We start from the raw sequence: 72,089 nt of genomic DNA, 5'->3' as shown, positions 1-72,089 counted from the left end.
ACAATGTAGGGCAATAAGAAATATTGGGTGCTTGCGATAAAAGGATGGCAATAATCATGGGTGATTTTAATCTACGTATGAACTGGAAAAATCAGATTGGCAGTAGTAGCCTGGATAAGGAGTTCATAGAATGTTATTGAGATAGTTTCTTACAGCAGCATGTTCTGGAACCAACCACAGAGAAGGTTGTATTAGACTTGGTATTGTGTAAGGTGACAGGATTAATTAATGACCTCAAAGTAAAGGCACCCCTAGGTAGCAGTGACCACAATATGATTGAATTTTACATTCAGTTTGAAAGGGAGAAGAGTGGGTCTAAGACTAGTATTCTAAGCGTAAATAAGGACAGCTATGTGGACATGAAAGCTGAGCTAGCTGAAGTGAACTGGGTTACTAGGCTAGAGGAAAGGTCACAGAGAAGCAGTGGCTGATATTTAAGGGGCTATTTCAGAATACACAGAATAAGTATATTCCTACTATAAAGTATAATTCTAAGGGGAGGACCCACTATCTGTGGTTAACTAAACAACTTAAGGAAATCATCAAATTTAAGGAAAAAGTATAAAACTGCGCATAGACGAGTGGCAGGTCAGATGATTGTTCAGAATATAAAAAACGGCAGAGAATGACTAAAAGGTTAATCAGGAGAAAGAAATTAAAGTATGAGAGGAAACTAGCTAGAAATGTAAAAACATATAGGGCAGAATTGTCCCTTTGGCGAGCGGGGGGCGGGGCCCACTCGCTGACGCGTCCTGACGTCACCACGCGTCATTTCGACAGGCGCACAGCCGCGTCAGCTGCGCACCTGCCAAACTGTCAAAGGCCTATGAAGGCCATTATTAAACTAATTAAAGTTGTTAAGAATGCTGCCCGTCCAACCTTAAGGTTGGCGGGCAGGCAAAGAGCCCAGGCGGTCATCCACAGGCAGAATGAGGTATCATGAGGGATTTAAAATTTGTGTTACATTTTTAATAAAAGTAATTGACATGTCCCAGCTCATGTGACAGCGTCACATGAGGGGACACGTCAATAAAATTTTTCTCATCGTTTATTATCTTTTTAAAAGTAACGCTGATCTCCCTGGGGCAGCACTTTGCCTCAGGGAGATCTGTGCGTGAAAGAGCGCACTCCCGGCTCAGGGACTAACCCCCCTCCCCCGCCCGCACAGGGAGTGCATAGCGCATATCATGGTGGGCGGGCCTTAACTGGCCCATCCATGTAAAATGGCGGCACACCTCCAACTGGGGGTGCCAATCAGGAACCCACCCACTAGCGCCCGCTCCCATACAACCCCCCCTCCGACAGGGGGAAAATGCTGCCCATAGCAATAATTTCTACAGGTATTTAAAAAGGAAAAGAGTAGGTAAAGTGAGTGTTGGTCATCTACAGAGTGACAATGGGGAGTTAATAGTAGATAGTAAGGAAATGGCGGATGAAGTGAACAAATATTTTGCTTCTGTCTTCACTATAGAAGATTAAAAAAAACATTCCAGTAATAACTGTAAATCGGGAGGTGGAAGGAACAGAGGAATTTGGTGAAATTATGATCACTAGGGAAGAAGCACTGAGCAAAGTGATGGGGCTGTGGGCTGACAAGTTTCTGGGTCCTAATGGATTTCATTCTCGGGTATTAAACGAGCTGCTAATAAAGTAGTAGATGTGTTGGTGCTAATTTTCCAAAATTCGCTAGATACTGGAAAGGTTTCATCAGACTGGAAAGTAGCAAATATAACCTCTCTATTCAAGAAGGGAGGGAGGTAGAAAACAGGAAACTATAGGCCACTTGGTTTGACAGCTGTTGTGGGGAAGATGTTAGAATCGATCATTAAGGAGGTTATAGCTGGACACTTGGAGAAACTCAAGGTAATCAGGAAGAGTCAGCATGGTTTTGTGAAAGGGAAATCATGTTTAACCAATTTATTGGAGTTCTTTGAAGGAGTAACATGCGCTGTTGCAAAATGGGAGCCTGTAGATGTACTGTACTTACTGTACTTGGATTTCCAGAAGGCATTTGATAAGGTCATTGTGGAAAATAAAAGCTCATAGTGTAGGAGGTAACATATTAGCACGGATAGAAGATTGGTTGGCTGGCAGAAAACAGAGAGTACACATAAATGGATCTTTATCTGACTGGCAGGATGTGACAAATGGAGTCCCACAGGGGTCTATTATGGGGCCTCAACTTTTTACAATTTACATCAATGACTTAGATGAGGGGAGTGAAGGCAAGATAGCTGAATTTTCAGATGACACAAAGATAGGTAGGAAAGTAGGTTGGGAAGAGGACATAAGGAGGCTGCAGGTGGATATAGATAGGTTGAGTGAGCAGGCAAAAATCTGGCAGATGGAGGGTAATGTGACAAAATGTGAAGTTGTTCACATTGACAGGAAGAATAAAGAAGCAGAGTATTACTTAAATGCAGAATTCCGAGGTGCAGAGGGATCTAGGTGTTCGAGTGCATGAGTCACAAAAAAGTTAGTATGCAGGTACAACAAGTAATTAAGAAGGCTAATGGAATGCTATCCTTTATTACAAGAGGAATTGAACGTAAAAGTAAGGATGTTACGCTTCAGTTATACAGGGCATTAGTGAGGCCACATCTCGAATATTGTGTGTAGTTTTGGTCTCCTTATTTCAGGAAGGAATTAAATGTGTTGGAGGCAGTTCAGAGGAGGTTTACTAGATTGATACTTGGAATGAGTAGGTTGTCTTATGAAGAAAGGTTGGACAGACTGGGCTTGTTAACACTGGAGTTTAGGAAAGTGAGGGGTGACTTAATTGAAGTATACAAGATCCTGAATGGTATTGACAAGGTGGGTGTGGAAAGGATGTTTCCTCTTGTGGGTGAGTCCAGAACTAGGAGGCACTGTTTTAAAATTAGGGGTTGCCCTTTTAGGACAGAGATGAGGAGAATTTTTTTCTCTCAGAGGGTTGTGTGGTTTTGGAATTCTCTGCCTCAGAAGGCGGTGGAGGCGGGGTCACTGAATATTTTTACAGCAGAGGTAGATAGATTCTTGTTAGGCAAGAGAATCAAAAGTTGTCGGGGGTAGATGGGAATGTGGACTTTGAAACGCAAACAGATCAGCCATGGTTGAATGGCAGAGGAGGGTTGAGAGGCTGAATGGCCTACTTCTGCTCCTATTTTGTATGTTCGTATGTTCATATGACCCTTCCTGACATATTCCCCGGCACTTAGTACCACCCGCTCACCCTGCTTCCATTCCCATCACCCGGGGACAGTAAAATTGTGTGAAATAAGGGTGTGCAAAAGAAATCAAAGGTAGATTATATTGTGTAGCTACATGTGTAAGCAGATGAAGATTAATTTTGCAGGGTGCATTTTTTGCAAAATTTAACAGTAATGTGCTGCTGTAATATTATTGTTTATTTGTTTGTATATTAAGTATTTTGAAACATGAGTTTTATGGTCTGTAAATATACCAATCTCTGTAAAACAAGTGGACCCTAACATATAAGGTACTTTGTAACATTAGATAAATAAACTCCTTAGGCAACTGGTGCTTTATTTTTAGGTAGCTCACTAATCACTGTCGCTTACGCTATATATAAACTAACCCCAGTGACTGCATTCAACAGTTGGTTGAATTAACATTACTTTCCAATTGAACACACAGTAATGTGTCTGTTGCTGGTGTCCAGAATCCAGTTGAGGTTTATGCTGCATGTTATATCCATACCAGTAAAGGTAGATAATCATTTTAGTGTACACTAAAGATGAGAGAATCAGAGACTGATGAAAGCGCAATAGTAAGGGTGCCTCCAAGAGAAAACAAGAGTTTGTTAAGTAAGGGTTCTCACTGTGTTGAGAAGGAGCCATTTTGTTTCATGTGCAATACGATATTGTGATATTTTCAAGATGTGAATGATGGTATTGTGTTGTGTTCCTAAACAAATGGGGGAAAGCTTTCTGAACAGATTGGGGGTGTGACTAAAATTTGAAGTTGCTCGATTTGGAAAAGCTTTGGGAGGCGTATTCTTTCCATTTTGATGAAAATTAAAGCATACGTATTGAGTAATATTTCCCACTTTAGACTCACATCCAGTTTTTTGCTCATAATGAACAAAAATAAATATATATACTTGTCTTCCTTACACTTGCTCTGTGGTTTTTTTTGTATCCTGAGTACTAGTTTGGGTTCAGTTTGGATTCTGGAACCTCTCTAGCCCTCTCTCTTACACACTTTGGGTGGTATGGAGGTGATGGGGGTCTCGCCACTGGCTGGAGAGCCCCACATCACCTGTTTTATGGAAGGCCCGCCAAATTAAGTGCACTCAAGCACTTAACTGGATAGCAGTAGGCCTTCCCAGGGACCAAGGACCCCAAGAGGACCATGGAGAGCTGCCGACCAATCAGAGGCTGGCAACTCTTTTGAACAGCAGTGCCACTGGGGAGGTGGTGGCTGCTGCTGCTAGGTCACCCACCCCAGACCCAGGAAGGCCACAGGTGAGTGACAGCAGCAGGGGGTCGTGAGGAGGGAATGGAGAGATGTTGGCAAACAAGGGCAGGGGGTGGCTCTCTGTGCCCCACACCCCCCCCATCCTGATGCCAGGACCCTCGATCAAGCAGAGTGCCTTAAAATGATTGGCCCCCTCGGGATTTCGCAGGCAACCCTGCATGGGTTTGCTTGTCGTGCTCCCACATGGCGAGTCCCCCACCCACCACTGGGTTAATACCAGTGGCAGCAGGATAAGGCCCTTAAGTGGGCATTAATAGCCCCCATGGGCCTCAATTGACAGTGGGGCAGAAAAGCTGTCCACAGGCCTCCCTGCCTATTTGGGGTGGAGGCAGGAAGATGGTAATGTCCCCACCCGCCATCCTTCTGTCCAATTAAATGGGCCCCCCGCCCTGCCAAACTTGGCACAGGGAAGGGCATTAAATTCCACCCCATCCTTCTCGTGTATATTTCAAAATTACCTTTTAACACACTGAATTAGTTCCATCAACTGGAAAATTCCTCTCAAAGTTAAAAATTAACATTACATTTGATGTCAGTATGGGGCCACCATGACAACAGTTCTGTGTGTACTCATGCCTGTAACTGAGATTGACAACACCTATGTTTCACATCCACAAAGGACTTGGCAAAACATTACCTGAATAAATATCGAAAATCGCTTTTAAATTCTGGATAATTTGGACTTTGGGAACAGTCCAAATCAACCTTTATGTTTGTAATTGTTTACTTCACACTGCCTCTCTGCTTGTCATTGCACCACAACTGGCGAAAGTCAAAGTATATTTATAAGGGGATTTGTATGTGCCTCTTAGGAATATAAGCTGGGTAAGCAGAAAAAAATAGTGGAAATCAGTTGTCACTTTGGGACTGTACACATTACACCAAATACCTGTCTAGAGTAATATCAACAAATACTACATGCTCCAGATGGAGGTAAGGATGGCAGGACCAATCTGCTACAGGAGAAACCACAGCTGGAAAAATGTATTTATTTATTTTGCCAAAGTGAATTTTAAAATTATTTCTCAAAATGTTCCTGCAAAGTTGGTTGCAAATGTTGAAAGCGCAAATGCCTTCAATACCGTTTTAATAAAATATTCAGATATCTGAGAGCTCCAGTTACAGAGCAGTGTTTTTTATTTTATTAGCTGTTGCATGGTTCAGTATAGAAGGATGAACTCCTTTTCTTACACTTGAAATGTTACATTTTTCAAAGCTGCTATCTACTAGATTTGCGAGCCTGAGGGTTTGAATAAATGACTGCTCACAAATCAGGTAAAAAGCTGGTAAAAGGACACATTGGAGGGTCCTGACAGGGAGATGCAATCCCTCTCTCTCGCTGTAAGTGGTTTTCAATGATGTTTGGTCACTTTAGGCCTTTTATTAATGAGCCCTATGGGGATAGTGACAGAACTTCTTTTTTCTCTAACAAGACATCAGATGACTCCCGTTACCATGGAAATGCACCGTGGAATCTATTTTTTGCCTCATCTGGTAGAGGACTGAGCAGGGCACATTCTTTCAAGATGCTGCTCTAGTTAGATCAATTAGCATCAGTCTGTGATTCTGTGTGATGTATAATGATTACAGCACATTTCTAACACCCACAATTACAATAATTCACCGAAAATGAGGGCAACCGATATGATCCGACATTAATAAGGCTTCAGTCTTAAAGGGCAGGCTCGTGAGAAATGTGGGGAGAGGCACAAGGCCACATTCTCCTGGAGCCTTCTGGCGCCCATTGACCTATGAGTAAAAGACACTTACTTTTTATTCTGATACTTTGTGCTGATTTGAATTTGGGCGTCATTAGTAATGTTGAAAAATTATGAAACATTTAAGAGCATGGCCTTTGACTCCTACAAGTAGGATGAAAGAGGAAGACAGAGAGACTAAGCAAGAGAAACTAGTGAAAGATTTCCAGTCACAGGGCTGATAAGAATGGCAGGAGTTCTGTTAAGTGTAGAACTGATTTTCCAAATCTCTGTTGCTGCCTGAGATATCTGCTCAACAGGAGTGCACCTAATTGGCTGCCTCTTACAAAGATTTATTTGAGCACCGTTTGCCTGATAGTTATAGTAGGACAGTCTTGAGAAAACTTGAATAACTCCAAAGAACAGTCCCAGAGCAATTACTGACCGGTTGGAAAAAGAAAGACTTGCAGTTATATAGCACCTCTCACAACCACTAGACCTCTCAAAGCACTTTACAGCCAATAAGATGTAATTACAGTCATAATGCAGTTGATCAGGTTATAAATGAGTGTCCCTGAATACTGACCAGAATCGGGTTTACAAAGGTGAGAATTGGGTCAGTGTATGCTGTTCCTTGAGTATGGATAAGGTTCTTTGATTCCAGTTTTTTGACTGACTTGCAGCAATAAATTCCCAGGTTTTATCAAAAATCATAATTGCAGTTTTTCAACCTGTGAATTAAACAAAAAGCTCCCTAGCCATTGAAATTGCAACAACACATGCTTTTGAAATGAATATTTCCTAAGAAAGTGATTTCATTAGTGGGAACATTAATTAGCAACCAAATATGGTGGTGCTGGTGTGTTACAGTTCACTCAGGGAGTTCGATTTGCTGTGGCAACACGCACTTTTACATGCATGTTGTTGTCTGGAGCATCGGATAGTGATGGTAGAGGCTCCAACGTTCTGTCTGTCGTGTGATTGACCAGGAATCGCTTCCACTCTGACTGCCTGCCATGGGCGTGTGTTGGAAGGATTTGGAGGTTGATGGTCAACCGCCTTGGCCACGTTTTGAATACACCTTCCCTGGCCATGGGATTCAAACCCAGAGCTTCTGGCCCAGAGACAGGGACGCTACAAAATTACACCACAAGTCCTCCCAACATGGTGCACCTTTAATAATCACCCAGCTAACAAGACACTTCACCAGTATAAACGTTTAAAAATTTCATTAGTCCAGCTGTGAAAATTTGTTGATAATGGTACGAGAGAATGTGAGCAAACCTGTTTTCAGGCCAGGACTCTGGCTTCTTCAGTAAGCTGTAGAAGGGTCTGTAAATAAGCAATGGTGGCACCTCTCAGTCACGGCCTCTCTGGCACAGAGTCTCCTTGTACACTGCTCCTTTGCTTTGCTCAAGCAGCTGATTCTATTGTGATGGGTCTACAGTGTCGGATAGCTGCCACTGAGTCCTACACCTGCTCCCAGTTTTTTGCTCCAAACATGCCTTCGCTTGCCTCACTATGTTACGGCCATGTGAGGTGGGGTAAAAATGACTCCCCTGTTAAACCACTCCAAATCTGGTGGCGACAGGGTTTTTCAAGAATCTAGCAAGCAAGAAGGTATTTACTCAATATCTGTGCTCAACCAGTTACATGTTGATTGCAAAGAAACCAGTCCTGCAAGCTTTCTTGAGTTGAAAACATGAGGGGTTTATTTTTATTGAGCTGACAACCCACTCAGATAAAGATATAAAGATATTTAAGAAGGTAAAACCCATGCCCAGCCCTCGCAACAGATACACTCACACAAGCATGCAAAATTAGAAGTTATACAGTGGGAAGTTACTTTTCGGGCAAATTAAAAATTCAATGCTAGAGGTGAAAAAATAGAGTTCTTTGCTATTCTCCGTGTTTGAAGCAGAATTTTCCCACTGTGGTCTTGAACCCCAGGTAATTGCAATTTCTGGAGACAGGCTCTTTTTAAAAATTTAATCCATCTTTTCCAAAAGTTAATGGGCGAAATTTTGCGGCAGCGGGATTTTACGTTCCCGCCCAAGCCAATGAGGTTTAGAATGTCTCGCCGCATTTTACGGCCCCGCCCCCCCCACCCCCATCGAAAAGGGGGCCGGAAGATTCTGCCCGGTGGGCGGAATCATCAGCTCCGGGCCTAAGTTCTGTGGCGGGGGCAGGAAACAAGAGTGCTTTCCACCGAGAAGCCTGGCGGAAAATCACGCCGAGTTGCAGGATGCTGGGCTCATTAATTAGGCAGCCAGGGATTTCCCAATGTTTCTCACCACAGGGTGGGCAGGATGCCATACACCTCGCCGTCATATCCAGGCACCATATTTAAAAGGCTCCCAGGCAGCTACTTCTATCTTGCTCTTTGCAGGACATGGCACGCAGATGCCAAGGAGCACAGGGCCCCCAGATTCAGCAGTGCACATCTGGAAGTACCGTTGAATGCAGCGGAGGACAGGAGGGACACCCTTTACCTGAGGGAAGGAGGAGGAGGTCCACCTGTCTCACCACCACTGCATGGGAGGCAGTTGCCAGGGTGGTGAGTGCCAAATCCGCTCACAGGAGGACCGCCTTGCAGTGCAGGAAAAAGATGAATGACCTCGCCTGTGCTGCCAGGATAAGTGAACCCTCTACTGCCCATACTCACCTCACTGAATGGGAACTGACATGGGCCTCAGGGGCAAGGCCACCATCTGTGCTGCCCATGCATAAAAGCAAGCCTCAGCGTGTTGTGGTGATGCCTCATCGCCCCACTGCAGTCCATGTAGTCTTCAGTAGGGAGGTGACTGCAGGTCTCTGACTGTGTCACACTGAGAGCTCATATTTTTGGAGGGGGGGGTGGTTGGTTTGGCATAGAGGGCAACAGCATTTGCCGCTGATGCCATGCCTCGGTTGGCCTTGTCCTTCTAGCTGCAGGAAGTCGCCACTCTGGAGCGTGCTGCCAGAGAACCCTTGTAGAAACATAGAAACATAGAAACTAGGAGCAGGAGTAGGCCATTCGGCCCTTCAAGCCTGCTCCGCCATTCATTATGATCATGGCTGATCATCCCACTCAATAGCCTGCTCCCGCTTTCTCTCCATATCCTTTGATCCCTTTCGCCCCAAGAGCTATATCTAACTTCTTCTTGAAAACATGCAATGTTTTGGTCTCAGCTACTTTCTGTGGCAATGAATTCCACAGACTCACCACTCTCTGGGTGAAGAAATTGCTTCTCATCTCAGTCCTAAATGGTCTACCCCATATCCTCAGACTGTGACCCCTGGTTCTGGACTCCTCCACCATTGGGAACATCCTTCCTGCATTTACCCTGTCTAGTCCTGTTAGAATTTTATAGATTTCTATGAGATACCCCCTCATTCTTCTGAACTCCAGCGAATATAATCCTAATCGACTCAATCTCTCCTCATATGTCAGTCCCGCCATCCCAGGAATCAGTCGGGTAAACCTTCACTGCACTCCCTCTATAGATCTTGTAGATTAGCTGCAGTGCGCCTTTCACATGGCACAGAGTTGCCAGTGGGTTGGTGCTGAAGATTGGCAGCATGTGATCGCCACCTGCATCCTAATTGCTCTCAAAGCATCCTTTCTCCTTGCGCAGGACAAGTTACCACCCAACAGACATGAGAGAGAAAAGAAAAGAGGGGGCATGCCCAATCTCCACCCCCTCACACCATTTGAAGATCAGGCTTCCAAACGGGCAGGGGAGGATCAAGACTCTGAATGTGGATATGGTGAGGCCGGCCTTCCCTAGCCATCCAGTAAGGAACAATGCTCAATATCTCTGCATAGAAACCTAAGAGTCATGTTCGGTGCTACGTCAGAGGCAGCCCGTGCAGTCAGTCATTTTCTCCTCCTTCCATTACAGGTGCCAGCAAGAAGAAGGTTAGGCCAGACCCAAAAGTAGACAGGGTTCTTTGCAAACAGGAAGAACATGTACACACGTTGTGCCTGTTTCAGCTAAACAAAATAAGTGACACCCAATCGTTGGTTCATTCCCCAGGGCAATGTCTTGACCAATCTGAGTCAAGCTGCCTGGTGTAAATTTCAAATAATTCTTGGCAGTTAACTGTCAGTCACCATCAACTGGTGCATTCTCCATGGCAACACCTCTATCGGGGTCCACTTACCAACCAATCAGCATTCTATTCTCATAAAGTATAAGTATGTTGTTTCCTCTGACATTGGCATTTTCTTGCTAATTGTCCTGTTGAGTGCAAGGCAAAAAGCTTTGACAAAAAAAGTCTCTTCTTTTCAGCAATACTCAGATATAAGAATAACATATGCACACCCATTCACACTTTTAATCTAACTGCATTCGTTCTGATCGGCTATAGTTTTGGTACTCAGCTGAACAAAAACTGTGTTAGGCTCTGGATAGCATGGTCTTACATTGCTTTTCCTGCCAGGGTGGTGTTTACAACCAAAACCTGTCTTCATTTATGAAGGTTAGTCTTGCATCAGTGTTCTGAATTTGCTTTATTCTTTCAGTGGTAAGCATGACAGATAATTTTGCCAGAAATGTCGGTGCCCTGCTGTAACTTCGGCTTAAATATTGTGTAAAGGATTTGATTCTTTCACATGGCTGTTAGCTCCCAGGTTGCTGGTAACAGCCAAGCTGCTCTGGGTTACCTGTGGAGGTAAGGATATTCTGTGCCACCCATTGGCTCCACCTTCATGCTGCTTAGCACAGAGGCTCATAGTATGCAAATTATTGCTAGACTGGCTGCTCTGATCAGTTTTAACCCCTCGCTACCCACCTCAAAAACATATGAATTTAATAGCCCAAACCCAGGCACTTTTACAAATTTGATTTCAAGGAGGTCAGGGGGTTGCAATTTGATTTTTGCCTCCTGAAAGAATTCTGGACTGGCAGCCGTCCGATGCTTCACTTTTGGTGAATTTTTCATCAACACTGCTAGGCTGGTTGGGGTTTAAAACTTGATACGTTTCGTTTTGCTCAGCACTGGGTAGCTCTGCATGGGCTTCACCGCTATTCCTCTTGTAGTCTCCACAAGTGGTGTTTGCCTCAGGGTATATTCCCTCCCTTTCCTGCTTGGTCTTGGGAATGGGCTTTCCCTTAACCTGTTCCATATCCCCTGGAATGCCGTTGCCCCCAAGTGGATGTTCAGCTCCTATTGTACTCACCTGTGGCTCTTCAGCTGAGTGAGGAATCACTTCATTCTTTCTTGGTCTATCTGGGAACTTACTTTGTCTCCATTTAAACCTGCCATGAAGGTATCTGCTAACCAGATCACTGGATCTTTTCCTTCATCCTTTTTAACCATTCCTTCCTTTCTATGGCCTAGTTTTGGCCCTTTTAAATTCCTTGATTTCTATCTTGCCTCTTTTTACTCCTACTGGCCTGGCTTCAGCCTTTTTAAACTCAAGTGGCTTTTCCTTAACCACATCAACCCTCATGGGGTCTACCTCGACTCTTTTTTCTTCCACTGGTCTGGCTTCAGCCCTTTTAAATTCAAGTGGCTCTTCCTTTGCCACCTCAACTCTCACGGATTCTATCCAGACCCATTTTACCCTTGTTTTGGCTCTTCCCTAGCCACAGGTTCTATCGCCCCCGGTAGGGCTTTCAAACCTCTCTCGGTTCCCTGCACCTCGGCAGATCCCTGCTGGCTTTCTCCAGCCTTTCCAGCCTCTCTGGACAGTCCTTGCCTTTTCGGGAGTATTATCCTCCAGCCTGCCTTGGCTGCCTCTACCTCCCTATGAAGTTCACATAATCTTATTTCCCTTTCTTTCTGCCTTCTTTGGAAAGCCTCCTCTCTCTCTCTCTCTCTTTCTTATCTCTCCCTTTCCACTTTTCTTTCTTCCTCTCTCTCCTTTTCCCTTTTTTCTGTTTTTAATGCTTGGAGTTCTAGCTCTAACCATCTCTGTGCTAGCCGTATTTTCAATTAAAGCTATTTTTTATTTTTAACTTTCCTCAGGTACTCAATCCAATTCTCTGGTCACCAGTTTTAACATGTCAAACCTCCTGGCTTTCGGGCGAAACTCGAGCTGCAACTTCTTAGCTATACTTTTTAATCTCCTCAAGGGACAGGATCTTTAAATCATCAGAAGTAATTTCCATCTGGCCTATGAAGGAATTGGCATCAAATATGGACATATTATTAGGACTGTGCACAAGAAAGACTCGGCTGGATTTTTTAAAAAAATTATGTCTAGGAATTAATTTAGTTCCCACTTGCAATTGCTCCCATAGTCTGTGAGATTCAAATCCAGGATGAGCCCCTAAATTTCTGTTATGGTCACGTGAGGAGGGGTAAAAATTACCCCCCTATTATACCTCTCCAAGTCTGACTGCAGCAGAGTTTTTTATAAATTTAGTGAAGGTGAAGGCGATGCTTAACCATTTTCATGTTGATTGCAAAGAAACCAGTCTGGCAGGCTTCCTTGAGTTTAAAACACAAGGGATTAGTTTTTATTGCTCTAAAAACCCATCCAGATAAAGATATGAAGATATTTCAAAAGGTAAAGCCCACCCCCAACCTTCACAACACACACACATACATGCTTGCTAAATTAAAGTTATACAGTGGAAAGTTCATTTTCAGCTAAATACTAAACAATACTAAAAGGTATAAAATAGAGAGTTCACTGTTTATGAGTCCTTCACTGGTTTCTGTGGCTGAAGCAGAATTTTCCTATGGTGGTCTTGAATATTCAGGGGAGTTGAAGCCCATGTAATTGCAATTTCTGGAGACAGTCTCTTTTTAAAAATGTAATCCAGCTTTTCCAAAAGTCAATTATTTTTACACCTGAAGCTCCTTTCAATGGAAATTCTCTATCCCTGTGCTGGATTTCAAACTGGAATAGAGGTAGCGTTTTGAACTTGGGATAGAAGAGAATGCAGCTTGTTACTATTTCATTGGCAGCTTTCTTCCAGGCTACTGCTTAGCTGCTTGCATGTTGTAATGAAAGAAATTTCAAAAGTTGTTATTCTAGTCATATGACCTAGCCTACCATAATGATTTCAGAAGGTAATCGATTAGCTCACATCTGGACACATCATAGCTGTTGTCCCATGGCCTAGGTGATTAGATTCTGTAATGTCCCAACCACCAACTCCTGAATAATCCATTATCTATCCTGATGAGATAGTAAGAATACCCTTCCATGTAGCTATTGTCCTGATAGATTTTCTGTCTCCACTTGAGAGGTGGCTTTATAGAAATGCAAATATGAGGTCCAGTACAGTTTCAGTAAATCTTTTGAAGTAGTTCTTGACATTAGCAGGTGTGAAATTCCATAGGAGGATGTCTGGTCATGTCGTAATCGTACTTCACATTGGAACCTTCAGAAAACGGGTCACTTTGTAATCTCTGATGTCAGGTGGCTTGTGACAGCCATCTTAAGTTAGTGTCTTTGCTTTCTTTTTTGAAGTCTTTTTTTAAAGCAGTTTGATATATGTTTGATCAGCCAAGGAAATTAAAGATTAATATCAATCATGCAGAAGTCACATCATTGTGACGACTGTGATATACCTGTAGAATCATGGAATTATCGAATTGTTACAGCACAGAAGAAGGCCATTCAGCCTGTTGTGTCTCTTTGAAGGAGCCATTCATCTGGCACCACTCCCCCACCTTCTCCCCATAATACTGCACAATCTTCCATTATTTTTATTCATTCATGGGATGTGGGCTTCACTGTCTGGGCCAGCATTTATTGCCCATCCCTAGTTGCCCTTGAGAAGCTGATGGTGAGCTGCCTTCTTGAACCGTTGCAGTCTGTGTGGTGTAGGTACACCCACAGTACTGTTAGGAAGGGAGTTCTAGGATTTTGACCCAGCGATAGTGAGAAACGACGATATATTTCCAGGTCAGGATGGTGAGTGACTAGAGGGAAACTTCCAGGTGATGGTATTCCCATGTATCTGCTGCCCTTGTCCTTCTAGATGGTAGTGGTCATTTGAAAGGTGCTGTCGAAGGAGCCTTCAAATTTCAGATAATAATCAATTTCCTCAATTTAACATGCCTCCACCACACTCTCAGGCAGTGCATTGCAGATCCTAGCCATTCGCTGCATGAAAAAGTTTCTCCTCATGTCACCATTCCTTCTTTTGCCAATTACCATAAATCTGCACCCCCTTGTTCTTGATCTTTCCACCAATGAGAACAGTTTCTCCCCATCTACTCTCTCCAGACCCCTTATGATTTTGAATACTTCTATCAAATCTCCTCTCAACCTTCTCTTCTCCAAGGAGATCAGTCCCAACTTCTCCAATCTATCCATGTAACTGTAGTTCCTCATGCCAAAGTTTCGCAGAAAAGAAAATGTACTGTTTACTCCTGTCACTTTTACGTAGGTTACATAAAATTATGCAGAACATTCAACACAGAAACAGGCCATTCGGTCCAACTAGTCCATGCCAGCATTTATGCTCCACTTGAAGTTCGTCTCATCCTTTCTCGTCTAACTCTATCAGCATAAGCCTCTATTCACTTTTCCCTCATATGTTTATCTAGCCTCACCTTAAATGCATGTATATTATTCACCTCAGTCATTCCTGGTGTGATTCGCCATTTGATGGCTTGATGACTATATTGTACTGATGGCCTCTGCTTTTGCTTTTCACCTTAAGTTATCTTTATATCCAGTATATTAAAACTTTTCATAAATTTAAAGACCTCTATTAGGTCACCCACCAGTCTTCTCTTTTCAAACAAAAAGAAACCAGCCTGGTCACCTTTCCTGATAGGTCTTACCTTGTAATTCTTGTATCATCATTATAAGTCTTTTTTGCACCCTCTCCAGAGCCTCTATATCCTATTTATAGTACGATGACCAAGACTGTACACAGGACTCCAAGTGGGGTTCTGCTGCAGTAGGACAATAGTGATGACAATTGCATTTTGGACAAGCTGTTGGCTCGGGATTTCCTCTCCTTGCATTTTCTGTCTGTCTCGGATATGCCCTTGCTTTCAAAGGAAGCTGCACCCTTTCATATTTGGTGGTGCCAGGTGCAACTATCTTGGACAAGATTCTCCAAGGACGTAGGATCAATATCAAAAACCAGTGAAGCCTTCGGAGTGTCCTTTTAGCATTTTCTTTGACTGCCATGAGAATGCACTCCAGACTCTCCACATAGAAGATTCACTTTGGTAAGCAAATGTCAGACACTCTGGCTACGTGAGCAGGTCAACTCAGTTGTGACTGTCTCAGTATGTGGATGCTTGGCATGCCAGCTCACGTGTCTTGTATTTTGTCCTGCCCTCTGATCATCAGAAGCTTCCGAAGGCAGCTCAAGTGAAAGTGGTTGAGCTGCTTGGCATGAGGCTGGTACACAGCTGTCTAAATCGCTCATGCATAGAGCAGAGTGGGCAGGACTATTGCTCTATAGGCTTTCAGTTTGGTAGGCGGAATTACTCCTCTTTGTTCTCAGGCTGCTGCTTGAAGTCTGCCGAAGGCTACATTTGCTTTGGCAGTTCAGATACTGATGTGCTCACCCAAGCTGGCATTAAGCTCCACTGCACCTGGCACTACATTATTTTCTAACGAATCATTAAGAAAGCCCTGAATTACATTAATATACACCATCCAATTTCCTGGAATTCTCACCGGATTATCACTGATGGATCTATCTGTCCATGTAAAATAAACATCCAGATTGTTTTTGAAGAACCTTATCTGAATCCACAAGGGGAACTGTCTGATTTATGCTTTTTTATTTCTTTGTGGCTGTGACGTGGCTCAGTAGCAATCTTTATTCAGTTGTTGTTCTCTTCCCAAGCCCAAGCGCAGAGGACAAAATAGAATGAAAAGCAGAACTGACTGCACCTGACATGTTCTGCATCACCTGCCTATACCCATATACCTCCACTTACAGAAGAAGGTGCATATCTCAACATGTGAAAGGAATTGTTCTCACACAGGCGGCAGCTCACAAAAGAGGCTGTGACTAGTTTCTGTTCCATACTGCAATGTTTCTTCTAACTAAACTCTTCCACAAGTGCTTGCCAATGATTGCAAACGTTACCATAGTCATTAACTTCTATGCCTCCCATCATTCCAAAATATCACTCGAATTAGCCCGATGTTTACACAGTGACTAAGCTTCAAAAGTGCTTCATTGACTGTAAAGCACTTTTGGGACGTCCTGAGGTCTTGAAAGGTGCAAATTAAATACAGGTATTTTTTTGCCTGAGCCAATTTGCAGTACATGAATATAGAAAGTAAGTGATGGCTGCCTTGTTTGCTCTAGCATTCTGGGGAGTTTAAAAACATGACACTAGGTGAACCACAAGCCCCAAATTAAAATGAACAAACGGAGGTGGCCAAAAAGGGAGAATAAAGTTCTTGCTAGGTTTTGAGCCCATATTTTTTTGGAAACTAAATAGGCATCAATAAAGGGGCAGAAGGTGTTTCCACATCCATTGAGGTTATCCTGAGTGGCCTGCGACAGCTGGTAGAGAATGTGCAACTGTTCACCTCCAACATCACTGAATATTGGAGAACACCATGTTAAGAGTGGCATCTTCACAGCCTTCTGCAGGGGTACTCCAAAGCAGTGAGCTAAGAAACACAAAACAACATTCTCACACATGTATCGTGACTGTTATCATTGAGATCTTGGACCCCCACTTACAGGAGCCTGTCCTTGTTAGATTTAACTGACAGACTGTTCGGAAAGAACAATGATGGCAATCTTTACCCTGCAGACTGTTTTCACGCAGATTCCACCCCACCCCACTCCGCTGGGGGAGGGGGCCCAGCAGTGGTGCCATGACTGATATTAGAGTCCTTCCAAGGTGGCTGTGCATCTTCATAGACCAGCCATTATATTCAAAGAGCTTCTTTTAAAATTCTTTCCTCTGGGCATTGCTAGCTAGGCCAGCATTGTTTGCCCATCCCTAATTGCCCTTGAGAAGGTGTCTTGAGCTGCCTTCTTGAACTGCTGTAGTCCATGTGGGAGGAAGTGCCAGAGGATATGGTAATAACTGAATTTTGCCATTACTCCAATTATGAGGACACCTCATGACTCGCCATCTATAGATACACAGACACAGCCATCTCACAGCAATGTCCAACCTGTCACCACAACTGCTGCCCCCAAACAGGGAGCACTTTAACACAGTTTTATGTTGAAAAGTAAGATAAACATAGCTTACAGGAACATCCAGAAGACAATGAGCTTAGATCAAATCATGCCAATAACACTCAGTAAATAGTGAACTTTTTTTTCCTCCTTTGAGTGAAAAGGGAATCAGTGCTGGAAAGAGGCAGAAAGATGGGAGGGCAGTTTGAATGAAAGGATTGGTACCTAGTGTTCACGCTCTTTATTTCAATTTTCCATTATTTTCTCTCTTTTTCTCAGGGGTAGGTCTATCACTAAATTAGCTATTCACACATTATACTGTTTTTCTGGCAATCTGTCCATGTTGTATCTGAAAAGATTGCTAATATCATCTGTCACTTCATGCAGATTATTCCTTGTTCATACATTAACTATCCCTTCTGTGAATATATTTGTTTTCTATTTCCGCCATTTCCCAATCCCCTTTTGTCTGATTGCATCACTTGTACCTCTTTCATTTTTTAGTCCTGAAGTTGGAGACACCCAAAATGTTGCCCTGGCCGGGATATTTGGGATGGCGGAGTTTCCCTTCCCGCTACCTGAGGAGTCGGCGGCAAACACATCCCCGCCCATACTGGCTGCCCTGCAGCCATTACACACTCCACTGAGCATTAATCAGCTGGAGGCGGGACTCCCGCCACTCAGTCAATCTGATTAGCCGACAGCTAACCTGTCCCTGCAGCGCCAGAAGCTGCAGAGGACAGCACTGGGACTGCAAGCAGTCCCCAGAACCTTACTCCCAGCTAAGTTTTGGGGCTCTCGGGAGGGGGCAGGTGGGTGAGGCCTCGCCCATCCCAGCGTAAAATTGTGGAGAGGTCGGGAGTCCAGTGGCAAGCCCTCTGAGAAATTATACGGTCATCCCCCCACCTGCAAACCTGCTGGCAGGGAATCGTAAAATTCTGTTAATTCTTTTACTTTCTGTAGGTACTAACCTATTATCAGTTTCAGCAGTCTTTATTTCTGTTTCATATATAGAGAGTCTTTTCACATTGAATAGAGAAAGACATGTAAGCATCAAAGCTGAAAGGCTCTTAGTTCAGGTATAGTCAGATTTAGACTTTTGGCTTTGCTACAATGAGGTACCTTATGCCAAATTCCAAAGGACACCTTTCTCTAAGGGGAAGATGGTGAAGTACTGGCAATATCATTGGACTGGTAATCCAGAGGCCCAGGCTAATTCTCTCAGGCACAGGTTCAAATCCCACCACAGCAGTTGGTGGAATTTAAATTTGCTTAATAAAACTTTGAATTGAAAACTAGTCTCAGTAATGGTGACCATGAAACTATGATCCATTGCTGTAAAATCCATCAGGTTCATTAATTTTTTTAGGGAAGGAAATCCACCATCCTTGCCTGGTCTGGCCTTTCATGTGACTCCAGGACCACAGCAATGTGGCTGACTCTTAATTGCCCTCTGAAATGGCCTAGCAAACCACTCAAGGGCAATTAGGAATGGACAATAAATGCTAGCCTTGCCAGCAGCGCCCAAATCCCAAAAAAAGAATAAATAAAATTTGAGTTCCTGTACTTAATTTTCTGCAGAAATCTCTGCCGGCATCTTTGAGACTCAGTGTTGATTTACGGATGGTTTTGCTCTTTTGAGCCACAAGCATTGAGACTACTGACAAGCATTGATCTTATTTTCACTGGGCCGGGGGGGTTTTAGGGGGTGCGATGGTGGAGGGGAGGTAATGAATGGGGATGGGGATCTGATTCACACGCAGGAGAAACCTAGACCCAGCAGGGCCATTCGAACTTAGTGCTGAGTTCAAATAGACCCCATTTTTGCTGGAGCGGGGTCCATTTCCTGCAGTGTGCAACTTAGGATTTTTAACAGTTGGATGTGTATGTGTGTAAAAGGTGGATAAGAGGTGGATAAGACCTATGGAACTGTCAAGCTGTCAAGTTATTTAAATCCGCTGTGTAAATTTTGAAAAAAAAAGCCTGCTGTGTATCTGAGTTGAAAAATATCAGTTGCTTGCAATTTCAATAGCTGTGACATAAGCTTGGGGCTATCGTTATATTATTATCATTACTTTTTTATTACTTTTTACTAGCATTATTACTTTTTTAAATTCTTTCATGGGATGTGGGCATTGGTGGCAAGGCCAGTATTTGTTGCCCATCCCTATTTGCTCTTGAACTGAGTGGTTTGCAATCCATTGCAGAGGGTAGTTAAGGGTCAACCAGATTGCTGTGGGTCTGGAGTCACATGCAGAGTTTTAAAAAACAATTGCTGATAGCTTCATGCCCTCCACTACTGAGATTAGCTTTACATTAAAGATTTCTTGACACAATTCAAATTCCACCAACTACTATGGTGGGGTTTGAACCCATGTCCTGGCAGCATTAGACTGAGCTTCTGGATTACTCGCCCAATAACATCACCACTACACCATCACCTGCTTCCTCAATCTATCAGTATCACAGTGAGGGGCCTGTAAATTCACAGTTTGATTGATAGCTCCAAGAGGTTATTGAGGGATTAGCTGTTTTTGATGTGGGGTTATGAATATGTGTTTGCTTTCATAAGGAATTAAGTACTTGAAGGGATTTAAATGTATTGAATGGGCTTTTATCAATGAAAGTTTTTTATATATAGTGAAGCCTGTAATAGATACATAGAACTTTATTTTATTTCATCTCAGCATGGCTCCTGATGTCTGCCTATGGTGGGTACTGGGCGAGTTGGAATGGAGGGTGTAAGGGCAAAGGGTGGTGGATGGGGGGCATAGGTTGGCATAGATGGGGCATGGGAAGTGGGTCAAAGGTGAGGGGTGAGGGCTAAAGGGCCTAACTACTTTTATTACAACTGGGACAAAGTTCCAGCACACCAATGCGGGCCTTTTAAACAGCCTGCCTCAGCACTTGGCGGCTCCTGTGGCTGCCTCTGCACTGTTTCTGGAGTCAGGGGGCCCAGCTCCAGCACAGACATGCGCCACTACCACCAACACCCACCCCCTCTCCCAGAATGAAAATCCAGTCATCCGAGGCTGTTTCTCTTGAGGCGGGTGGGCCAAGCTGAGAATTTTCCCAACTCTGCGCACCATCCTCAGGAGCGAAAATCTGGGCCTCGGTTGCGACTTCTCAAAATCATTTCAGAAAGGACACTTACAGTTTCTGGAGAAAGGAGGCTTTCATCTCGTCAGTTCAGGGTGAATTTAATCCTGGGACACACTCCAAGTTCCATTTATATGCTGATGACACAGTCTTAATGCATCTTCAAAAAGCTGATTAAAGTTGTTAAAATAGCATAAACTGAACATCCTCAGAGTAGGTCAGTAACAAGCATCTCACTCATAATATAAACTAAACCAAATTAATTTGATTCGGGAATCATTGCACTTTCATTCCAAAGAAAGCCATTCAGCAACTGAAATGAATAAATCACATTTTGAAAATACTATCCCTGTAAAATATCCCAAGCCTTTTTATAACCTATCCTCTTTCAGGATGTGCTACTAAACTAAGCAACAAATCTATCAACATGCCACCTATAAAAAGTAAGAACGGCAGCATAGATGCATTAATTCTTCTTCACAACGAATATGGCGACATCATCTGGAGACTCATCAAATGATCGTCAGCTTCAAATATTGATAAATAAACAAACAAGATTAAGTTAAATTGCACTTTGAATATTCGTCAAAATTCAAGTGACTTTTGGTCCATCAAAGGGAGCATGAACATTACCATACACTGTACAGATTCTCCATAAATCCAGCTTTTACTCATTGTTGGCCATTCGAATCAGTTTCGCTCCAGAGATAGAAAGAAGAAAGAACCTACATTTATATAGCTCAGATTCTCGGGCCATTCCAAAATGTTTCACAGTCGGCTAATTACTTCTGAAGCGTAGCCACTGTTGTTATGTAGGCAAACGCAGCAGGTAATTTTCACACAGCAAGGCCCCACTAACACAATGAGACACATCACCAATACATCTGCTTTGGTGCTGTTGGTTGAAGGATATGTTGTAGTAAACCCTCAACAATGTGTGCATGCCTCTGTATGCATCCCTGGAGAGGAAATGGTGCATGTATTGCGTGTCATAATCTTACTTTCACTTTTACATTAAGCAGCAGGGCAGACAACAGTTTCTAGTGTTTCCAAGTTATACAACAATGTAAGACTGTTCTCATATGCCTAAACTTATTAAATGAATCCACAATGTGTTTACCCAATATCTTATGAGTGATTGGTGCCTTGTTTCTTATACAACAAATAAGCTCAAGGATTTATATCATTATAAGAACATGACAGGATTAATGTTGACCAGGGCACCTTTGAATAGTGCCAGTGGAGCCTTTTTGGCCACCAGAACAGGCAGATGGGGGTCTTGGTTTAATGTCAAATCCAAAAATTAATGACCTGGAATTTTCTGAAAAGTTGCAGTGAAACAATGGGCAGGATCTTTCGGTTGTTGGGCGGGCGCGGTGGGTGGGCGCGGTGGGTGGGCACGGTGGGCGGGCATGTTGGGCAGGCGCAGTGGGTGGGTGCAGTGGGTGGGCACGATGGGCGGGCACGATGGGTGGGCACGAAGGGTGGGCACGATGGGCAGGCATGTTGGGCAGGTGCGGTGGATGGGCACGATGGGTGGGCATGATGGGCGGGTGTGATGGGAGGGTACGGTGGGTGGGCATGGTGGGTGGGCACAGTGGGTGGGCATGGTGGGTGGGCACAGTGGGTGGGCATGGTGGGTGGGCACGATGGGCAGGCATGGTGGGTGGGCACGATGGATGGGCGCGATGGATGGGCACAGTGGGCAGGCACCCTGGGTGGGCGCAGTGGGCGGGCACAGTGGGTGGGCGTGATGGACAGGCACGGTGGGCAGGCACGGTGGGTGGGCACAGTGGGTGGGCGCAGTGGGCGGGCACGGTGGGTGGGCACAGTGGGCGGGCACAGTGGGCAGGCGCAGTGGGCGGGCACAGTGGGCGGGCGCAGTGGGCGGGCCTGGGAGCAGCCAGGAAATGGTCGGCTGCCCATGATCAGCCCCCAGCCACGACTTCATGCTGCCGGGGTGGGGCCGGGAGGAGCGCTGAAGTCTGCATGTGCTGGGAGGGGGGGCGCGCACTGAACACTCCCTGAAGGCAGGGAGCTGCTGCCTCAGGGAGCTGAACAATTTTAAAATCAAAAATAAAGATTTTTTTCAAAATCTGAGAAAAATGTCCCGACATGGGACTCACTCACAATAACATCAACAGAATAAAAATCCTGCCCAATAATTTATATATTTTTTTTATTTCATTGTGGAAACCTCTCATCCTGCCTGTGGATGAGGTTTGCTAAAAATTCAAAAGGCCGCCTGGCCGATTTGCCCGCCCGCCCACCGTAATGTTGTAGGGGCAGCAAAAAATAGGATTAAATTAATTGATTAAAGGCCTTAATAGGCCTCTTAACCGTCGGCAGGCACGCTGCTGACTCTCACACACACCCGCTGCCCGGTTGTGCGATGGCGCCGGGAAGCTCGACCGACATCACCGCGTACTTTTTTATGCCCAACCCGGGCGGGCACGTGCCCGCCCGGGGGATGTAAAATCCTGCCCAATGTTGTAAGTGTGGCAAAATGCCAATTTTTGTTACGCCAAGAAAATCCGGGAGCTGCGTAGAAACAGGTGTTAGCGACTTACCCCTGAATTTTTTCAATATCATGTTGAATCCACAAACGTTCAACAGAAATGTCTACATCCCACTTTTACCCTTGCAAAACTGCCGCTCATGCAAATATGCCAAACGTATGCTGATTTGGAAAAGGCTGTAAATTAATGCCTATACTATTAAGCACGTCAAGAATCAAAGCTATATTTCCGGTGCTCTTTGGAGTTAATGTTAAGCGTTTTTTTTTATTTGTCCTTACTGAGACCTACAATGCATTTTCCGTTGATCGAGATATGTTGGTCAATTCCTCTGATGGCTCAGGGAATTTATGGAAGGAACAGTCGAGCCATACGGACCACGAAAGTGCAGGTTTGATGTGAGGACTAGGCCAAGTTATCTGATTGTATCGAGCTGGCAATTCAGGAACGTTACAATGAGTTGGCAATTCTGAATTGGGAATTAGATAATCAACCAATCATTCCTGTTTTTGAATGATATTTGGCCACCACTGCTCAAAGTGCACATGTGTATAAATTGGATGAGGGCAAGCTAATGCCCATTGAAATAAAACAGTCTGTCAGCGGTCAAGCCTCGGTTTCATATTGGGTGTTAGCATCACACTGTCACTAGTCATTTGAAATGGCCTAGCGCCAGCATTAAGAGAAGCCGAGGCCTCACTGTCGAGGCCTCACCGTCGAGGGCCCCACGTGGATAAAATGAGGTACTGGAGTATGACCCACGCCTATGAGACTGCATTCCAGAAAGGAATCAACATTGTTATTAGAGAAAGGGCTAAAGTTGGCAAGAAAAAGATTTTCTTGCTGACTCCTTGAGCCACAGATATGTTGCTGCTAAACTATCACATTAGGAAACATCCGGTCTGTTAACAAAGTAAATCACCAAGTAAGAAGCCTTCCACGCTTATGAAGATTAGGTCAAAGGTTAATGACGACCTTTAGATCACCAAGCCTAAACTTACTGACGAATGCACAGCATTTAAAAAGAACTGTGATCATAAAGTCTATTATCAATGCGATTCACTGCTATAAAACCTTATAAATATTGTCAAAACAATATTCACAAATATATTTTTGAATTAAAATGATCAACATAATATACAATTTAGTAACTGGGTGGTGTGGGTTATATGCCGCAATTCAAGAATTTAGGTTTACCTCAAAGTGTCATCCTTGGCTCAGTGGTAACATTCTTGCCTCAGAAGCTTGCCTCAAGCCTCACGAGAAAAATGGGCCTATAATCAACGCTGATACTTAAATGTATACTGAGGGAGCACTGAACTGTCAGAGGTACCCGTCTTGAGGCGTTAAATTGAGCCACCGTCCACCCAATTGGATGTTAACGATTCCATGGCACTATTTTGAGGAGGGGCTAGATGGTCTCACTGATGTCCTGGCTAATATTTATCCCTCTACCAACATCACTAAAACACATTATCTTGTTATTATCTTATCATTGTTTCTGGGAGCTGGCTGTGCATAAATGGACTGCCACATTTCCCTACAATATACTACCCCTAAAAAGTACTTAATTGCCTGTAAAGCAGCTTGGAAATTTCTGAGGTTATGAATGGCGCTATATAAATGCAATGCATTCTTCTTTTAACAGTTTACAATGTGATCAGTATCTGCTGAATTTCTGCTTTTTATCCATTTCCTATTCAGCACAGTATTCTCCAACTTACGACAATTAAAAATGGTTTCAGGATTTCACTGGCAGCTGTTCCCTGTGCACAGGTAAAAATATGGCTTCCCATACGAAACAGTCAGTGGATGTTACTATTCCTCGACCCCATAAAAATGAAAGTGCATGGTTTTTTTTTCACGGGGTGGTGAGAGAATTAAATCCTATGCAGTTCTGTAGGGTAGAATTAAGAGCCCGGCAGAAACCTCTCCAAGATCAATGCATGGGCAGCTTTGATCTCAGAATGAGCTCCTTTTGATTGCAGTTCTCAAAGTGTCTGCTTTGTCTCCTGAGAATTCTGGAATCAAGCTTTTACTTTAATCTCTCCATCATTAGTGCTGCTTACACAGGAAGTTGACACTTCCCAAAGACCTCTGGGACTTTTGCTCTCAGGCTGAATTCTAAGGTTTGAACATCCACTGAAATTTCTTAACCATTTTCTTTTGCTGGTATGTAAAAACATTCTGCACCCTGTGTCCTAGAACCACTTCTGTTTTAACCTAAACATCTTTTATATTTAAATAGTATTTGCTAACCCATGCTTCGTTTTGCTCTCTTACACCTAACAATTTGTAATATATTAATGGAATCAAATGTATTGCTTCTGAGGAAAGAAATAGGGATGAAATGAAAGGCATTTAGATTCTGTACATCAGTAGGAATCTCATATGGCTTTTTATTGATGTATTTATTTATTCATATTTTCTTTCTTTGTTTTTCATTCCGCTGCTCTGTGTGGAGGGTAGGAATTGTGTCTAAAGTGAATGACAAATTCTATGGCATTTTTTAAGTACTGGTTGAAATAATTAGGTTTATGACTTCATTTGAAATGGCATGTCTAGGAATTTTACACAAGTGCATTAACCCTTTCATTAAAATTAGTGTCAAGGTATATTAGCCCCCTGGGAGGCTCACGGACTCCCTGATAGTGGAGGGATATGTGCAAGTTACAATTTGATATTGTGAATAGAAATACATTCAGATTCTTTTTTTTAAAGCTATCTTTCAAAATTTTGGCAAAAATTAAAACTGTAACGGTTACAGATACAAAAAAACCAGTCAGGTATAAACAGCTTGCACCCAAACACGAAAATAGTCAAAGTGTTAATAATTGCCAACCCTCGTCAAGGGACAAAGAGTTCTCAATGATCAAGAACTCTCAAGAATCAATCTGGAGTGCTCTGGGGGAATAAAGAACACTACACAGTACAGGAGTTGTAATGAAGGTTATTGAAAACCAAGGAAGAGTCTTGGGGGGAAAAAAGGAGCAGTTTCTGTCAGGAGAACAGAGTGGCCTCATCACATAGGAATGGGAAGAACTGCACCCTGATTGTTCAACAGATCAGGGAGGATAATGCATCCGAGTTCTCTTGAGTCTAACACTGCAGTTACATTACCTGCACTGTCACTCTGAGTCAGGTGTGTGCAGAATGCAATTATAAATCACACAACTGTTACATTGTTTGACTCCATACCTCTCCTCCATCCTTTACTGATGGCACAATCAGATGCCTTGCGCCTGCACTGTGGAACTCTTATGTGAAATTTCTTCACCTCGCTAACCTCTCTCACCACCTTCAAAAGCACCTTTAAAATGGACCTCTTCACCATACTTTCAGTGACTTTCCCCCAACTATTTCCTGCTTGGGTGTCCACCACTTCTCCTGTAAAGCAGCTTGGGATGTTTCAATGCTCGAAAAGTGTAATATAAACGTTAGTTGTTGCATCCAGCATAATAGAATGGTTGCAGAACTTAAAATAATTGAATATTGTCAGTTGCCTTAAGGCAGTTAAGTAGCTATCATCTGATGATGAAGAGAAATAGTCATTTTTGGAGATGGCCCTATGTTTCAGCATCTGGAACTTTTATCTTTCATTGTATATGGATTACATGGTATTATAGTGGGAAATATTAAACTGATTTAAGATTGAAATTTCCCTAAATCGTCAGTCATAATATAAAATTCAAACTGCCAATTTGAATAGGAAAATAATTTTTAAATGAAACAATCATATTTTGGGTATTGCACAAAATGGGGGCGATTTAGAACTCCTGCCAAAGCAAGATGGCCACCAGCAGTGCCTTTGCGCATCCACCCGTGTACTTGTCAGTGCGTGCGCGGAAACCAATGACACCATTTGCAGGAGACACAGATCTACGCTCGTAAATGGTGATAGCTTCTTTTCAGCAGTCTTCAAACTTTTAATAACGAATGTCATTTCATTGCACATGTATCCCCAAAATGATTTATACTATAAAAATCACATAACACAGCCAGGTGGACCATCCCTCTGGATTAATGTAATGGATGGTTTGAAATTTCAAGCAATTCCAATGCTTCCGGAGCCCCGTGACAGGCGGGCGCTTGAGGCACGGACATTTCCTTGTCTCTGTCTTTCCTGCTTTCTCCCTCTCTCCCCAGCCATTTCTTTCGACATTTCATCTTTTAATAAATTTCTAAAAAGATACCAACATTATGTGTCATTTTAATGGGGCTTAGGGGTGAGGATGGGCAGATGGAGTGCAGGTTCCATTTGCCACTTGCTCTTTCCAGCCCTGAGCGTGAGGTTCGGGGTGAATGGAAGGCTTTGTTAAAAGTGTTAACTTGATGTTGCCAACGCTGTGATATTTGCAATTCCAGGGCCTTTGATGATCACACATACGCACTGATGCATATTGCCCCTTATAAAAATGGTGGCCACGCATACAACTGCGCTTGTGCAGCATTGGCAGCAAACGCAGCCATTTAAAACTTGCAATTCAATGGGTCTCAGCTGACTTATGTTCAGGCAGAGTATTGTAGTTTGCTTGACTCTGATTATGTATCACTGTGAGGCGGTAAGAGGTATTAAACACTTTGCATTAATTTGATCAGAAAATTGCAACGATATATTGTGCCATACAGACAGCTATATTCTATTAATTTTAAATTCTCTGTTTTATGGAGTCATTACATTTGTTCACAAGCTATTGTGCATTCTTATTGTGTTAGTGAGCACTCTTAATTTAGAAAGCTTATAGAGTAATGCAGTTTAACCTAGAGCATGTTGCTCTTCAAAAATGCAAATTTCGTTAATAGCAGTGCAGATTAAATAATCCCAGGACGCAAAACAAATGGAAGGTCTTAAATGAATTGTAACACATATAGAGGTTTTTTGGGCATCTTGAATTGCCCAAAAAACCTCTCATCAGATAGGGTTATTTTTGTGCGCAAGTATCAGTGGTTGATGTAAACAAGCACAAGAAGGACATAATGAAATCCAGTGATTTCAATGTGGTTATATGCAAACACATTCCATGAAAGCTGGTACTGATCATCTGAAATTCCAATGGGCTACCAGACAGAGCTGATAATTCATGTGATGTACTATTCTGAATCAAAAAAAAATTATGGTATGCTTGATGTCTTTTGATTTTTAAAAGATAAGACCTTTTCAGACATACACTTAAAAAGGCCCATTGATGTTTGTTGACAAGACAGTTAGCCAGCCAGTTGTTTATTGTTCCATATGCCACATTTTCAGATGATTAGAGTGGCAAGGTGATGTAATCACAGGATTGTAATGGTGAACAGGACTGTTGAATAGCAGATTAAATTAATATTTCAGTTTAATTTTGAGAACTTGCTCTTCACAAAAGAGAAATAAACTGTGAGATAATTCAATTATAATGTCTTATTTTTCAAATGTTCTCAATTCTTCTTCAAAGAATGGTTTTCTCTTCACCTTTACGTTCTTGTTTACTGATTTCCAAAATGACCTAACTGAACCACAAATCTCTCAAATGATATAACTTGTAACAAGTCCCTAGTTGGTAACTGTTATGACCAGATGAGGAAGGTAGGGTGGCTTCCCTCTTTTCCCAATCCTTGTTTGACTGTAACAGGTTTTTTTCTTAAAAAGGGGATGTGCTTGCTAATTCAATGAGTGTTTAACTTCGACTATCGTGCTGTGACTATTAAAGATACAAATAAACAGGGTTCATTGGTTTTTAAAAAGATTAGTCTTTATTATACATAATCCAATCTGCAATGCTCTAACTTTCTCTCTCTCACACACAGACACAAACTCAAAGTTTTCTCACACGCTAATAGATTGCAGAGGATAGATTAAGCAATTTAAAGTCCAGTAACGTAAAAAGTTCATATAGTTGACTTGGTTGGTTTTGGGCTGTACTCAATGGTCCTTCTGAATTTGGTTATGAGCTGGTTTAAAGATGTAGATGGATGATTTATCTGTTGGGCTGAGCTGCTTTTAAAAATGGAGTAGTACTTGTAGAGTCAAAAGCTGCAGACAGGGTTCAAAACTTGCAAGTTGTATGGAGAGAGAGAGAGAGACCCACACAGGGATTTTGCTTCTTCAGCATCTCATTTGCTTGTGCTGGTTTGCAGAGAAAACAGGTTCTTAAACACACAAAGGGTTATCTGGCTTGTCATATGACCATCTCTCGCCAACTGCCCAGTTACTCCAAATATTTTTGTGGCATAGTGGATTCCAGATGCATGGCTCACATGATTAGATTACATCTGGCAGAACACTTTTCATAGCCGGAGTCCCATTGTCCAAGTGATTATGTCTGATGGCTTGACTCCACCCAGTTGACTACCCAGGTGATTGCCTAGATGCTTTGTTACTGAGATAGAAGATTGCTCCCATTTGTACCCCTTCAAGGTAATTGTTCCAGGTGAAGCTTTGCAGACAGGTGGTCTCCATTTCAATGGCTTTGGAAGGTATAGTAATGCAAAGGTGAAGCCACCTTTGACTGTGATTTTGTCATTGAACTGTGGTTTTAGCCTTCTTTAAAAAACAGTTAGTGGGTTGCAAGCCAGTAAATTCATTAAGTCTTTTCTTTATAAAGTATGGCTTCATAACTGTAACTAATAATTAAAACACACTTTAAGAAAATTCCTGGATCATGAAGAGGGTGAAAAGCTCAAGAAATGATGCAATAGTGTCTATCAGAGACCAAGGATTCCAAAACTACTTTTAACCGATGTTCATTAATTATCAATGTGTTTCATGAGCTTTGATCATCCTTCTAAGTGAAGCACATTATGGTAGCGGGCATCCACAACTCAGAGATGATGCATTGGCACGATGATCTTTCCCATGCTGTAAAGCACGACTCAGGTTAATTAATAGGGAGAAATGTTGATGCCAGCTGTAAAAACAAAGCCCTAGAATTTGGATTGTCTTCCCAGCATGAAACTGGCACCTAAGGCAGTTGGTATGTAGTCAACAATTCTGTGTCAGGGGTATGCCACATTGGATAGGTGCTCAGAAGAGCAGGGTGTGCACTGGAAGAACTGATCTGCCTCATTATCATTTTAAAATAAGGGCCCAATGCTGAGTGCTTTAATCGTGTTTCATGTTGCATGATTTTGTAATATAGGAGGATCAATCTTTATATCCACCTGGGCAAAAAGAAGTGGAAGAGTAGCAGGAAGAGGAAGTGTAGGGGCAGGAATGAACACCAGTCCTCCTCCTGCCTGAGCTCTTAGAAAAAAACTCATATGGGAATAATTTACCTGACCCGTTTCTCCCCGCCCCAATATAACAACAACCCTTAGAAAGAGTGGGCTGGATTTTATGGCCCCCTGAGGGTAGGTAGGCATGCAGAGAGGAGCAGAAAACTGGGTGCACCCAACTGCCAGCATCCCCATCGCAATTTTAACAGTGGAGGGGAAGGCATTGGGGCCCCACCACCCGGGCCAACTGAGGCCCCTAAGTGGCCAATTAATGGCTATATAATGGGCCTCCCACCTCCACTGCAACTGACAAGCCCACCAGGTCTCACTGGGTGAGCTGGTGGCCGGTCAAGCAGGGAGGGTGCCACATTTTCAGACTCCCTGTGCCCATTGCACCCATCCCCCTCCCCAAGATCTTCCCACCACGGTGATTCCCCCCGCCCCCCCCCCTAACCCCCTCACCCTGGACACTCCGGCTCCCACTCACCTTGGTTCCCTCATCAGGGCCTGCCAACCTAACCCCAGTGAGACCCCGGGCTTACCTTATAGTCCAGGCTCTATCACAGCACAGGACTGGCTCCAGTCACAGCAGTGACTAACACTACTCAGTGGTGCTGCTAAGATGGCTGGATTGGCCGGCAGCTCTCTGAGGTGGGACTTCCTCAATAAATGGGGGAAAAGTCCCACCTCACACTAAATAATGGCCCGACGGCCACTAAATGGTTGTGGGCAAGCCAGCCAAGTGGAGGCGGGCTTGTCCCTGACTGATAAGCTGGGCCCCCTGCCCTCAGTAAAATTCAGCCCAATTGTCCTCATAATATCTGATTGCTTTCCTGCAGCCCAGGTTCATGGATCATCCCCTCACTTTATTGGAACCATGAAAATCAACAACCTAGAAAAAAAGATTACGACAGGAGCTCACTTCATACTTGGATACCAGTCAACATGCAGAATTAAGTATCACACTTGTACCAACCCCTAGTGCCAGTCTTCTCTGCCCATTTATTTATCCTGGGCTCTTACAAAATGGCAAAATGGAAGATGGAAGGCAACTGAATCTTCACTGAGGACATTACAGGTGGATGTGGTTGGCAACCTTGAGTTTGTTTACACTTTGGGGACTTAGTGTTGTCCAGAGCAATCTGTCCCAAGGGCATTGGCAGTGTGGGTGGTGGAGGAGCACACATGCTGTCACACAATAAGTGCCTCTCCCATGGAGCCAATGCCATTTTTCTGGAACTGTGCCTCAGCGTTCGTACAGCTCTGCTCAAGGACAGGAGAGAAATGATGCAGTGGAAGCCCCTATTGATGCAGGACTCCGCAGCCTTGCACCCCCTCTAACCTAATGTCCATTGTACATGAGGTCCCAGTCTCTGAGTTATAGGTTCATACTGAGTGATGGTGCGTCTTCAGGAAGGCTGTTCTTCCCTTCCACAAGTGCCTCGACACTTTCTACATTTGAAATGAAACAGGGACAAAGGTTAGCTTCAAAGAAAAGTGGCTGGCTGCTAAAATCAGCTGTAGTTTGCCATGAAGAGTGTAGAATGAGATAGAAGTGAGAATGGAAAAAGAGGGTGAGATGTGAAGTAACCTGACCGGTTTATTACATGTTCAGTTTCTGTTCAGTCGAGTAGGAACAGTCTTTGCCATTTTATATCAGATCGGCTTCAAAACAAAATTCATTTGAAATCTACTGTGCCAATCTGCAGCACTTGTAAGTCAATGACTAGTTGAAATTATTGCATTCCCCATGGTGACACCTCTAACAATCAGAGTCCACTTGCCAACCAATCAGCACTTTCTTCTCATACAGCATAAAGTTGTTGCTTCCCCTGACATTGGTATCCTTGTGATTGTCCTGATGAGTACAAGATGAAAACTTTGACGAAATGTATTTTTTCAGCAATGCTCAAGTTCTGTGCTGCCAAACAATTATTTGAAATTATTCATTTTAGTTCATTTCCCAGAATGCTTTTATTTGATAATGATATTTCATTGCATAGGGAATAAAAATTACTCTGTGCTCCATATACTCTTGAAATCCTGTCATATTTTTGCAGAAAAATTGTGACATGGATCACTGGAAATCTATTGATTGGATTGGATAATATTAATTTGATCCAACGAAGATTAACTGTGCCTTTTGAAAATTGATTTCATTGGCCACATTCCAGTCCTTTGGCATACATCTAACCTCTGTAGAACCCTAAGATACACTTTCTAGGACCTTTGTTACTTCCCTCTCTAATTCCCTGAGGATCCTTACAATGTATTCCATCAGGTGCTAAAACAAATTTAGCCTTTGTTAAATTGATCAAATTCTCTAATATTTTGGGTTTTTTTAAAATAATATTTGTAATTTGACTCTTAACCAATTTGACAATGGTGTCCTCCCCAGTAGTCCTTTTTATAAACATCAAAATAACATTCATACGTTAAGTCTCTCTGGTCATTCTCCACTGAACCACCCCTTTCAGCGAGATTCTTTTTGCCATGCTGGAGTACTTCCATGCTCAGTTTTAGGAGGGTGCTCCTGGTGATTTACAGACTATAAGGAGTTGGAGCAGGGACAGCTGCTAGTGACAGAAGAGGAACAGGAAGCAGCCAAAAAGTGGACGATCTAACATCCGTCTTCGATTTCAGACCATTGAAAAATCAGACCTCACCAGGAGTGCATTTAAAAGAAGAATTTGAATACTGAACTTGAGCACTTATGTTCTTTGATATCATTAGTGTCTGTAAATGCCCATTGAGTTCTGGCAGTGACTATGTTAGAGTCCATTCTTTATTTATGTGCAGTTGTGTGTGACTGCTTAACAAAACTGCAGTCTACAATGGAAATGTGGCAACTCCAAGGACCAATTGCTGCAAAACGCCCAGTGACTGGGATTCCAAAGCCAGTTCAAGTATTTCACATGAATACCCAGATTTCTCTATTGATTCCATAAGATCATAAGAAATAAGAGTAGAGGTAGACCATTCATCCTATTGAGCCTACCCTGCCATTTTATCTGATCATGGCTGATCTGATTGTGGCCTTAACTCCACTTTCCTGCCTTGATTCCCTTGTCAATCAAAAATCTATCTAACTCAGCCTCAAATATATTCAATGACCCAGCCTCCATCGCTCTCTATGAAGAGAATTCTAAAGACTAACGACCTCTGAGAAAAGAAGTTCCTCTTCTATAGTTCTTCATCTCCATCTTAAATTGGAGACCCCTTATTTTTAAACTGTTCCCCCTAGTTTTAGATTCCCTCACAAGAGGAAACATCCTCTTAGCATCTACCCTGTCAAGCTCCCTCAGAATCTTTCATGTTTCAATAAGACCATAAGGTAATTGGTTCCAATCTCTAGCTGGCTGCTTCATTTGCTTGAACATACTAAGACCATGTTAGAGATGATATGATAGAGATCTGCATGATCCTTACTGTTGCCCATATGTTATGGGTTTGGAAGGTGCTATCGAAGGAGCCTTGCGAGTTGCTGCAGTGCATCTTGTAGATGCCACGGTGTCAGTGGTGGAGGCAGTGAATGTTGAAGGTGGTGGATGAGGTGCCAATCAAGTGGGTTGCTTTGTCCTGGATGACATCAAGCTTTTTGAGTGTTGTTGGAGCTGCACTCAAGCAAGTGGAGAGTATTCCATCACATTCCTGACTTGTGCCTTGTAGAGGGTGGGCAGGCTTTGGGGAGTCAGGGGTGAGTTACTCTCTGCAGAATTCCCAGCCTCTGACCTGCTTTTGTAGCCACAGTATTTATATGGTTGGTCCAGTTAAGTTTCTGGTCAATGTTAACCCCTAGGATGTGGATAGTAGGGGATTCAGTGATGGTAATGCCATTGAGTGTCAAGCGGAAATGTTTAGATTCTCTTTTGTTGGAGATGGTCATTGCCTGGCACTTGTGTGGCACGAATGGTACTCGCCACTTGTCAGCCTGAGCCTGAATGTTGTCCAGGTCTTGTTGCATTTGGTCACGGACTGCTTCAGTATCTGAGTCACAGGTAGTGCTGAACATTGTGCAACCATCAATGAACATCCCCACTTCTGACCTTATGGTGGAAGGAAGGTCATTGATAAAGCAGCTGAAGATGGTTGGGCCTAGGACAGTACCCTGAGGAACCCCTGCAGCGATGTCCTGGGACTGAGATGATTGACTTCCAACAACCACAACCATCTTCCTTTGTGTTAGGTATGACTCCAACCAAGTGGAGACCTTTCCCCTTGGTTCCTGCTGACTCCAGTTTTGCTAGGGCTCCTTGGTGTCGCATTCCGTCAAGTGCTGCCTTGATGTCACCGGTAGTCACTCTCATCTTGCCACTTAAAATACGGGGATCTATCCTTACAAAATGGATGACTTCACACTCAGCCTCATTGAAATCCATCTACCACAACCTTCCCTCTCATTTAATCGGGGAACGCCTCTTTGTGTTTGGGGTAATAAACAGGCTCCTAATTAGCTGATTGGTCGGTTTACAGCTACTAAATATTTAAAACAAATGGTAAAACAATGTCCCTATGATTTTTTTTTCCCTCCTGTGCTAATCGCAGCAGAGTCTGGAGGTTAATTTTTAATCCCAGGACAATCTTGGAGAGTTGGCATCAGGTATAAAGCCCCTTGTCCTATGGTCAGCTCTGTCTAAAGGCTCCTGTACAGGGCAGAGTGGCTGACGCCTGGATGAATGGTCCTGGTGCTAAGTGGATGTTCTCAGCTCTCGGTGACGGAGCTGGCGCTGTGGAGCGGGCTGGTGTATGTTGGCTCTGCCACTGGGGAGGTTGGGGCACGTGATGTATTTCCGCTATTTGCAACTGATCAGAGCTGCGAACCGACCTGAGCAGAAAGCGATAAACAGCGACACACCTTCCCGCACGGTAGGTCAAACATGTCATTATGCTGGGGGACAGCAATGTGGGCTCAGTGCGGAGCTGGCCGGGCTTTTGGTATCTGTGGATGGGGAGGGTTTAATCTTCAGAGGGAAACCATTTATTATTGCGGCGAAATCCCAGGTCGCTGATTTGGAAATCACAGATGGAAGGTATTTACAACATGTGAGGATTTGATAGCGGAGATGGAGGACCGGAATTGTGGATTTTGTTTAAATTCTTCCTCGTATTGTTTTTTTTTTTCAAGTCTTCAGCGTTAGAAAGATGAAAGAGCCTCTCTTCCTTCTTGAAGACTGAGACGGCGCTGAGCCCTGTGTGTGTTTCATTACAGAGCCCTGTTATTTCACATCTATCACAGCCACTTGGCAGCTTATGGCGGAGCTGAGCGTTTGCGGGCAGGAGGAGCGGGAAGAGGATTGTAGCTGGCAGGAGTGTGGAGTGTTAGAGGAGTAGGTAAGTGTCACAGTGGAGGGGGCGTCATGGTGGAGAGGGGGGGGGGGTGGTGGTGGAGAGGGGGTATCGCAATGGAGGGGCGAGATGGAGGGAGGGTTGGAGTTGGGGGGCATAAAGGGAGGGAGGGTCGCAGTAGTGGGGGGGATGGGGATGGAGGGAGGGTCACAGTGGAGGGTGGGGATGGAGGGAGGGTCAGTGGGGGGTGGGGATGGAGGGAGGGTCACAGTGGGGGGGGGGATGGAGGGAGGGTCACAGTGGGGGGGGGGAATGGAGGGAGGGTCACAGTGGGGGGGATGGAGGGAGGGTCAGTGGGGGGGATGGGGATGCAGGGAGGGTCACAGTGGGGGATGGGGGATGGAGGGAGGGTCACAGTGGGGGGTGGGGATGGAGGGAGGGTCAGTGGGGGGTGGGGATGGAGGGAGGGTCACAGTGGGGGGATGGGGATGGAGGGAGGGTCTCAGTGGGGGATGGGGATGGAGGGAGGGTCACAGTGTGGGGTGGGGATGGAGGGAGGGTCACAGTGTGGGGTGGGGATGGAGGGAGGGTCACAGTTGGGGGATGGGGGAGGTTCACAGTGGGAGGATGGGGATGGTAACAATGGAGGGTTAGGATTTGTTACAAAGAAGGAAGGAGGGAGTGTTACAGTGACAGGGATAGAGGAGTGTAAATGTGATAGTGGAGGGTGGATGGGGATGTAAAGACAAAGGAATGAGGCTGTAAGTTCAAAAGAAGTGAGAGAATGGGAGTACAAAGGGGAATAGTCAGTGGGTGTAGGGGTGGATGGAGGGTGAAAGTTTATAAAGACCAGATGTCTGACTTTCGTTTAAGTCGGCCTGTCCGGTACCAGATGTCTTCACAGTTTGTATTTTGACCCTTAGTCCAGTTAGCTTAGTAAAGCCCTGGCAAGGGCCTGTGCTTATTCTATTCACTGTCCGCAATAGCCTTGATGTGATGGGGACCCAAAAAACAGCATTGTTTTCATATCTTTCTACCCTCCACTTCCCCATTCATCTTGTCTCTCAAATATCCAAACGTGGTGGTGTTATTCCCCACACAACCACCCCCGCTCCCCCACGCCCCCTGCCCCCCCATCACTCCGGTGTCTGGTTTTGGTAGCCTGTGACACTGGTCACCCTAGTGATGTTACAGGAAATAATAACAGGTAATGGAATGATGAGGGAACATTGGAACAGCAATAGGTCATTCAATCACTTCGAGCCTCCTCCACCATTCAATTAGATCATGGTTGATCTGTATCTTGAATCCCTCTACCTGCCTTGACTTCATTTCCCTTAATACACTTGCCTTACAAAAATCTATCAATGTTGGTTTTGAAAATTTCAATTGGCCTAGCCTCAAGTACTTTTTGGGAGAGATAGTCCCAAATTTTCGCAGCTCCTGCATGTGAAGAAGTATTCTCTGACATTATTCCTGAATGGCCTAGCTCGAATTGTAGTATTGTGTACCTTTATCCTGGACACTAGGTTTTCTAGAAAACAATTTTCTGGAAAATGTTTTTTCTCTAGCTACCCTATCGAGCCTTAATCATCTTGAAGACTAAATTAGATCGTCCTTCAACCTTCTATATTTAAGGGAATACAAATGTAGCCAATGCGATAAAAACCAAAAATGTTGGAAATATTCAGCAGGTCTGGCAGCACCTGTGGGGGGAGGAAACAGATGATTTCACATTTCAGGTCTGTAACCTTCCATCAGTCCAAGCAACATGTTATCAAAGTTTAACTCTTTAAGCTCAAGTTTCATTCTGGATAACCTGTGCCTCATCCCCTCCAAGGCCAATATATTCTTCTGATGTACGAGGCCCGGAATTGAATGCAGTACTCCAGGTAGGGGTCTACCCAGAGCTCTGTACAGTTATAACAACTTAGATCACCTTATATTCCAGTCCTCTTTAAAATCAAGACCAACACTCCATGAGCCTTACAGATTTTATACACTCTACTAGCTTTTCGTGATTTTCGATACTTGAACCCCTAAATCTCTCTTCTCATCCATAGCTCTAGCTTCTTGCCATTTGCAAAGTAGCTAGGACTCTGAAGAAGACTCATGTTGGACTTGAAACGTTAACTCTGTTTCTCTTTCCACAATAGTTATCTGACCTGCTGAGTTTTTCTAGCACTTTCTGTTTTTATTAAAAAATAACTAGACCCATCTTTCTTGGGTCCAAAGTGAATGACCTCACACTTCCCCACAATAAACATACCTGCCGCAGTTTTCTCCACTCGCTTAATCTGTCAATGTCGCTTGGCAATTTTCTGCGTTTATCCACATTATTTCACTGAGCTCCCTAACTTAGTGTCATCAGCAAACTTAGATATTCCTTCATTCAAATTGTAGTATAATGGAGCTTGTTAGACTAAGTCCCATAAAGGGTTAACTGTAATAGCCTGTGATATAGAAGGATGTGACATATACTCAGGATCTGAGAGTCTAGGAGGATGCAGCATGGAAAGAAGCTAGAGTAAGGGAGTGTTCTCATAACTGTAAATATGTTACAATAAAGTTTGCAGTCAGCAGTCTTTTGGAGTTATTGAATCTACTACAAGCCAACAGCACAATAATATATGGTGGCAAGTGGTTAAAAAGATGGTGGTAGAAAAATCTTCACTTCTGCTGGAGCACTTCGAGTGGAATTTTGCTCAATTTGCACCGCTTTAGGTCATGCCTCGAGCCAGACTTTGAGCGGGTCAAAACACTTTTGTACGCAGTGGGTGACCGTGCAGATGGCATTTTAGTTACCCTGGGGATCAATGAGGGTAAAGCCCCATTTGCCAATGTCATTGATGCATTGGAGACAAATTTCAGTCTCCACAAGAACACCATCGTGGAATGCGCAAAGTTCAATAAATGCACCAGAGACATGGGGAAAGCATCGCTGCATTTATTAATAATTTGTACTAATTAGCGGAAGACTAAGTACAGTAATCTAAAAGAGGAGCTAATTCATGACAGAATAGTTGTTGGAGTAATGGATGATTCATTAACAGATAATTTGCAGCCCTGAAGAGACTTGATGCTGGCGAAGTTGATTCAATTAAGTGAGCAAGCTGAGATCAGGAGGCAGAACCAACTGGTAGTCAGGAGAGAGACAGCCCGAATCCCAAAGTAACAGATACAGTTGAATGAGTCAGACATAAATAAAAGGGAAAATAGAGAGAAGGAGACACATGAGAAGCAATGAATGGCGACAGCCCAGACTAGCTGTTGCTGATGCAGAAGAGGAAGGCACGGGCATGGGAATTCTTCCATCAAAGATGAGCAATGCTTTTGGTGGAAAAAGATGGGGCATTTTCAGGCAGTTTGTTGCAGTAGAATAAACGGGCAGAACGCTCAAAACAGGCTTCAAAAGGAAACAGAGTCCATGAAGTTGAAGAGTCACAAGACGTATGGATACCCTTCGGAGAGATTAAAGGAGTGGAAAGTATTGGAGTGCAAAAGTCCTGGCAGAAGGCTACAGGACACGCTTTATATTAGATACTGGAGCAGCAGTTTCAGTTCATTCAGATATTGAACCATGTTTAAAAAAAGAGAGCTCTTCACCCACCCTACAAAAAGCTACACGGACCAGAGCTGAAGGTTCTGGAAGAATTAACAGCCACTTTAAAGCACAGAGAAAAAGTAATTACTGAAGTGATGTACATAATTCAAGATGAGAGTTGTTCACTTTTTAACGTAGAAAGGCATGCATGGAATTGGGTCTAATAGAAGAATAAAGAATGGTGAAGATCAATCAGGAGGCTTCAGAGCAGAATTTCCAAATTTATTTACAGGACTGGGAGGGATTAAAAACAGCATATCATATAACACTAAGCCCAGCAGCAAAACCAGTACGTTCATATAAACCCAGAAAGGCTCCACACACTTTACTTCCAAAGGTAAAGAAAGAGATCGACTCAATGATAAGACAAGGAGTCATTTCATCTGTAAAAGAACCAATGAGTTGATGCTTAGGGATGATACCAGTTCCAAAACCAAAAGATTCCATAAGAATATGTGTTAATCTCACACGACTCAATAAAGCTATGAAAAGAGAAGTCCATCCAATGATATCAGTAGATCAGAGTTCAGCAAACTTAAGAAAGAGCTCAAAATTCTCCAGATTAGATGCTAACAGCAGATTCTGGCAAATTCCACCAGAAGAGGAGTTCAAGCTTCTCACAACTTTCATAACACCACTTGGAAGATTCTGTTTTAACTGGTTACCCTTTGGAATAACATCAGCACCAGAGATCTTTCAAAGGACAATGTCAAATCTTTTAGAGAGCTTACACAGAGTTGTTTGCTACATGGATGATGTGTTGAATCATGGGTCCACTCAAGCTGACCATGACATGAGAGTGAGAACAGTGCCGAGAAGACTACAAGAAGTAGGATTGACACCTCAACAGTATGTGCGAGTTTTCACAGCCAACGATCAGGTTTCTTGCTCACATAGTGAGTGCATCAGGAATAAAGATTGATCCACTGAAGACCAGAATCATAAAGGAATTTCCAGCTCCAAGGAACATCAGAGTGACGAAAGTTCATGGGAATGGTGAATCAAGTGGCAAGATTTCTTAATAAAAACTTCAGCGCTCAACGTACCACTACATCAGTTGTTACGCCAAGGCAATGAATGGTGTTGGAAAGAAACACGTCAGAAATTATTTGGAAAAAATCAGGTTGATGCCATCAGAGATATTAACACATTATGAGCTGGAATTACCTCCAATAATAGCAGGAGATGCATCCATTACAGGATTGGATGCAGTACTTTTTCAGGTACGAAGAGATGGAAAATGCAGATCAGTCTATTACGCGTCACATTTATTAACAGATACAGGGAAGAGATATGCAGTAATCTAAAAGGAAGCATAAGCAGCCACGTGGGGATACAAGAAATTTGCTGACTCTATCTTAGGTCTTCACATTATGATAGAAACAGACCATAAACCTTCAGTCACACTATTGAATTTGGAAGAGTTTGCTGTGACGCCATCAAGAGTTCAAAGTTCTAAATTAAGATTGGTGAGGTTTGAAACTCCTACATTATATGTTCAAGGGAAATAACAGATCTCACATTGAAACGGAGAGTCCAGAAATTACAATATTGAATTTTGGAAGAAGTCGAGGGGTTTGCTCTAATGATAGTCCATATATTACCAACAACTGCACAAAGGTTGAGTGAAATCAGAGGTTCAAATGTCAGATGAGGAATTTCAGATCAGATAATATCAGATCAGAGAATTTTGCATTAGAGGATGACCAACATATAGACTATATAGTCCCCTTGAGATCATAATTTGAGTAGAGAGCTCATCTGACAGCGATCAATGATTTATTGGTATACGATGATAGGACATTAATCCCAAGCACATTGAGACATGAAATTTTACACCGCCTACATCAAGATCATTTAGGTATTACCAAGTGCAGAGCCAGAGCATGGTATTCAGTTTGGTAGCCAGGTCTCAAAATCATTGGCAGAAATAATATCCAGATATATCACATGCACAAGTAACAGACATGAGCCAAAAGAACCATTACTGTCATCATCTTTACCTACAAATGCCTAAAATAGGATTATTTTAAGCATCAAGGGAAAATGTTCATAATAGATTACTACTCGAGGTGGATTGAAATGAAACAGTTACATGGTCACACGTCAGAAGCAGTGATAACGACATTGAAGGAAATTTTTGCAGTCCATGGGATCCCTGATATTGTGATATCAGATAACGGTCCACAATTCATGAACGTAGCATTTCAAGAGGTGAGAGAATTATTTAGGTTTGTTCACACAAGCTCACCAAGGTTTCCTCAGGCGACTGGAGAAGCTGAGAGGTGTAAGAACTGTAAAGGCATTACCGAAAAAATACGAGGATTTTCAACTAGCACTCTTAAATTATAGATCCTCACTCTTGCAGAGTGATTGGCTCCATGCGAGTTACTCAAGGGAAGAAGGTTGCGGACACAGATTCCTACCCTTCCACATACATTGATGCCACAGGTCAGAGGAACAGACTTAGAGAGGAAAATTACTAAGGAAACAGATGAAACACTATGACTGCTGTCACAGAGCAAGAACATTATCAGATCTTTGACAGGGAGAACAAGTTTGAATCAGAGATCAGTTGAGATTTGGAGAAATAGTGGAGAAATTGCCACACCTGAAATCTTACATTGTCCAGATGGAACAGGGCGCAGTAAGACGAAACCGATGAGCTCTTATTGCAGTTGAGCAACAGAGTAAAAATCAGGCACTAGAGAGGTTGCAGCCATCAGAAATGAAAGAAGACACTGAAGCAGGTGATCCCGAACCATCTACTAGTTTTAATTATGCACAGAAGACCAACAGCAGAATGAGAACATTTTATTCCCTACAAACGAGAGGAGAGCGAGGTATGGTTACTAGTGAAGGCGTCACAATGCTTATTGGAATAAGGGAAGGTGAGAATCTCAAAAAAAAAAGGAGGAAGGAGAGAGAAGAGAGAACATGGATAGAGAAAGAAAAATGACATTTACCTAAGAGCTAAAAAGAGGCTACATTTCCCACAAGTATCCAAAACACTGAAATGTTCAGAATGATTAGGAGACTGAAACTTTGAGTTACCAGGAACTTCAGAGTACGTTGAAGTCTGAACAGAGACTTGGGGAGGAGATGTAGTATAATGGAGTATGTTAGACTACGTTCCATATAGGGTTAACCATAATAGTCTGATGTCATAGAAGCATGTGACATATACTTGTGATCTGAGTAACTGGGAGAAAGCAGCATGAAAGAAGCTAGTGTAAGGGACTGTTCTCATAACTGTCAACATGTTGTAATAAGGTTGTGTGTTTGCAGCCGACAGTCTTCGGGAGTTATTGAAACAACTCCAGCCCAACAATATACAACTCCTTTATAAAAATCGTGAAGAATTGTGGCCCCAGCACAGATTCTTGGGGGACACCATGATTTTCAGGTCGTCGGGCAGGCACGGCGGGTGGGCCCGGAAGCAGCCGAGGAACAAGTCCACCGGCTGCAATCGGCCCCCGACCGCAATTTCACGCTGTCTGGCCAATTAACAGCCAGCCAGCATGGAAGGTGCACTGAGAACCTCCACGCTACCGGGGTGCGGGTGGGATGTGTGGGAGCACAGAAGTCTGCACGTGCACAGGGGAGTGCACACTGAAAGCTCCCTGAAAGCAAGGAGCTGCCTCAGGGAGCTGAAGAATTTTAAAATCAAAAATAAAGGTTTTTAAAATCTGAAAAAAAATGCCCCAACTCACCCACAATAACATCAACAGAATAAAAATTCTGCCCAGTAATTTATATTTATTTTTCATTTAGTTGTGGAAACCTCATCCTGCCCGCGGATGAGGTTTGCTAAAAACTCAAAAGGCCACCTGGTCAATTTGCCCGCCCGCCAACCATAATGTTGGACGAGCAGCGAAAAATAGGATTAAATTAATTGATTAAGGGCCTTAATAAAGGGCTGACTCGCACGTACGCCCGCCGACGAAAAATAGTGTGCGATATTGCGCCCGATCGGGTTGGGCACGCGCCTGCCCCCGGGACATAAAATCCTGCCCCTTCAGTCACATCCTGTCAATTTGAGTGCATAGTCATTACCCCTACTGTCCACTGCCTCTTAATCAATCCCCTATCTAAGCTAATAGTTGCCTCCAATTCCAATGTGCACTCATTGTTGTTAACAGTCTCTTGTTGAATGTTTTATGGAAGCCCATATAAATAACAGCCGTAAACACACTCCCTTATCTACAACACATTAGTTACTTGCTCCAAAAATTCAACTAGGTTTTTTAGATATGGCTTATTATTTACATATCCCCATGCTCGATTTCTCTGATCAGCTCAATTAATCAAGGAGGGAGGAACAGTTACTCAAGCAGAAGGGGATGGTGAGTGCTGTTCTTTTGGGATAGCCTCCACTTAAAACAGGCTGGACCACATATTCTGGTGAAGCACATAACCTGTGTGGTAGATAGGGTTTTAAACTAATACGGAGACATGGAGGGTTCAGAAAAAGGTAAATAAAAGAGAAGGTAAGGCTGTAGAACAGAATAGTAATTTGAGTAAAATCAAGAAGATTGGGTCAGGAATGGGCAGAGAGTCTAATGACAGTAATAGGGTGTTAGCAACTAAAGCTACATCAGGGAAAAATAGTTTTTTTTAAAAAAAGTAAAATTAAAGGCATTATATCTGAATGCATAAAGTATTCATTATTTGACGAAGGAATCAATGGCACAAATATAACTGGGTTTGACCTAGTAGCTAAGGTTGCAAACTAAATATTCCAGGGCACTTGATTTGAAGAAAAGTTAGGGGAAAAAGTTAGGGGTAGAGCTGATAATAAAGAATGAGATAAAGATGGTGGAAAGAAACAATCTTGTTGATTCTACACCCTTATTTTCCGAGATATGGGTGGGGTGACAAAATAACAAGCAGCAGATAACACTGGTGGGTGTTGTAAGCATAGTTGCAAATTAGTGGAGCATGTGACAGGGTAATGCAATCATTGTGAGGTACTTCAATCTTCATGTAGACCTAGCAAACCAATGTGGCAAATGTAGCTTGGGGAATGAATCCTTAGAATGCACTTGAGACAAGTTTCTGGAACAATATATCAAGAAACTGACTAGGGAGCAATTTACTTTAGATCTAGTATTGTGCAATGAGATGGGATTCATTAGTAATCTTAAAGCAATCTGGGGCAGGATTTTTACCTTGTCGGGCCCGGTGGGCGGGCCTGGGAGCGGTCACGAAACCGACCGCCGCCCGCAATCGGGCCCTGACCGCGATTTCACGCTGGCTGGCAAATTAATGGCCAGCCAGTGTGAATTATGCATTGCAACGCTGAGCGCTGCCGGGGTGGGGACGAGAGGAGGACGAGTGCGGGTGTTTGCGCATGCACATGGGCGCGCGCGCAATGGAAGCTCCCTGAAGGCACAGAGCTGCCTCAGGGAGCCGAAGATTTTTAAGAACATAAATAAAGAATTTTAAAATGTTAAAAACATGCCCCCTCGTGTGACTCTGTCACATGAGCAAGAGCATGTTATAAATGAGATTTAAACATTTTTGTTCTATTTTTAATTCCTGTTGGGAACCTCATCCCACCCGTGAATGAGGTTTCATAAAAATGCAAAGGCCGCCTGGCCGATTCGCCTGCCCGCCAACTGTAACGGGCAGTGAAAAATTGCATTTAATTATTACTTTAATGGCCTTAATAGGCCTGTTAATTGTCGGCGGGCGCGCTGCCAACTCCCGCATGCGAGTACGTGATGACGTCAGGACGCTCGCCCAACATCATTGCGCTTCATTTTACGTTCAAGTGGGTTGAGCGCACGCCCACCCACTCAGCGAAAAATTCTCGCCCTGGAGAAGACTAATCATGATAGAATTTCATGTCAAGTTTGAGAGTGACGTGGTTGAGTCTCAAACAAGGGCCTTAAATTTAAACAAAGTTAATTACAGAGGGACGAGGGTGCATTTGTTGATGTAGATTGGAAAATTAGATTCCAAGATATGATGGTAGATAAGCATTGGCAAACATTTAAAGAAATAATTCGGAATTCACAACAAAAATGCACTCCCTTGAGGACTAGAAAGCTCACTGGTACTGCCATGCAAGAAAAGTTAAGAATTGTATTAGACTAAAAAAAACTTACAATGTTGCCAGGAAGCCAGAGAGCTGGGAGGATTTTAAAAATCAGCAAACAACAGCCAAGAACTTGATGTGTATGTATAGAAAAAAATAGAATGAGAGTGAACTAGCCAGAAATATAGCAACAGATTGTAAGAGCTTTTACAAGAGGAAGGGACTTGTGAAAGTAAACATGGGTTCCTTGGAACTGAGGCAGGAAAAATTATAATGGGGAATATGGAAATGTCACAGACGTTAAGATATTTTGCCTGGCTTCACATTAGAGGACATAAAGAACATACTGGAAATCGTCAGTAACCAGAGTCTAATAAGAGTGGGGAACATTCATTTATAAAGGAAAAGAACTAGGAAAAATTAATGAGAGTAAAAGCTAAAAAAATCCCCAGGACCTAATGGCTTATAGTTGAGGATTTTAAAAGAGCTGGCTGTAGGGATAGTGAACGCATTGGTTTTTGATATTCCAGAATTTTTTAGATTCTAGAATAGTCCAGTGAATTGGAAGGCAGCAAATGTAACCTGGCTGTTAAAGAAAGCAGGGAACGATGGGCCAATTAGCCTGACATCAGTAGTGGGGAAAATGCTAGAACCTATTATTAAGGACATGTTAACTGGTCCTTGGAAAATTACTATGAGTAGGCAGCATCCACATGGTTTAGTGAAAGGGAAATCATGTTTCACAAAACTAGCAGAGTTTATTTGAGAGTGTAACTGGCAGGGTATAAGGGGAGATCAGTGGATGTGATATATTTGGAGTTTCAGAGTGTATTCAATTAATTGCCACACAAAAAGTTACACAAGATTAGGACTCATGGGATTGGGAGTAATATAAATAGTATGGGTTGAGGATAGGTTAATACACAGAAATTTGAGAGTAGGAGTAAAAGGGTCAGTATTGGAATGACAGGGTGTAATGAGGTGGAGTGGTGCAAGGATCAGTGTTTGCAATCTTTATCAGTGATTTAGGTGAGGGGACCAAGTTCATCATATCTAAGTTTGCTAACAATACAAAGCTATATGGGAAAGTCAGCAGTGAGGACGACACAGAGTCCTCTGATTCTCAACCCTTCCACTAATGTGAATGCTTTCTCTCCATCTGCTCTGTCTAGACCCCTCATGATTTTGAATGCCTCTGTCAAATCTACCCCTCAGCCTTCTGTCCTTTAAGGAGAACAACCCTAGATTCTCCACCTCATTCTCCAGAACAGATCCTGCAATGCCTCCTTCCTTACTGCATCTCGATTGCTGTGTAAAGTTTAGGCTATCTTACCTAAGGAAGAATATATTTGGAGAGCTTGAGTGGAATGAATTTAGCCAAAAAGAAAAATGACATTTGGGACAGAATTGGCTATATGTTATATGATCCCCGTAGAGACCGCTGACTTTTTAAAAGAGATGAATTATGCAGCGACTGACAGAAATGACCAAAGGACAAAGATTTCACATTTTAAGATTCTTACTGCAACAAACAAACTAAAATCAACATGGCTCAAACAACCTGGCAACTAATACATTCAACTAAAAGTGTACTATCGCATCAGCTAACACAACCAAGAAAGATATGTCTTATGAAACCGCTTCACTGTGTGCCACACTTCAGGCAGATATGTAGTATTACAAAAACAGTCCCATAGTAACTCCCAGCTCTCCAGCAGGCTTGCTTCTCCCTGCTACACTAGGTCAAAACAACCAGTGTCCTTGAAAATCGTTCCAATCAGTCTGAGTTTTCTGGATCCTATTTTTCACCAGCAAAGCCCACCTCAGTGACTCCCTGTTCTTTAGATCCACAAGAGTCTCATCTATTCTGTTCCCTTCCTTCTGAACAGAAAACAAACTCCCACAAGCATCCTGCTTGGTTGTTAACACAAAACAGTCCTCTGCTTCTCCATAGCAGTATCTTCTTTGCTTCCCTGCCTCTCAAAAGACAGCAGTCCTTTTTCTGTGAGACACTGTGAAAATGCTTTAAAACTATTATTTGGCAATTCAGTTGGTTTCTGTTTGAGTTCTCCCCCCATGGCAACCCACTTACATGGGCATGTTTCTGAGCTGGAGTGTTTGTCATGACCTTACCATCCCCTTTTCACAATGTTCTGCTTCATCTTAAGCTAAATGGAACATTTTAAAACATAACTGTCTTTTAAAACTCAGCATTCATGACAATATCAAGATGCTGACCACAGTGCTTGAGACTGTCACTGTCCAACATTTCAACACTTATTCAGATTTTGACATCTGCAGTGCATACTTAAGGAGTGAGGGGAAGTTTAGAATAATGCAGTCATCTACAGAAAGTAAATTGGTGATGTCACAGCTCTTTTATCTTGAATTATTTTAACATTGTGTGCTAGGATTTTCCTGCAGGCAGCATTGGTCCTGGTCTATTTTGCATTGGTTTTAATTGGCTACACTAAGGGTAGCTTGACATGGAAAACTGGTGGGGAAAAATTTTTCTTCCTCCTTGCCCTTTATGATGAACAGTCTTATGGATGTCAGCTGCCTTTTGGTACCTAGCCCATATGGACATTGTTCATGTATGACCTTTCACAGTAAGACATAACCACCAATTCTGTTCCTATCTTTATTGTCACGAGGACTTACCCAACAAAGTTGCAGTTTTATTGCAAGAAGAGCATATATGTTGTCCAGGGTTCCCACTCCTGTTCAATACCCCAAGGCCCATGTTGGAACTGCATTGTACTTTTCAGCCCAAGTCTGCAGACACATCCTCATGATTCCTACAGGTAGAATAGGCTCCCAGACAAGATTATTGAATGTTACCTGATGTATCTGAAACAGTAATCCTGCAATGATTTAGTATCTCGGGAGGAAGAGCTGGGGATGAAGACTTGGCAAAGTCAGATGTAGTGGTAATGCCACAAGCCTCTCCCAGTTATCTCATTTTAACAGTAAGCTGTCGCCACTGGTGTGAGTACAAAATGGAAAATGCTTTTGCCTGGCTGGAGCTTTCTAAAGTTACTCCAAAATATCAGGCAGTATACTCACCATTCACTCACAAAGCAGACCATAGGAATGTAACTTGCAAAGTCATCATAAAGATCCCAAAGCCTACTAAATTTGATCTTCATCCTGCTATTTTTAAAACAAACTTCAGATTCTAAAGCTAATAGGTAAGAAAGCAACCAACTCATCAGAACTAAGGTACATTGAAATTTTTCTTTATAAATAACCAACATAGTCTTAATTTTCAAGCTGTTCCTATTTTCTCATTAGGAATGGTCTCCCCCGACCCTGTGTTTTGATTTATTTCCTTATGTTGAAATCTCTTAACAATATTAATTGAAAAACTGTCTTAAATATTGATAATTACGACCACAAGCCAATTGTGGTTCTGATGGAGAAATCGAAGCTATCCCATGAGATGATGTTTGTGAGACATAATTTACATCCAACAGTTCTTAAGTACAATACAACCTGCTGGCTACTTAAACTTCGACAGCAGAAAAATAAATCAAATTTAAAAACTGGGTGAGTTTTATTGGCTTATTTCATATATAAAATATTAAAAACACATGGACTGGAACAAATGTTTAATAATGAAATTTTAAATAGCAGCAACTGTTGATACAATGCCGAAGTTGGTGTTAAAATGGAAGTGTCTTCCATTCCCCAGCTATCTCATGCATCATCTAGACGAGCATGAACATTTTACGCTTGGAAACATTTTTAGTAAACAAGCATGTGATATTTGAACAAAGAAAAGAAGCTTTATCTTGCTGGGCAACAGAACAACAAATTGCTTTAACCTTACATAGTCTTAGGATCAGAACTGACTGTACTAATGCTTCCATAGTTTGACAAATTAAGAACAAACAAGCAGCTGCTACACTGACATGTCATGGCATCATATCTTTTATGACATTTAGTCATCGATCCTGATATCAATAATCAACTTGTCACCTTTGTGTTAAGCCTGCCACACTTTGGCCAGGATATTGAGGTTGGTGACCAGGAGGAGGGGCCAGCTCGCCGACACATAAAATGACAGAACTCCCGACGTCACCGCGCCCCATTTAAATTTTCAGGTCGGCGGGGGCGCGGCCGAATCGGCTGTGCGCCCGCCGACCTGTCAACGGCCAATTGAGGCCATTTAAAAACCAATTCCAGTAATTAATGGGTGGGATGAGGTTTCATGAGGGCTTTTAACAATTTAATAAAAGATTGATTAAAAGTGATGGACATGTCCCAACTCATGTGACAGTGTCACATGGGGGGACATGCCAGGGAAATTTTATTTCTGTACAGTGACCATTTTTAAATTCGGCGCCGATCTCCCTGAGGCAGCACTTAGCCTCAGGGAGGTGAGTGTACTCTTTTGCGTGCATGCTCGAAAGAGCGCACTCTCGGCTGAGGGAATCCCACCCCTCCCAGCCACGTGCTCAAGGAGTGCATCACAATGGGCGGGCCTTAAGTGGCCTGCCCACATAAAATGGCGACGCGCCCCCAATCGTGGACGCTGATCAGAGGCACGCCTGCCCGCGCCCGCTCCTGCACTTCCCCCCCAACGGTGGGGGGGGGGGGACAATTCTTCAACCATTTAGAAGTTATATCTGGTGTGCCAGTAACTTGGACTGAAAATGTATATCAGGATTCAGTGGAAAAAATATTTATATTTATATGGTATTTCTATTTTTCCATTTAGTGAACCTGACTGCATAATGACTTTGCCACTTAAAATGTCTTTTGTTTGGGTCTGGACTGTATCCTGTATTTAAAAACATTGCCATTATGCTGCCCTAATAAAAACTGTTGAAGCTTTGTGAGATTTGAGAAAAAAGTCATGTGTGCAGAGTTGTGAAGAATTCGAAGAGCTGAACCAGGCTAACCGAATGTTATTAGTTCTGAGTGAGTTCAGTATTAATCCTGTGTGTAGGCAAGATTTTAAAGCTCAGGTGCGCTCACTGCAAATTTGCATTTGAATCTTCAGCAATGTCCTTCTGGACTTGTCTAAGCATTCTGCCCAGTGCTCCTGTGATTAACAGTCATTAAATATATAAATCCCTTAAAAGCACAGTGTGAAGTTGCTGCATCTGGTGCAACATTGTGGTGTTCCAATGCAGTGTGCTACAGAGATGTGAGGTGTGCGCTTGTGCCTTCAGCCTTTCCAACCACGTTGATCAATGCTTCCCCACAGGGAGGAAGAGAAGAGTCAGCAGGATACAAAGAGAATGTTTCCTCTTGTGGGGAAGGGCATAACTAAAGGGCATCAATATAAGGTAGTCACCAAGAAATCCAATTTTCAGAAGAAGCTTGTTTGCCCAAAGAATGATAATGATGTGGAATTTTCTGCCACAGGGAGTGCTTGAAGTGAACAGTATAGATGCATCCATGGGGAAGCTAGACAATCATATGAGGGAGAAGGGTATAGATGCTTATGATGATAGATTTGGATGAAAAAGATGGAAGGAGGCGCAAGTGGAACATAAACACCACTGATTGGGTCAATTGACGTGCTTCTGTGCTGTCAATCCTATCCTACCCCAGGCAGGTTTCTGTACTATGCAGCCACACAGCACCTATTGTCAGGTTCGTTCAAGTTTAGCAATGGGAGAAATCCCATAAGTTGGGAGAAATTGGGAATGCAATCAATAATCTTGGCAAATGGTGAATGGCTCTACAGTGATTCAAGAAGAGATAGACAATACATTCAAAGCAGGAAGTCAAAAAACTATGCGTTGAATGAGTGGTGGGATCTAAATAAAAGTCAATTCTTAATAAGAGTTAATGCAAGTGACAAATAAAAAGTGTACTTTATTGAGATTTGCACGGCTAGTCATAGTTTGAACCTTTGGCTTTAAATGCCAAAGATTTCACTATTTGGTGAAATTGAACACCATGTTTACACTGCCTTTTAGATCATTAAAATTAGAAGTGTCAGGAGAGATGAATGTGCTAATAAGAAACTCCATTCTACTTTTCCTGAACTTGACATAGAATGTGAAGTAATTGAAATAGCTGAACTGTTCCATGTTTGAATTTCAACAATTCAGTAGATAAAGGTTGGGTTACCTATTCGTGACTATCCCATTGGAATGAAAGGACCACAGGTATAGGTAGTATTAAGACAAGATTTATCTAGGGATTCCATCACTTAGGTTAGAAAAAATACCATGATTGAACATGAAGACACTAGAAATCCTCAACATTGTTCATGTTACTTAAGATCAAGAAGGATGCAGAGGCACATCACTATGAAGCAACCTGTGCAGCAACATGCTGGTATATAACATGACATGTTACCCTCTCTCATTGTATTGCCAGCCTTTTCAGCTCTTCACATTGCAAATAAATTACTGATGTGAAAAAAATGCTTAAGATTTTCAGGCAGTTATTACCTGCAGTCATTTTTACTGAGCTGCTAGTCACTTCCTTGCTTAGTTTTTTTTAAGCGTTCACATTAAAAATAGTTTTAATGATGTTTTGAGGTAATGATGCCTAGTTATTTGATCTTTTTTTCCTCACAGTATTTCCTCATTTTACAACAGCTTTGCCGTGTATTGATGTCAGAAGATAGTAAATGGAAATGTGGCTAATCAAGCCAGATAAATTTGCTTTGTACTACTTGTTTCACAATATTGTGATCCTGTTTATTTTTCCTGAAGGGGTAGTGCTTGGCTCTGAATTTCACAAAGTGCCACAATTAATTCTGTAGGCATATCTGAAAAGACCTGGGGCCGTGTTTTACTTTGAGCATTAATGTTTATAAGATGTTTATGAAAGCAGTTTGTACCCCGACTTTGAGGAGTTCTTCCATCCGAAAATTTGCAAGTGGGGACCAAAAAGGAGCTTTTTACCCTTCTCAAAGGGCATTAAGAAACTCACCAGATTTAATTCGGGCAGAGGAAAAAAATGGAAAGTTGAATATTCGACTGCAAATCATCTGGTATTAGTCAGCTGAAAGGAGTTTTCTGGCACAGAGCCTGGGTGCAGTGACCATATCTTATAATGCAGGTTATAGAGGTTGGCAGGGATACAGGGGTCATAGGGAGTGCACCATTCATAACATAAACTATCCCAGGCAGTGATGTATGGCAAGAAAATCAGCTGCCTTGGCAACCCCAACTTTCCTTAATTTCCATATCAATCCTGTAGTGCTGCTTTACAATATTGTTGCCTTACCTTGTTGCTCTTTCTTGAGCTATGGAACTTCCTTCCAGGGTCGCTAACACAGAGGCCACATTGTCTGTGTTGTATTACCAAACATGCTGCTTCATGAGCATGTTTGTGGACCCTTACCCTAGGTCAAATGAATCACGTCATACCTTTTCGCGATAACATCTACAGAGACCTGCAGTGAATCCAACTTTGCATGACATTGTCCATTGTAAAATTTCAAACATCAACCTACTTATTCACTGGCTGTACAAGTCTATGAAAAATGCGCATTTAACCCATTTTTTGTAAAAAGACGAAAATATTACAATTACCACAAAAAGTAATTGACAGACATTTTTACCTAAACTACAGTTGATTCAATGAGACAAATTTATAAAAAATGAAGTCAAATAAAATATTTGAATGCTCTGAGCTACTTAAAGCTTGGCAATACAGAAAAGGAGCCATTACCTGGCAACGTTGGGTAATGGTCCTTCACTATGAATAACTATTTCTAAGAATTTTTACAAGAGTGTAAATATAAAAAGTTTTCATTTTTCTAATAAAAGCTGATATTTGCATTAAGTGCTGGGGTTTAAAAAGAAAGGCCTTTACATAAAAGAAGTACCACAAGTTAAATATCCCAGTTCTGGCTGTGAGTCTTCAAAATAGTCAAAAATCAGCATGAGAATTTTAATGGCTTAGTACTTTGTATTCAATTAATGTTATTTTATATATTTTTTTTACTTGTCCGCTAGTTAGTGCTCGTCTGGTAAGGGACAAAATAATTAACAAGTGAACCACATGCCCAACGAACAACAAAAGGGATTTACTCAGTGTCCTAGAAATATGTGGTATTGGTCGGGGTCAATGTGTTTCAACTGCTGTTAACTTCTTACACATGATGTTTTAATTTTTATTCTCAAGGTAGATTTCGCTTCCAAAACGCAGCATGTGTTCATGCCAAGTGAAGTAGTCGGACACATCCTGTTACTATGGTGCCTCTCTGGGCCCCAAGTAAAACGAGCACTGCTACATGGCACATCAGCAGGTTGCAAGGTTGTCATGTTGTACTCAATACATCTTATTTAACATTTTGTTACTGTATTTTCCTTTGTCTGTTGGCGGCAGAAAATACATCAGTGGATGGATCAGTGAAAGCTCATTCTTTGCTACCATCAGAGCTAAAAGCATTGGCTTGAGTTACCTGAAAGACAGATCATATCTTCAGGCAATAATTTGGTCGTCATTGTATGCAGGTGCGTGCTGGCAATGCTTATACAAGGAATTAAATGACACTTCTATTAAGATATTTCATGACATCTGACATAATGGGAATTCTATTCCATAATAAATTCTCTAACTGAATGAACTGTTTATTTTTTAAAGTCTTAATCGCTGTGCTCTTTTTTCCCAATGCTTTTGTGTAACTTGCTTGGTTTTAGTTTCATGGGTAGAGTTTATTTGGAGCTGAAATCTGCATCTTCATTCCCTGTCTGATTTGGATTCAAGGAAGTTAAGTGCATCCAATAAACTTAAACACTGTACAGTAATCATGCAAATCACACTTTGTCACCTACTACTTTGGAAGAAGGGAATGCATTCATTCACTTTGCATAAAGGCTAAACTACAGTCGGAGGAAAAGAAAGAGCTTGCGATGTAGTGCCTTTCCACAACCTCAGAATGTCTTAAGCTGCTTCAAAGCCAATGAAGTACAATAAGTTTAATGCCAATTATAATGTAGGGAAACGCAGCACCTACATTTTACACAGCATGGTTCCACAAACAGTAAATAAGATAAATGACCTGGAAAATTGTGGAGCTTGTTGAAGTTGAATGTTGGCCAGCACACCGAGAGAATCCCATGCGTTCTTTAGACTATTGCCTTATGGCCTGCTTTGTTCATCTGAGAGAATAGGCAGGATCTCAGTACAATGTCGCATCCTAAATTAATTCTAGATTTACTTACAAATAAGTGACCTATACAAAAGAGATCGCGGCAAACTACTCGCATGAGAAAACTAGATCAGTCCACAAAGGAGTTAATGAAGCTTCCATTTTACAGCAGCCCAGAGAATAACAGTTCCTTTGCACAAATTGGCCACTTCTTTTCCTTGGTACATGGTCGCAGTCTTTCAAGTTAAGAATTTACATGTAGAATATGTGGGCCATACCTGCCCAAGGAGCTTGTACCCAGAAGACTTGCAGGCAGAAATGGGATATTTATCTTGTGGAAATTCTTTTATGTAACGTAATTTCATTTGAAATAACCAAGCAAGGAAAAAGTGGACAGTCTTTGCACAAAGGGGTAATGATCGTTATCTGTTGATTTCTTTTTCATAATATGCTGCTTCATGATCCCTTTATAAAAATTACAGTTCAGTTTGATAAAATACTATATTCACTAACTTTTGAAGAGTGCTACCCCTGCAAAAAAAAAAGTAGCTTTATCTAAAAATGTTTCCCTTCCTCGTGTTTGCCTTCCATTTTGTGCCTAGCAATGCTTCTATTTTAAACCCCAGCTATTGGGAAATATATAAAACAAAAATTCCTATTCTTGCCCCAGATAAAATATGACTGGAGCTCAAGTGGTTTCTAGCAAACTCATTCTAAATGGAGACACATGAAAATCAAGAAATTATAGCCCAGTTAGTCTGAGGGAGTAATTTGGAGATCCTCCAGTATTTTAGAAAATGGAATCAGTATTCATTTTAAGACTCAATGTTTTAAAGCCTAACTTTTCCTTTCTCTATTGAGATAATTAAGTTAGTGGATGAGGCCATTGAGAGAATGTTGATGAATTTGCTAAGGTTATTTGATAAAGTTCTGCACTAAAGAAATTATTTTAAGAGGTTAATGTACATAGAATAAATTACAAATGAACTGGCTTCTTTCAATATTGGCATGGCAATAGGCAGAAGGCACTTGAAGCACCGTGTCTGGAGTATTGTAACAGTCTGCTGTGGCTTCCTCCTGATTATGCTTCTAGTAATATGTTGAAGGGCACTTTCTGTAACACTCATAAATTTTCTGATGATAATAAATTGCAGCTGGGTGACCAGCACAGGTAATATTAATGGCATTAATTAATTAAAGAGATCGAGCCAAATTGAGTAGGCAGGTTTAGAGTTGTAAATGGAATTTATTGTAGATAATGCTGATAGCAATAAGTTTGAAACCTATACAAAGAAAATGGCATCATAGGCAAGGTGGGAACATTTGGATGCAATTAAAGACCATTCTTAATCAAATTGAATAGTCATTCGGAGGTTTTTGATGCAAGCACTGGGGTGAGTTTTGAGCACATATGCTTAAAGGTCAATAGAGCTGTTTTTAAATCTAGAACAATTCAGTAATTTTTTTGTTCAGAAAAGGGTGTAAGGATAAGCTCAACAACTACAGGCTAGCCAGTTTATCTTCAGCGGTGGAGAAACTTCTAAAAACAATAATAATTTTACGCCTCGGCGAGCAGGGCCTGCCCCACTCGCCGAGCTGAAGATTCAGCCAAAGTCCCATGTGTTTCTTGGATAAATCCAAATACCTACCTGGAAGATTGTTTCATGTGTTGCTTCCAATTTGTATAAAGAGCAGATACCTGACATCAATTTTAAATCTGCATTGTACTCGTTTGAACCTATGCCCCACTGTCAGAGTTTGGTTTCAAGCAGTGTTCTGTATCTACCTTTTCCACTTAATATCAGTATAAGATCACCTCTCAGACATCATTATTCATGGTTGAAAAGCCCAAATTTCTCCAGTATTTAAAAAAAAACTGATCCTCTGATGCTTCACATCAGTCATTCAAGACTCTTCTGAAAGGCCTCCAGGGAATGAACTTGAATGACCATAATTGGAAATGATGTGGTTTGTCCAGGGCATTATACAGTTTCAGTATGAACTTCTTTTGGCCTTAGCTCTACAGTTTTGATCATATATTCTTTATTCATACATCACTCTATTTGCATTGTTGCATTCATAATGGTCGACATATTGTGTGTTGAATCGTTCTCTGACAAGTTGACCCCTTTCAATTTCAAATTATCCATGGAGTGTTTACGTTGCTATTTTTTCTGATGTGTAATACTTCATCATATGAAATTGCAATTGGCATTGTTCCACCCACTTGCACATTGCCTGGCTCATCTTGTAGTTCTGAGCCACCTCCTCAGATCAACTGTGCCTCCGAGTTTGATATTGATTGTGAATTTGACCAATGTTCCTGGATCTGAATCCAGAGTGTTAAGGTAAGTCGCCAAAACAATGGAGTCAAAGAAGGTAATGCTCAAACTGAATAGCGCTCTGGTCAGGCCACAATGTGTCTAGCAAGAGTCCCAACATTGAACCTTGGTATACTCTTCAACAACACAAAACTAAAAGTAAAGGCCATTTGCTTCAGCATAGGCCAAACTGAATTATACCTTTTGAGACCGAAGAGTTTATTTTGCCTCTGCCATTGTGGATTGCAGCATTCATTTGTTTACAAGTATGTGATCGAATTGGATATGTCATGAAAAGTAATGAGCTCTGATAGCCATCAGCATTTATCAAGCTGACCTAACTCACAAGTGAAAATATAGCCCTCTAACATCATGATTTCCTACATTGCAACAGTAATTAAACTTCATTCATTGGTTATAAAGTGCTTCAGGATGTCCCAATGTCATAAAATAAATACAAATCTTTTTCTTTCATTATGTCCTTTTTGTTAATCAACAGTCATTAACGATCCAAAGGCTTGCTGTGTTACAAATATTAGCATATATTGCAGTAAGTTTATTATGTAATAATGTTTCTATTATTTTTTTCTGTAACTACCATTTTTTTCACCTTTTTTAAAGCAATCAGAATGTTTGCAGTTGAGCAACTGAAGGCCCATGAAGTTTCTTCAAATGCTCTGTTTTGCAATGGGACACTTGACCCTCAAATCAGAAATCAAGCCATTGGTGTGACAGAAGTCAAACAGGACAAGAATTTTAACATTATGGAAGATATGTATGACAAGAACGAAAACCTTGGTCATCTTCGGTCAGATGGGTCCACTTTCAGAAACAGCCTCAGCCTAAAAGGGGAATCAGACTTGCAAATGGAAAAGGAGATCGGCAGTTGTTTCCCTGTGAAAGGATCCTCAAGTTTGGAATCGGGTAGAAATCCACTGCCTGTTGAGAATGTCAGAGTCCCACCAGAAGGAGCTGAGATGGGCCACAACAGCAAGCCTGGCATAGCTAAGGATTGCGAAGAGTTTGCCGTTTCTCCTTCAGATGACAATGGCTATTCCAGCAGCTGCCTGAGTATAGAAAGCCCAGACAGTGTTGAAGGAAGCATCTGGGAGGCAACCGGAACTGTGAGCAACGATAATCTTGACCTGTGGCAGCAAGCTGCAGCAACCGAGATCGAAAATGTTCCAGGGAGTCCACCAGCTGCAGACTCCCTACTGCCTTCAATACTTGAGGCAGTCCAGAGTCTGCAAGAGAAGCAAAGATTCAAAGAACAAGAAAAGGAAAAGCACCAAACCCAGGTGATCATGTACCGGCGTTTGGCCTTGCTGCGTTGGATCCGCAATCTCCAGCAGAAAGTAATGGACCATCAAAGCCGGCTGCAAGAGAGTTATGACACCATTTTGAACAACCGCAAGGAACTGCTCAAATTCATAAAGCAAGGCGTCATCTAGCAATAAATGCCGGACAGCCGATGTGTCAAAACACAACTTTTTGAGCAGGACAAAAAAGAAATTGGAAAGGAGCAAATTAAATCAATGAGTATATCAGAAACTATCATTTATATCTTTCATTATAGGTAATCCAAATGCTGAACTGATTTAACAGTAAGTCAAACTGTGATGGTAGTGTGCTTCAAAGCACAGGTATTAATTCAGCTTCAAAAAACTGGGTATTTAAATGGGTAGCGTAAGCACCTTTTTAATGTATTTTTTTGACGGGGCAGAATGGATATTTTTTTTTCTGCTTTCCCACAGCTTTTTGAATTGCTGGTCCCCGGTTTCAGAGTATGTTTTCTAAGATGCAATTAAACAGACATTAAACAAAGGAATCTATCTTCACACAGTGGTGAAAGGATTAATTTTGTAACACACCACACCCAGTCAAACAGTTGGTGTTGTGGTCATCACCTTGATCTGTACTGAGACAAGTGATTTTCTCACACCAAGAAAACAATTGTTTCTTACCTGTATGATCAGGGGTATGATCAGGGAAGATTATCTCCAGTCAAAGTTATATTAGAATATCATGCTACAACATTACAGTTACTATATTATAATATATTACTTTTATATTTACCGTTTAACACATTAAACCAAATCTACAGGTATTGGTTTCCTTTTAAATGTGACATAGAATACTTTTACCAACTTTTCAAGCTGCTTAATTAACAAATCACATAATACTTTGCAGAAATGCTGGTAAGAAATTAATTTTTGCTATCAGCTAGAAAAACAGAAGGATCATACAAGGAATCAAGAATGTTGACTGGTGTCTGATGCCAGCATGTGGGGCACAGCTGAAGATCCTGACTCTGGCCAGCTTTTGTTGGCTTTAATAACAAGATTCTTGGGTAGAGATACAATTTACATTTACGTAATCATATGTACGCTCAATATCTTTTGTGTTTGATGCATAGAGACACTTTTCATTAGTTAAACTTGACTTGGTGATTTTTTTTTAAATAAAGGCTGTCATTAAATGGAATTAGAGAAATGTTCTGATATGTGAAATACTCTTTGTTCATATTCTCTGCTTAAACTAAGACAAAATTTTATTTTTGTTATTCTTTTGCAGAACTTCTACTGGAGTTCCTTAAGATTTATAAGGTCATTGCAAACAAATTGCATTGCATGTGTTCAAATTATTGCACTCTGGCCTTTACAAAATACTATTCAGTGTAACAGATTTTCAGCTTTTGACAAAAATGTTAACACTATATTAGAAATTAACATATGGAAGTATTGCAGTTGTCTCCGGTGTCTCGTGAGATCATTATGCATAGGTGATGTTTGGAAATTGACCATGTGCACATCAGAAGTAGTATTGGCCGGCTCATTATACAGGGCAACTAAACTGAACAATACTTGACAGTATGGATCTTTGTAGGAGAGCTCTGTGTGCAGAAACTGCCTCACACTATTGGTTGAATATTGCATTGCCGAAAGTGTATAAACCTTATTCTGGACAGAATAGCAGTCGCACACAGGAGGAAATAAGCTGCTCTGGCCCTCTCTGAACTTAGAGCATGACAAAACACTCTTTTTGACTTGTTTGAAACATTTATACAAGTTATGTAGATATGATTGTTCTGTTACGAAATAGCGAACACCATTTGAGAGAGAAAAAACTATTATTCTCTCGGTACTGCAGATTTATTTGAATCTCAGGCCTTTGTTAACAAATGTTTGCAGAAATGTAATTGCAAATGTTTTCCTGATACTATCACTAAGAGAGTGCAATTAATCTTAAATTTCTGATGTGCAGTTGTCAATATACTAAAAAGCAAAGTGGAACATTTTATGTACTCATATATATTTGTGTGTGTAAATGTGTATGTATATATTAAATATATATAGTATATATGCAGTCAAATTCAATGCTGAGCTCCAACAAATGTGAAGTTTTGCTCTCAATTTGTCAAAGTATTTAAAATAAATCGGTTCTTTATTAACATTGGTCTCTTGTTTTTTAATGAAACCGGGAAGTACTTGTTGATCTCGGCAATACCTCGATGTATGTGGCTGAGATGTGGTAAAATCATAGCGTGGTCATCAAAATTATTTTAATAAGTTTGCATCATGAACTTTAAATATTGAATGAGAGTCTTGGACTCCCATCATCTTTGGAAATATTTAAGCAATTATGACACAAGCAATATTTCTGCTCTGTTTAATTGTCACATGGGATATATTTAAAACCGTTACAAACTAACCTGTAAGTTAATTTGAAGAGCAATCAAACTGTTCTTTTTTCAGATAGCAACCTGTTGCTTGCAAAATTTAGTTTTACATGTGAATGGTTGGCAAATGGAAGAAGAGTGAGTTTACAGTTAGAGGAAGCTGTTAATATGTACGGTCAGTTTTTAACATGCCCTATTCCTTTTAAATCGCCCATTCTTCCAAGTTTCCATGCTCGCTCACCACCACCACCTCCTCCCCCCCACCCCACCACACCATAGTAGAGTCGGACAGGATAAAGAACAGAACACTGATGTTAAAACAAGGGACTATCATCATCATCCACCCACCCATCATTAAAGGCATACGTCTGTAGTTCTGGCCTGGCCTTGGCAATTATTTCTCTTATCTTAAAACTAATTTGTTCGGTCATTGTGAAGCAGTCCAGACGAGAAGCTTGCCTGTTAAGGGTTGCCAAGTAACAATTATTTATCAAAGCTTGTATTTGATCTCAGTCCCGCTGGTTGATAATGCAGTACACCTAGAATTGCCAGTCTTGCTATTGTTTGTTATTTATTAATTTGCTAAAGCTGTTGGTTATCTCGCTGCTCTCAATTACGGCCATTTTATTGGTTAGAGGTTTAAAATACTTAGTCACTGCCCATTAAAACAGACACTATAGATGATGACTTTTTCAAAAGCTGGGTCTCCAGAATTATCTGTTCATATCTATATATGGTGGAATCTACTTCATAACTTATCTAAGTTTGAATTGTTTCAGAAGGACTGATCTATTAACATTATGCTAATTTGACCAAAGTCCAATTAGGGTCAAATTTATTCTGCAACTTATAAAAACTATTATGTGAACTATTATGTATCATAGAGAAGGAATTAAATGCTAGCCTCTTGGATAAAGGCAATTTGTAAGTGATTCACATTGGTCACTCACTTGTAAGTACCAATCAGTGATTTGTAGTTACTGGTTTAGAGCTAGTAATGCAAACAGCCTACAGTTCAGAGTACTGATCCATGTCATCGAACTAGTAGTGCCTTCAGATGCCTTGGCCCTAAGCGCTGGAATTCTCTCTCTAAACCTCTTTGCCTCTGTACTTCTCCTTTGTCCCTTTAAGCCTCTCCTTAAGAGCATAAGAAATAGGAGTAAAAGTAGGCCTGCTCTGCTATTCAATACAGTCAGGGGAAACAACTTCCCAGCAGCTACCCTATTCCTTAAGAATTCCATAGGTTTCAATAAGATCACTTCTCATTCTGCTAAATTCTAGGGAATATAGGCCAAGTCTATTCAATCTCTCTTCATAGGGCAATCCCTTCATCCCAGGAATCAGTATCGTGAATGTAAGGCAAGTATATCTTTCCTTGGGTAAGGTGACCAAAACTGCACACGCTATTCCAGGTGTGGTCCTACCAAGGTCCTATATAATTGCAGTAAGACTTAAGTCTTTTATTCCAATCCCAACATACCATTTGCTTACCACTTGCTTTCCTAATTCCTTGCAGTACCTGCATGCTAACTTTCTGTAATTCATGTACAAAGATAATCAGATTGTCTGAATACCAACGTTTTCCAGTCTCCATAATTAAAAAATATTCTATTTTTCTGTTGTTCCTTCCTTTGTCCTTGCTCAGTCACTTAACCTGTCTATATCCCTTTGCTACCTCTTTGCATCCTGCTCACAGCTTACCTTCCCATCTAACTTTGTTACAAACTTGGTACACTACACTCGTTCCCTTCATCTAAGTCATTGATGTAACTTTGATTTCAGTAACATGTATTTATAGCCAGAATTTTAATGTCGGCGTGCGGGGGCGTGCCCGACACACCAACGTGTAAAATGATGGGCGGTGACCTCGGGGGTGTGTCCTGATGTCAATGTGCGTCATTTAGATATTACGTTTGGCGGGCCCGTGCCAGAGGCAGCTGCGTAGCCACCGAACTGTTATCGACTTATTAAGGCCATTAAAAAAACAATTAAAGTGATTTTACAATGCTGCCCGTCCACAGGCAGGGTGAGGTTTCCTGAAGGTTTAATAAAATCAATAAATTCTGCTAAAATAACAAACGTGTCCCAGCTCATGTGGCACTGTCACACGAGGAGACATATGTGCAGAAAATTCTCTCCTATATATCTTTATGGCAAATTTTGTCTGCTGACATCCCCTGAGAAAAGATTTGGAAGTCTCTTGCTGCATTAAAAGCATGATATGAATATAAGTTGTTATTGAAGAAACAAAGCCATAGAAGAAACAATTCAGAATGTTATGAAGGGGCTGTTCATTGAAAATTTTTTGAACATCGATGAGCTTCAGCTTCTGCTGCCCTTTGGTCCTGGCCATATAGCCCAGCTTTCCTATGTGTAAACTTTAGGATTGCAGGTTGGAATTTCCTGATCACATTGCCTCTTCGTACGAACATATGAATTAGCAGCAGGAGTAGATCATTCAGCCCTTCAAGCCTGCTCCGCCATTCAATAAGGTCCTGGCTGATCTGATTTTAACCTCAACTCCACATTCCCACCTATCCCCAATAGGCTTTCACCCCCTTGCTTATCAAGAATCTATCTAGCTCTGCCTTAAAAATATTCAAAGTCTCTGCCTCCACTGCCTTTTGAAGAAGAGAATTCCAAAGACACTCAGCCCTCTGAGAGAGAAAAATTTTCATAATCTCTGCCTTAAATGGGCAGCCCCTTATTTTTAAACAGTGACCCCTAGTACCAGATTCTCCCACAAGAGGAATCATCCTTTCCACATCCACTCAGGACCCCTCAGGATCTTACATTTTTTAATCAAGTCGCCTCTTACTCTTCTAAACTCCAGTGGATACAAGCCAGGCCTGTCCAACCTTTCCTCATAAGATAACCTGCCCATTCCAGTTTTTAGTCTAGGAAACCTTCTCTGAACTGCTTCCAATGCATTTACACCCTTCCTTAAATAAGGTGACCAAAACTGCACACTGTACTCCAAACGTGGTCTCACCAATGCCCTGTATAACTGAAGCATAACCTCCCTACTTTTGTATTCAATTCCCTCGCAATAAACAACAACATTCTATTAGCTTTGCTAATTACTTTCTGTACCTGCATACTAAACTTTTGCAATTCATGCACTAGGACACCCAGATCCTTCTGCATCTCAGAGCTCTGCAATCTCTCACCATTTAGATAATACGCTTCTTTTATATTTTTCCTGCCAAAATGGACAATTTCACATTTTGCCCACATTATACTCCATTTGCCAGATCTTTGCCCACTCACTTACCCTATCTATACTCTTTTGTAGCCTTATGTCCTCTTTACAACTTATTTTCCTACCTATCTTTGTATCATCAGCAAATTTAGCAACCATACCATTGGTACCTTTATACAAATCATTTATATAAATTTTACAGCTGAGGTTCCAGCACTGATCCCTGTGGCACACTGCTCTTTACATCTTGCCAACCAGAAAATGACCCATTTATGCCTACTCTCTGCTTCCTGTTAGTTAGCCAATCCTCTATCCATGCCAATATGTTACCCCCTACACCTTGAGCTTTTATTTTTTGTGATGACCTTTGATGGGGCACCCTATCAAATACCTGCTGCAAATCTAAGTACAATGCATCTACCGGTTGCTCTTTATCTACAGCACATGTGACTCCTTTAAAGAACTCCAATAAATTAGTTAAACATGATCTCCCTTTTATAACACCATGTTGCCTCTGCCTGATTACCTTGAATTTATCCAAGTGCCTTGCTATAACGTCTTTCGTAATAGCTTCTAACATTTTTCCTCCGATGTTAAGCTAATGGCCTATAGTTTGCTCCCTCCCTTTTTGAATAAAGGAGTTCCATTAACTATTTTTCAATCAAATGGAACCTCCCATGAATATAGTGAATTTTGGAAAATTAAAACCGACACATCAACCATCTCACTAGCCATTTCTTTTAAGACCCTAGGATGAAATCCATCAGGACCTGGGGACTTGTCAACCTGCAGTTCCAACAATTTGCTCAACACCACTTCACTGGTGATTGTGATTTTCCTGAGTTCCTCCCTCCCCTCCAATTCCTGATTTACAACTATTACTGGGGTGTTACTTTTATCCTCTATAGTGAAGACCGACGCAAAATACCAGTTCAATTCATCTGCTACCTCTTTATTTTCCATTATTAATTCCCCAGACTCACTTTCTATAGGACTAACGCTCACTTTGTTAGCTCTTTCCTTTTTCAAATATCTATAGAAACTCTTACTATCTGTCTTTATATTTCTAGCTAGCTTTCTCTCACACTCAGTGTGTGACAGATCCTTTCAGCCTCCAGACACACCAGCGTTCTGAATTAAAAAGTATCTCAAAATGCTCAGAATTTACCCCTGTACCTTGGTGAAGTCAGCTCCTTACATTCACTAATGCACCAAAAGCACCAGGAGTATAAGGGGTCAGTAATGAAAACTTGAAGCAAGTGGGGCAATGGCTGTCCATGGATGCATTGTAGGCATTTCATGCACTAACTACACGGGCTATGTTCAACAAAAACAAAAGTCATAAGGCATCTTATGACAAACAAACAGCACATCTGCTACCACAATGAAAACATTGTAAACATTACAAAGATTAAATATTTATAACCCATTTACAACAACTACCACTTCCTTGGAACATGGCCCCTCATGAATCAGACTTATAATAAGATGAATAATGAATGTTTAGCTATTTTGTTTACTGTTCACAATGAACTGTTAATCATAAACAGAACATATGGGAAATACATGGCAGATCAATCAGCATTAAAAGAAGAAAAAAATATAGTAAACATTTTTGGCCTGATGCTTTGTGAGAACAAAAAAATTGAAAGATAAGCAATTATTTTAATGGGGTTGGGAATAAAAAAGAAACCGTGGACATTAAACATATAGATAAAAAGTTATGGCTACAAACTTCTTAAGAAAACTGATTGATGATATAAAAAAGGCAGTTAACGTGACTCCTCATTGTGCACTGAACGTTATTAGAAAAAAGTTGCTGCACTTGCTAATACCACAGTTCAATTAGCACCAATTATTCAAGAATTTTTATGCTTCGTATCATAGAATAATTACAGTACAAAAGGAGGTCATTCTGCCTGTCAAGTCCATGCTGGCTCTCTGTAAGAGCGATTCAGAAAGTCCCACTCCCTTGTCGTTTCCCCATAGCCTGCAATTTTTCTCTCTTCAGTTAATTATCCAATTCTCTTTTGAAAGCCACAATTCAATCTGCCTTCACTATACCCCCTCAAGCAGTGCATTCCAGATTTTAACCAGAATCACAGAATTTATACAGCGCAGAGGCCATTCAGCCCATCACGTCTGCACTGGCTCTCTGAATGAGCAATTTACTTAGCGCCATTCTCCTGCCTTCTCCCCATAAACCTGCACATTGTTCCCTTTCAAATAACAGTCTAATTCCCTTTTGAATGCCTCAATTGAACTTGCCTCCACTACACTCTTAGGTCATGCATTCCAGACCCACCCGCTGTATGAAAAAGATTTTTATCATATTGCTTTTGCTTCTTTTACAAATTTAAGTCTGTGCCCTCTCATTCTCAATCCATTCATGAGTGAGACCAGTATCTCCTTTTCCCTACTTGCTGCATAAAAAAGTTTTTCCACGTCACCTCTGGTTTTGCCAATCACCTTAAATCGGTGTCCTCTGGTTTTCAACCCTACCACTAAGGGGAACAGTTGAGATCAGGGTTGTGTTTAGATCAGGACTTTTGTAACTTGCAGGGAAGAATGACCAATTTGCTAAAGATGTATAGCAAAGCCTAGTTACATTTTTCATCTGTTATGATTTGGCAGATGATGTGTGCCAGGCGGACCAAATCCACAAGGGAAATTTAGCCACACTATCACAACGGTTTTGCAATTTGTATTTATTATGAGAAGATTTGGGCACTGACTTCAGAAGTAATGAGTCCACTAGCACCCTTTGGAGATTTTAAAAATTAAATTAAAACACTTATTAACAAAATAAAAGATTTCAAGCGCATAAATAAGATTCTAGTTACTTAATACTATAGCAAATCCCCAAATTTCTAATTAACCTGACTCCCAGCTATACACCCACTTTAAGGAAACAGCCCAAAATAGATTTTTAATTTAAATAGCAAGCCAGCATGTTTACCACAACACCCACTTGACAGTGGAATTCCAAAGGCCTTTCTCCAACTTTAGTTACTGGACACAGCAGATTTTTGCAAAGATATTTGGAGGCTTCCTGAAGGTTATTTCACACACTCCTGTTAGATCTTACTTGGGCCCCCAACATCACCTTCCTTTCTTTATATATGTTTCTCTCTCTTTAATCTCTAAATTCCATAGTTCTAAATATCTTTGGAAATGTACTTTTCCCATAATATAAAATCTTTCATGTTGCCAATATGGTCAGTACCTTTTGGGAAAAATAAACATAATAACCTTGCCCTATTTATCTTGTTAGTTGTAAACATCCTACCATCCCTTTGAAACCCAAACAACAGCTTCACTTATCTAAAGCTGCAAATTTCTTTCACACCCTCCATGCTAAGGCCTCATCTGCGTTTACACATTAGCATTTCAGATGCCTTTTAGCCCAAACTTCTTTTGATAATTTCAATAGGCAGCCTATCTGACTAACTTAATTAAACCACACAGACAGAACCATCTGTACTCACACCCATAAACTTACTTTACAATAAACCACAACAATATTATGAAAATTATTATAGTTTCGTGACAATTCAGCAACTCAACCTCTCTTCAAAAAGACTGCAAAAAATCCCAAATTAAGGTACAGATTTCACGCAGAAGGGTGAAAATGGCCCTCTCATACAGCATGTAATCTCACAATGGGGTAACTTGAATTGCTGCCTTCCTAAGCGATGGTTTGAGGGTTCCCCTCATTCAGAAGGATTTATTGGATGGTTCATTGATGTCATGGAAAGTGGAAAGTGTCATCCATTTCTTTTGAAAGATTTCCATTGTGTGCGACTTCGTGCTATTGCGATTGAACTGCAGAGCTCACTTCAGGCTTTCAAAATCAATTACATCATGGATGGCAAATCGTTATCATTGTAAACAGAAAACATGTTCATCAAAAACAACTGGGGAGGTGGTGGTGTAGCAGTATTGCCACTGGACCAGTAATCCAGAGACCCAGAGTAACGCTCTGGGGACTTGGGTTGAATTCAATCAATAAAAATCTGGAGTTAAAAGTCCAATGATGACAATCAAACCATTGTCTATTGTTGTAAAAACCCATCTGGTTTCACTAATGCCAGCATGTTTGCTGGGTTTGTCCTGCCAGTCCTTCCAATTTAGGGATGGAAATCTGCTGTCTTTATCTGGTCTGGCCTACATGACTCCAGGCCGACAGCAATGTCGTTGACTCTCAATTGCCATCTGAAATGGCCTAGCAAACCACTCAGTTATATCAAACAGCTAGAAGTTAATAAGGAATAAAACTGGACAGACCACCCAGCATCAACCTAGGCACCGGAAATGACAACGGCAAACTCAGCCCTGTCAAACCTGTAAAGCCCTCCTTAAAAAAGTGGGAGAGCTGTCTCAGACTAGTCAAACAACATGGAGTCATACCTTACAAATAACACTCCAGGCACCACCCTCACCATCCCTGGTATGTCCTGTCCCACCAGCAGGACTGACCCAGCAGAGGTGACAGCGCACTGGTATATGGTCGGGAGGGAGTTGCCCTGTGAGTCCTCAACACCAACTCCGGACCCCATGAAGTCTTATGGCATCAGGTCAAACATGGGCAAGGAAACCTCCTGCTGATTACCATGTTCCACGCTCCCCCTCCCCCCACCCTCAGCTGACGAATCAGCACTCCTCCATGTTGCTACTGTCTCTTTTATTCCATGGGTTTCAACTTCACTGGTAAGCGTATTACATGGCACTTTATCAAACTCCTTTTGGAATTCCATACCATCAATCCTCTCTGTTATCTCGTCAAAAAACACAATCATGTTAGTTAAACAAAATTTGATTTAACAAACCATGCTGACCTTTCTTAATTAATCCAGTTAAGGAGATACTAGAGCTGATGACCCAAAGCTTGTTCAAAGAGGTAGATTTTACCTCTTAAAGGAGGAAAGTGAGATAGAGAGGCAGAGAGGTGTAAGGATCGCATTCCAGAATGTGAGGCCTAGGCAACTGAAGATATGGCCACCAATTAAAATCAGAGATGCTCAAGAAGGCAGGAGTGGAGGAACGCAAATATCTCTGAGGGTTGTGGGGCTGGAGGAGATTACAGAGATAGGCAAGGACATGGAGGAATTTGAAAGCAAGGATGAGAATTTTAACATCAAGGTGTTGATTAACCAGGAGTCAATGTGGGTTAGCATAGGGGTGATGGGGGAATGTATTTGTCATTAACATTAGGCGGGATCTTCTGGTCCTGTCCGCCTGTGGGATTTACCAGTGCTGCCGAAGCCAGTGGACTTTTGGCTGTCTCTCCGCATCCTGCCGCACTGGGGCTGGAAAATCTTGGCCGCACATGCAGACATGGAGGTTGACTTTTCAGATGATGTCTGTCAAGAGCAGCATGTCATTGAGAAATAAGAGGGGGAGGTGCCAAGGATAGATCCTTGGCGGACACCAGTGCTAACTGTCCAGGAGCAGGAAAAGAAGCCATTGCAGATTCTCTGGCTACTATTAGATAGATAAGAAGGAAACAGGTGAGTGCAGTCCCACACAACTGGACAACCAACCATGTTAAAGACCGCAGACAGGTCGAGAAAGAGAAGGAGGAAAAGTTTATTTTTGTCACTGTGGCATAGGATATAATTTGTAATTTTGATAAGAGCTGTTTCAGTACTGTAGCAGGGGCAGAAAGTTGATTGGAGTGATTCAAACTTGGAGTTCCAGAAAAGATGGGCTTAAATTTGGGAGGTGACAACATGTTCCGGTAATTTGCAGGGGAAAGCGAGGTTGGAGATGGGACAGTGGCTTGCAAGAGCGGAGGGGTCAAGGGTTTTTATTTTGAGGAGATTTGTGATGATGACAGATTTGCAAGAGAGGGGATCAACACCTGAAGAGAGAAAGAGAGCCATTAACAATATAAGCTAACTCAGGACCAGGAGGATGGTCAGTAGTTTAGTAGGAATTGGATCAAGAGAGCAGGGGATGGGTTTCATGGACAAAATAAGCTTGGAGAGAGGATGAGGGTAGATAGGAATGAAACTAGAGAAAGATACATGTTACAGAATAGGGCATGGGGAACTTTAGAGAAAGTTCAGCCTGGTAGGCTGGTGGAAGGGAGGGATATGGCAGAGACAGCTGATCAGATGGTCTCCATCTTAGTGATAAAGAAATCCAATAGTTCCTCACACTTATTGTTGGAGGTGAGAGCAAAGGAAACAAGAGAGAGGGGCTTAAGAAGATTGTTTGCAGTAGAAGAAAGAAGCCAGGGTTATCAGTTGCAATTCAGAATGATCCTGGAATAGACAGCAGTTTTTCTAGATGACAGCAGGACTTGATAATGCTTAATATGGTCCAGTTTGGCAGTGAATGGTTAAACCAGCTGTCTGCCATGCCCATTCAAGTCTACACCCTGTGAACTTAATGGAATGGAGATGAGGACCTTACTGATAGAGTGGCCAGGGTGAGAGAGGTGATCATTTTATTGGTGGAGGTGAGGGTGTGGTTGAGCAATTCAGTAGCTGTGGAAATGTTGTGGCAAACAGAAGGTCAAAAACTCGGTAGTTGGGATTTTGAAAGTGCAGTTGTAAGTGAATTTAGAGAAGATTTTCCTAGGGGTGGATAGAGAAGGAATTAGCTTTTGGAAGGGGAAACGGGATGTGGATAGAGACCAATATAAGGAAGGCAACCAGAGACACCTTATCTATGATTTAAAGTATGGGAGCAACAAGGCCATGTGAGATGATAAGGTCAAGGGCATGGCTCTGTGTATAGGTTCAGGAGTTCACATTGAGGGTGAGATTAAGGGAGGATAGGACATCAGTGAACTCAGAGGAGAAAGCGCATGATGAATTAAGATAGAGGTTGAAATCACCAAGGAGAAGAAGTTGCTCAGTGCAGCTGTTGTGGAAGAAAAGCAGTGAAGATAGCTTAGTTCCAATTTCTCATCGGCTAGAAAATATTCCAATTTATACTTGCCCACATAATCTCCCTCTGCCATAGTTTTGTCCATTTGGAGAAATTCAAATGAGGTAAGTGAGGCCCTAGAATTTTGCATCTGCTCTCATAAGCTAATCGCATGAAAGAGTTTTGGGTCTGAATCTGGTTTCAGTTTAATTAATTTGCCTTTTAAAATAATTTTCTCAACTCTTTAGGTTCCCAAGATTCACACAGAACTTTCTGAAGTGAGTGAAGAGCTGAATCAATTCTTGATCTCCACCTAAGCTTTGCTGTAACAAGTTGTTCAGATCTTTGCCTGGCAACCAGCTGTGGTGACTCACCATGGTGATAGTCATTGTATTATGTCACCAGGCCACTTGATTGCATTGAGTGCTGCAGAGTCCAACGTTTATTGTGGTTCATTCCTCAGGAAGATGCCAGATAATATCATTTCAGCAAAAGATGACTCCCAACTGTATGTATCTAAGGACATCACCACGAATCATGGGGAAAATAAAGCTGAGATGACCCAATTTGTTTTGAAATTGTGCGGAGGTAGGGCAAGAGACGCTAAAACAAGCTTTAAACACATCATGTAATTGTACTGAACATATATGATTTAATACATTTTACAAGTAATCTAAGATTATTAATGCTACATTTGATTTGTGCCTAAAACTTTTACAGTAAAGCAGAAAGTGAATTTGAAGTTAAAAACAACGGATAAATAATAAACATGCATTTGGAAATAAAATCCTTTCACAGCATTTAAATTCCAAAACTGGTGCGTTTTGATCTTTCTGAGATATTGAGTGGTGTCAATGATAATCTACAGTAATCCTTAAATTATAAATGCCCTGCATAGAAAAACACAAATTTATGTGTGTGTGTATGTACATAACACACTGTACTTTAAAATAAAAACAAAAATAGCTGGAAAACTCAGCAGGTCTGACAGCATCTGCGGAGAGGAACACAGTTAACGTTTCGAGTCCTTATGACTCTTCATCTTTAATTGTTGTATGAAGTATTTTAGGACATTGATGTGACAAGGAGATTTGTAAATGCACATTTCTTTATTTTTATGATTTATGCATATTTTGCAAGTTTTCAGGCAAGAGCCTGGTAAAACACAAAAACAATTGCCACACAGCTAAGAATCTATAATGCAAGTAGACTGCTCTGTGGTGCTGAAACTTGGACAACACATCAGAAGTAAGAATACAGGTTAAATTCATTGCATATGCATTCCTTGAGAAAGATCCTTGGGATCCACTGGCAGCTAGAGTCCCCAACACAGAAGTTCTGCAGCTTTCTAACTCAGAAAGTAGCATGGCAATTTTCAAGCCCAATACCATGGCTGGACCATGTCTTTAGAATGGACGATGGTCGCCTACCAAGAGATGCACTATAACGAGAATTTGATGTTGCCAGTCGGGTTGTTGGTCAGCCAAAACTAAGATATAAGGATTCATGCAAGCGAGAAATCATTTCATGCCAGATTGAATTTGACAATAGAGAACAGTCTGTACGTGACCGGAGAATCTGGTGCTGAAGTCTCCACATTGGGGAAAGGAAATTTGAAGGACTACCTCTTCAGATTGCATCACAGGAAGAATCACGCCACAGTAGCTCCTGCATCAGCAAATGACAACCTGCAATGCCCCCAGAGTGACCGACAATACCTTGCTTGAATAGGACTGTACTCCCACCTGGAGACTCGGACGGATGAACAGTAGATGTGAATCATCGTAAATGATGGAAAGCCATAGAGAGAAATTTTCAGTACAGAATATTAAAAGCTTGAAAGCCACAAAGATAAGTTATGTTCAAATGGGTATACAAACAATCATAATAGCTGTGATTCAAAACGAATCGAAATCAATTCTCCATTAACTCAGTTTCAATTACCCATGGTCTA

The 72,089-nt window shown here is 41.8% G+C and overlaps 1 protein-coding gene across 5 annotated transcripts; it reads left to right on the top strand.

The window, feature by feature from the left end:
- Window positions 1-34,812: 34,812 nt before the first annotated feature.
- c19h1orf216 (chromosome 19 C1orf216 homolog) lies at window positions 34,813-59,826 on the top strand. Of its 5 annotated transcripts, XM_078567073.1 has the most exons (4): window positions 34,821-34,914; window positions 35,258-35,379; window positions 53,289-53,416; window positions 56,997-59,826. In XM_078567073.1, the coding sequence occupies exon 4, from the start codon at window positions 57,005-57,007 to the stop codon at window positions 57,824-57,826; it is 822 nt and encodes a 273-aa protein (XP_078423199.1). In that variant the 5' UTR covers window positions 34,821-34,914; window positions 35,258-35,379; window positions 53,289-53,416; window positions 56,997-57,004; the 3' UTR covers window positions 57,827-59,826. The 5 variants fall into 5 exon arrangements, with proteins under 5 accessions (XP_078423198.1, XP_078423202.1, XP_078423199.1 ...); XM_078567072.1 differs by lacking the exon at window positions 35,258-35,379 and having other exon boundaries at window positions 34,813-34,914; XM_078567075.1 differs by lacking the exons at window positions 34,821-34,914; window positions 35,258-35,379 and adding an exon at window positions 35,020-35,078.
- The last annotated feature ends 12,263 nt before the right edge of the window (window positions 59,827-72,089 follow it).

The sequence above is a fragment of the Cetorhinus maximus genome, chromosome 21 (assembly GCF_964194155.1).
Source record: "Cetorhinus maximus chromosome 21, sCetMax3.hap1.1, whole genome shotgun sequence".
NCBI lineage: Eukaryota > Metazoa > Chordata > Chondrichthyes > Lamniformes > Cetorhinidae > Cetorhinus > Cetorhinus maximus.
This window is presented reverse-complemented; position numbering and strand designations above follow the sequence as displayed.